The sequence below is a fragment of the Podarcis cretensis genome (genome assembly GCF_951804945.1).
Source record: "Podarcis cretensis genome assembly, chromosome: 1".
Lineage (NCBI taxonomy): Eukaryota > Metazoa > Chordata > Lepidosauria > Squamata > Lacertidae > Podarcis > Podarcis cretensis.
In genome coordinates, this window is record NC_137170.1 from 54,254,971 (window position 1) to 54,327,059 (window position 72,089).

Consider the following 72,089-nt stretch of genomic DNA (forward strand, 5'->3'; position numbering starts at 1 on the left):
TGTCCTAAGGAAAAGTAGAATCCAATCAGAAACTGAGATGGCTTCAGTAAATCTGGGACTGGCCCTGGAAAATAAGGACACTAGGAGGGTCTGGATAATCTATTTACCTTTAAGTAGCTAGAATTCATCTTGTAATCAATATAACATCTGTGATGCTGGATAGCATCCTTATGAAGCTGCTATACTATGCTCTGCAGCAGGCTTCCCCAAACTGGTACCATCCAGATGATTTGGACTACAACTCCGATAAGCCCCAGCCAGCATGGCTGGGGAAGGCTGCTCTACAGTATATATGCTATACTATATTTTATCATATTTTATCACATAGTTTGATGTCCATTTGAAACTATGATATCAATGAAAATTACTATTAGTTTATGGGCTGCGCCTGAGAGATCTATTATAAATAAAAAACATATATTATTGGTTGTACTTGTTCAAACACTCTGTGTCCCCTTGCTGTGTGGAGAACATTTGTTTTGTGATGTATATATGGGCTTTCAGTGACTCCTCTTCCTCTCTTGATCAATGTTTCAAAGTGAGCTGGTTCAATATTGTCCCTTAGGTCTTTTCCTCTGACATCTGGAATGCATGATCCATTGTTCTCAGGTTGGTGGTTAGTGGCACACATGTTTTGGCTGTTAGGTTTCCTCGTGATGCTACACATATGCAGGCATGTGCAATGTAAAAAATGCCCGCCTCTCTTTTAACATCTAGAGACCTCAATTATTACTTATTATTCTTTCATGAAAGAATAAAGCCACAGGTACTCACAAAGCATTTATTCCAAAAATAAAAATAAAAAATAAGTGCCTTACATGTTTTCCATCCTTTATGAGATCTTCACAAAATATTATACTGTTTGCTTCTGATGAACAGCCATGCTTAAAAGGTATAGGGTCTGTGTACCTGTGGCTTTGTTTTTCTGTACTATTGTTTGCTGGTTTGGAGGTAGTCCTTCCGAATTGCTCTTGTTAATCAATAAATATGACAATTATGGGTCTAATAAGAAAACATGGAAGCCAAGAAAGTCACTGGGAGCAGCAGAAAAAAAAGCCCAAAGGAAATAGCAATGGTGGGAGAGGAGGGAAGAGACAAAGACTTCAGTGAAACAATCAGAGAGGATGTGTTAGTTTGAATAACACTAATATCACTAATTGGTATCTGAAGAGGTGTGCATGCACACAAAAGCTTATACCCAGAACAAACTTAGTTGGTCTCTAAGGTGCTACTGGACATTTTTTATTATTATTTATTTATTTCGACTGCGTCAGACCAACACGGCTACCTACCTGATTCTAATATCACTAATGTCACTGACACGAGCTCCAGTATAATATTTCGTGCATTTCGTTTTGGTGGCGTTAAAGCATGAACATTATAATAGCACTGCATTGTGATTGGCAAGAAAGAAGGGGAAACCAGGTGAACTGGGGTGCTCCCAGATTTTCACTATCTTTAGTAGGAATTCAGTCACATATCTGCAAATTCAGGTTGCACAGATTACGTTGATTTGGACCTCTTGCAAAACAAACCTGCTCCCTGGTGGCTCCCTTCCCTGCAACTCAAACTTTTTGCAATAGGGAGCATGACAGGAAAACACACTGGAAGGTATGCGATGATGCTTCATTCACGCAACACAGTGCAATCTCCCTGCAAACTTGGTGCAAACAAATCGGTAAGAATGTTCAATAAACAGGTAACCTAGAAGCAACCTTGGAGTGAAACTCGGCCACCACAACTCTATTAAGTATTTAGAGGTATTATACATTTTTTTCCTTTAAATCAATGAACATGTAGCAGCTCTTGCTCACTACCCTGGCTGCCCATGCTACATTTGCTTCTTGAATGGCCAGCTCAAACCTGAGCCTTGGTGAAGCCCTGAGTATGTAGCTGGGCTTACTCTAGGTCCCATCTGCAGAAGTTGCCCCATAGCTGCTAGGTGTAGGGATGGATGCATCTATCTATTTCAGTTCTCTCATTTTTTGATTTTTCCAATCTTGAATTCAGTTCTCCACATTCCTGTAATATATATATTACAATTTGTCAGCAACTTGGTGTGAATTTCTCCTAATCTACACATTTTGCGTACAAGTATGACTACAAGTGTGAGACAAGTTTCTCATCAGTGGATGTGCACTGGAGCACTGACATGTGTGCACACAGAGGTGTGGGGCATGGCAATATGACAGACAGCTTGTTTCAGCTGTGCCATCCACCCACTTTGGCCATTTTTCGACCCTTGACATTTCGCAATCAAGCCCCTATTTTCCCTTTAATATCCTCTGCTAAGCATTTTCTGGCCTCCCAGTAAGGCTACTATTACAAAACCAGACGTTTATCAGGCGTTATGAAACACAGAGAGGCAGTTAAAGCTAAGTGTGTCGAGCTGTTTAATGAGAGCTTTGGCAAAACTATTGTGCTCTTAAAAGTGTCATAAAATTTAATGTGCTGTTGCCTTTTGTTTCACTATGAAGACCGATTCCAGTGCACACAGGCCCAGTCGCCATTGGTTTCCTGAATCCTCATCTCTCCCTTGTGCTATAGACTGTAATGTTTTAATAACTTGCTTATGAATTGATTGTTTTGGAACTCATCACTCTATAAACAGAAGGTGCACCCTTCAAATGTTGCCCTGGGAGAAACCGACTCCCAGGGCTATAACAAAACCGAGCAGCTTGTATTTATTTCCTCTTTCATTTATTTGGGGTTTTTTATTATTAATTTCCTTTTAGCTTATGGTGGATAAACCAATGGAATGACTTAGAAATTTTGCATCATTATGGATTTTAATATCTATGTTTGTTAAAAAATAAATAATATTAATAAAATATAATAATGCCATAAACTTTAATGAAAGGGAGGCAACATACCTCGCTGGTACAGCATACCCTTTGCATGCAAAATCTCCCAGGTTCTGCTGCTGCGTTCCCCAGTTCAAGACACTCATGAAGCTGTGCTGGGACAAGCCTCTGGCCCTGAGGATTATGAGACTGACATCCGCTGCCTGTCATGGTAGAAACAGTACAGGACTCGACAGACCACTGGGTGTCTTACAAGAAACTGATAGCAGCTAATGAGAACTTCTTGCATACATTAGGTGGACTAGTGTGCAAGGTTTTGCTGCTTTCCTGAGCTCTGCAATTTGGACTTTCAGGCATCGGTACAATGCAAAATCCCAATGACTTGTGGATATCTATTGCCTTGATTCAGCTGAGCTGACATCAAAAAAACAACAACCCCCAAACAATCAGGGAGCACAGTATAACAAAGCTCTCATGCTTGTTCTGGCCATTTTTCCTAAAGGAAAGAAAAATGAAACTTTTGTCCTACTGGAAGAGACTAAGGCAGTTGTAGCACACTGCTACAACTTTTTTGAGCATATGTTCACATGTTATCTTTCAGAAGGTATTCAAAGGTTGAGAAGAATCAGCTGTGTAATCTCACTAGAATCACTGTTATCTTGGTGTAGTCCCCCCCCCCCCCCGCATCACCAGCACATATTCCTTGTCTTGGATAAAATTCCCACAGGCAAACTCGTGGTTTAATTGCTCACAGGATGTTTTAGCAAGTGATGCTACTTCTTATTAATTTATTATGTTTTTAGACCACCTTTTGGGATCAAAATCGCCCGAAGGAGGTTTCTAACATACAATTATGCTGATTCCAAATGTGTTGCTTGTAGGGATGTTGCAGAACTCCATCGGAAACAGAAAAGAGCACGATCAATCGCCGCATTGTGCATGTTTATCATAGGTCAGGAACAGAAAACATGCAAATGAATGTGAGTGGCATTAGCCATAGTTTTTTTAGTCTGCAAATTGGTTGGCACCTATCTCTCTTGAGAGACAATGGAGGAGTGTACCTGTCTGTCTTAAAAATAATTATGATGGGTTTTTGCAGGGTTTTTGCTGTTTCTCTTCCATCAAAATGCATTGAAATGAATCACATAATTAATTACATAAATTTCAGCCCTAGCGATAGCAAGACGAACAATGTAAGTTTTAGCAGAAGTTGAACTGCAGTGGAATGGAAACAGAGAATATGACGACAAACACAGGACAGGATGGAAATCACTGCCTCCTTACATCCCTAGTTACTTGCAGTCACTTGTGTAAGGTTTTTTTTACTTACAGACATGGGGGGATTCTAACTGGGAATGCAGTGCATAGGGAGGGGAACTTTAATCTTTCCCCCACTGTGATCGCAGTGGAAATTCTCTCTGCTACAGTTAGGTTTAGGGTGAAAATAGGACCCCTCCCTTTCCTCCAAGCCTAATTGCAGTATTTCCATTGCAAAAATGGCAAGGGAAAGGGTTAAACCTTCTCTCTGGAGCCAGTGTGGTGTAGTGGTTAAGAGCAGTAGACTCGTAATCTGGGGAACTGGGTTCGCGTCTCCGCTCCTCCACATACAGCTGCTGGGTGACCTTGGGCTAGTCACACTTCTCTGAAGTCTCTCAGCCCCACTCACCTGACAGAGTGTTTGTTGTGGGGGAGGAAGGGAAAGGAGAATGTTAGCTGCTTTGAGACTCCTTTGGGTAGTGATAAAGTGGGATATCAAATCCAAACTCTTCTTCTCTCTATACAATGTTTTCCTAATTAACACCACCCTTCAATGCCTGTAATTAAATAAAGACAGACAGACAGACAGACAGACAGACACATAGCGCTTGGAAGCAACTCAGTTAGTGTCACCTGTTGTTAGGTCCTCATCAGTGTTATATTTCTAGAAAAAGAGGTGCCAGAACTCACCATAAATGCCACCAGTCAAGCTTTCAAAAAATTACCATTTGCCCGAAAATAAATGTTGGAAATGTAATGATATTGAAGGTACATTCTTTCACCTTTGGTGGACATGCCCAAGGATTAAGACATTCTGAGAGATAATTTATAATGAAATGAAAAAGGTATTCAAATATACCTTCCTGAAGAAACCAGAGGCCTTTCTCCTGGGCATGGTCGGCCAATTGGTGCCAAAGAAGGACAGAACTTTCTTTATGTATGCAACAACAGCAGCAAGAATACTCATTGCGAAGGATCAGAAGACACAAGATTTACCCACCCGGGAAGAATGGCAGATGAAGTTGATGGACTATATGGAACTGGCAGAAATGACTGGCAGAATCCGAGACCAGGGAGAAGAGTCGGTGGAAGAAGACTGGAAAAAGTTTAAAGATTATTTACAGAAATATTGTAAAATTAATGAATGTTAGAAAAATGATGGAATGAAGTTATATGGCTTTAGCATAAATGTTATAAGGAATTAGGTACAGACAGATTGTAAATGTATTAAAGGGAAAAAATAAGGTTAGAATATGTTAAGATAAATTACAGGACAGAAAACAGAGGAAGATGGAAAGGAATTGCTGAAACAGCTAATTGAAGTGGAATACAAAAAGGGAGGTGTGAGGAGGTCGCTGAAACAAGTGAATGAAAGTTATGATATTGAAATTATTGGATGTGTTTTTAATTGTTTTTGTTTTGTTTGATTCAATGTTTTAGGGTTTGGGTTGTGTGGTGTTTTTGTTTTGTTTTTGTATTGTATTGTATTGTATTGTTTAATTCTTTTTCTTTTCTTTTGTAATCTTTAAACGGCTAATAAATATTTTTTTTTTAAAAAAAAGAACTCACCATAAATGCATCCCTTGTTCTCTTATAGTTCCAGCTGAAAAAAATCTCTGGTCCTCATTCTACCTAGAGTAAACTTCTGCAATATCATGCAGCAACTAGCTCCCCGACCAGCAACCCATAGGTTCCCACCAATTTGTTAATTTTTGTAAACATTTTAAGCTGGGGAACTCATGGCATAACATTTCGTTTCTTTTTAATGGCATCTGCATGATCTGAGCCCATCTCTGGAAGATTTAATGCAAGTTGGTAACTCAGTGGTCCCCAAGCACCTCTTTTATTTGGGATGAAAGAATAAGCATCCCACCTGCCTTCTTCCATCCAGACTCCGATGCACTCCTGCAGGCATGATGTTCTAGTCTGCGCATCTGGCATTAAGAGCTGAATATTAGGCTTAGTGATGTTAATGCTTTAATGACAGGAGATGAAAGACCTGATTCCAATAACTTTCCATGCTCCAGTTCCCACTGCTTTATGAGGTGCCGTGCACTTTGGTACCTCTGAGAGAGAATGCGCTTCCATGTCTTATTTCAACATCTTTATTTCTTTTGTTCCACAGATAGGAGTCATTAAACTACAGTAACTTAAGCCAAGGAAGAGGGGGAAGGGATTTTGCGGAGGCAACATAGGTATGTAGGCTTTCTGGCAGGAAGACATTAGGGGAAAGGCCATAGCTCAGTGGTACAGCATCTCCTTTACATGCAGAAGGTCCCAGCTTCAATTCCCACATCTGGTAGAGCTGGAAGAGAACACTGCCTGAAACCCTGGAGAGTGATGGTCAATCAGTGCAGATGATATTGCACTAGACAGATCAATGGAATGACTCCATATGAGGCAGCTTCTTATGTACAATCGTACCTTGGAAGTCGAACGGAATCCATTCCGGAAGTCTGTTTGACTTCCAAAACATTTGGAAACCAAGGCACAGCTTCTGATTGGCTGCAGGAAGCTCCTGCAGCCAACCGGAAGCCATGGAAGCTGCATTGGATGTTTGGGTTCCAAAGAACATTCGCAAACACTCACTTCAGGGTTTGCGGCGTTCGGGAGCCAAAACGTTTGAATTGCAAGGTGTTTGGGATCCAAGGTATGACTGTACATAGAAAAAAGAGGGGAGCTGTTCTAAATTGTCCCACTTAGAGAGATATCCATTGTCTCTCCACTATCTTATTGAGTATGAGGGGAGTGACTGTATAGCTTTCCTCTTTTGCTTCCCTTTTCTCTGCCATACTTTCTTCTATAAATTCTAGTCTGTCACAGTTTCTAATTTATACTTCTTCTATTTTGAGTATATGTTGAACACACTTACGGTTCTATAGGGCCCCACAGTCACCATGAGACACACACCACACACACACTTTGCATATACAGGTTTCCCCATTCACTTCATACAAGACATAAGCTCCAGATGTATACACAGAAGTGTCTTCATGGCAGTGAATTGGGAAGTGCTTTAGGCGTGAAGAGCTTCTTGTCTGTCCTCTATTTTATTCTGTGAACTGCCTGAGATCTTATGATGAAGGGCAGTATATAAATCTTAACAACAACAACAACAACAACAACAACAACAACAACAACAACTTTGCCATGCCAAATGTTCTTAAAGCCAACAAATGGCATTGGGGCGGGTATGACTTTGGCTGCTATTCAACTGTTTTACGCAGAGGAGGCTGACTAAAATGAATGAACATGACTAAGGGAGGTCCATTCATTTCAATAGGTCAACTCTGAGTAAAATTTAGTTGACTACCACCCAAGGGGACCAACTTCACCAAGAACTGCTGGCTACTACGGCCTCATGTAAGAATTCATATAAGGAAATGGATGATGGGGATGGGGAACCCGTAGCTGTTCAGATATTGTTGAACTCCAACTCCCAGGTATCCTTGGCCATTGGCCATGCTGCCTAGGGCTGATGGGAGTTGGAGTCCGACAACATCTGGAAGGCCACAGATGTTCCTCAACCTGATCATAGCATTCTGGTGCACAGCACTCTTGTATATAGGGTTAAATCTCTGCTATCTTCCCAGCCCTGCTGCACCCCTGCTAGACAGAGCCCACATTACCTTTTCCCTGTTAAGAAGGGAATGCAGTTATCCTTTTTGCAGCAGCTCTGCCTGTGGCATGTGTATTGTGCTACCTTGCAGCCCACCGTGCCCTCCCAGGGAAGGAAATGGGGCTTTAATGAGACTCAGCTGTGCTCAGATCACGGACTCCTTGAATTAGTTCTGCTTTAGCATCAAAGGCACGATAAACAGGAGGCCAGGCGCTGCAGGCCGTTATCACTACAGTACCTAGAATCTCACCCGGGGCTTACATTGTCCCCTTTGAAGGAAAATTCAATGTAACTTCCCATAATCTCAGAGCTCTTTGGTATTGTCAGCGAGACATATCTCAAGGGTGGTAAATGTTCCTTTCTATACTCTGGCAGGCTAATGCCTTTAAGACTCCCATACTTAAGGCAATAGGAGTCTAAAAGAAAAGTCTAATATAACCTTGAATATTAGTAGGTCCTCTCCAGCTCAAGGTTATGGCTACAACTAGTGGCCAAGGATGGTGAACAGCTGACCCCTAAGAGTGATGGAAGAGTATGGCGGGGGGAGGCTTTGCAAGCAACCTAATTAACCACTAGTGAGGTACATGTTTATGGTTGTATCCTGTGCTCACACAACAGGACTTTCCCTTCTTCTCCTCCCACTCAAAATCAACCCAGAATGTTCCCCAGCCCTCTGGAGCAAATTTGGAAGGTGTATAGGGAACAGGAGAAGAAGGCAAAATTCAGCTGCACACATGGAAATCTGTTGTTTGAATGTGACCACAGCACTGAATACAATCCTTAGTTATATCACCAGTGCTTTTTTCTGGGAGGATGCAGGTGTACGCATACCCCTAAAAAGTTTGTGGATCTAACTTTGGCCTCATTGAGGGGTAGTATTTCAATATGAGTAGGAAATTGAGAGTACCCCTAAACATTTTTTTTTAGAAAAAAGCACTGTATATCACTGCCTAGTGCCTACTCTTTATATAGTGCACTAGCACAACACCTAATCATATAGAAATCAAAGTGGCAATTGGGTAAAAGTAAAACTGAATTTCGAAGGGTATCTGCATTTTAGTTTGAATGTTGGTTCAAGAAATGAGAATTGTTGAAATATGAACGAAATCAAATTCCTCCTCCATCCCTACTTTAAAATGCAGGAATCTCAACTAAACCATCCAAGACAGATGGCCATCCAACCTCTACTTAAAAACATCCAATGAAGGGAGTCCATTCCACTGTCAAACAGCTCTTACTGTCAGAAAGTTATTCCTGATGTTCAGTCGGAATCTCCTTTCTTGTAACTTGAAGCCATTGGTTCAGCTCCTACCCTCCAGAGCAGAGGAACACAAGTTTGCTCCATCTTCCATATGACAGTCCTTGAGATATTTGAAGACAGCTACCATATCTCCTCTCAGTCTCCTCTTATCCAGGCTAAACATACCTCTGTTTTTAATATTATTTTTTTACTATCCTCAGTTTTTATATTTTGGGGGGAGGAGTTTCTCTCTGTCTCTCTCTCTCTCTCTCTCTCTCTCTTTCTCTCATGATTTACTTTTAATACAGTATTATTTTGATTTACAGGAAACTTCACAGGGGCTACTTTCTTAAGGGAACAATAGCTTTCCTTAGGGGACAGGAGCCTTGGCAGAATATTCTATTCCAGCGTTTTCAAGAATTATTAGTTGGCTGGAATTTCTGTCCATAATTTAAATAACACATTCTGTATTTTTGAAAGGCCACCATGACTTCTCCCTTGAAATAATAAAATAGCCAGAGGGTGAAACCCCCTCTTTCCCTTTCTTTAATTCATTCATTCTCCCAACTTCAGAATGATAAATATTTTTTCTCTCTCTTTCTGGTCTGTCAGCCACATGGTGCAGTTTAGGGAATAGCCTCCTCCTCCTCCTCCTCCTCCTCACAGCCACAATTCTCCCAGCCTGGTCTGTGCATCTAAATAGGGTCAAGCCAAAATCAACAGCACATTTCATGAAAAACACAATTCTTGTTTCAGTAATTGTGTGGGTAGGAGTCCTGCAGAAAGGGGGGGGGATATCCACCCATTCACAATTAGGGCGCAAAGCTTTGCTCTCACTCTGATTTGGCTTCATTATATTATTGTGCCGACTGACTTTTGTAACAATGTGACATCATCATATCGAGTAGTTGGTCCCTACCACTTCGGGATTGCCTTGGAGAGGTGTCCCCGAGTATTAGTTTTTAAATGGTACTCAGTGTGCTAATCAGGGAAAGAAGCCATTGCAAAGAGGTGGCAAGAAATGGTAAGCAAAGGGCGAAACTTTTGCCTCAACCTTCCCTTTCACCTTGGCCATATTCATAGGTAAAAATTCCATGCAGTCTGCTGCTTTTGTATTTAGGATTCTTTTGGGACATGGCAAATATTTTACATTGTCTGCTAGATTTCCATTACCGGCCTGTCTCATTAAATGCCAGGGACAGAGAAGAGGGAGAGTTCATTCAGATACACATGGAGCAGTGTGCATGACCATCTGCAGGACTTTTTCCAGCACGGGAGAGAGCAAAGTAAATACTCCAAATAAATGAATAAATCAGCAAACAAAAAACAAAAACAAATGTTTGCTGGAGTAGGTAAGTATCTTACTAAACAAGGGAAAAACAAATGCATATCCCCTCGTATCTCAGGTTTGACAAATGCTGTAAACTCTTTCCTTTTTAACAATGAAAGCTGGGAATATGTGCATTATGGTTCATCCAGGGATGAGCCACTGCCCCCCTTGCCCTTTGTAGGTATCAGTGCTCCTGCATCAGCAACCATCTCCACCACCATAGCTAAAGGATGCACTAAAAGAAGCACTGGGGGCAAGAGATATCTTGAAGACCCTTTGTCTGCCTCGGGGACAAGATAATGTAATAAAAGACATGCAGTGGTTCTTTTGCTTCAGAAACACACTAGTATGTAACAGCCTTATTTATTTTCTGTAACTCAAGTCAGGTATGAAGGTTGAAATCCACACCAACATTAGTTACTGACTTCTATTTCCTTCTTTGCTTCCAAAGACTACTTTAAAAGTCCTTCAGTGAGCAGGGTTCATTTTAGATAACCTTTAGAGGTTCCAGTTCCAAGGACCAGCTTTATGATAAGTCTTTCTACTGCCACTTCTGCGAAGGTCTGTGAGGTATTTACTGGTGGTCCTTGGAAAGCTGTGAGATCACATGGTGTTGGCTTTGTTCCCTGTTTCCAGCTGCTTAATTGCATTAAAAGCAGCTAAAAATATAGTACATTCTTTCCTAACATTGCTTTTCTGTGTAAGCAATTGCTGAGAGTCACCGCAAACATATTGCAAATTGGACGGGAGGAGGTCCATGCTATTGTGGAGAGTGTCCCACTCCACCTAGAAAAGCATAAGAAGAATTCAAGATGACTTTCACTATTATTTATGGTCTGTCCTCTAAACATTCTCAAGGATATCTTTCTCAATTCACTCATATTACCATTGTAATTAACAAGTATCAAAATATCCTTAGTTCCTCAGTGGTGTCTCAGATTGCATTCTGTGGATGGGGAAATGCGATACTTGGCTCCAGAAATTGTCACAGGCGCTTGTCAATGGCTGCCCAATCACACTGGTGTGTGCATCTGTGGAAGTGGCCATTGTTTCTTCCTTATTGTTGGAGGAGTCAGTTTTCTCAGGTGTGGATTGTGATGTGGAAACCTAACGACTATGGGTAGGATCCAAGTCTACCCCTCTTTTTCCACTGAGCCACCCATGTTAGCTTTCCCCCAACTCCAACCCACCTTCCTTGCCTGCAGGTTTTTGTATCCTCATGAAATGTGGAGGGTTGCATATGGTGGTTGAGATGCAGGTCCTTGCCATGCCTTAGTGAGTGCCTCCTCATTTATTTTTTTCCTGCTCTACTCTGATACAATGACTGAACCATGCTTCGTGTTATATTAGGATGAGTACTTACAGCAGGCCCTCTCAGTTGTGGCACCATAGAAATGCTTTTCTCCAGACAGCCTTGTGAAAATAACACATTCTGTTTTTTAAAGATTACTATCCAAGGCTCTTACTCACTTTGGTGCAGCTTTTCAGTTACTAGTACTAGTAGTAGTCAGTAGTAGTTAGTTACTAGTAGTAGTAGTAATAACCCACCCACCCTGACTAGAGTGGTAGGCAGACAATTCAAAATACAACACAGCAATATCACACAAAATCAATGAATATAATTTTTTTAACAAACCACAGCCAGGTGTCAATTTTTAAAATCCATCGTCTTCATAGGCTTGATAGAAGATAAATGTCTTAACTTGACTTTAAAAAACAAAGGGAGTTAGAGATCCTGGGTGCCATAAGAGATGCTGTTCAACTTTATTTTAATGTAATTTGTCCCTTTTTAAAAAATGCAATTGTCTTTTTTAAACTCTGCATTGCCTTAAGCACTTTCTGGAACAAGTAACTAACAACCATTTAAAATGAATGCAATCATGGACAGAGTCACTGACATTCCCAATTATACACCCAAATGCCTGCAGTTCCATGATGTGCTATTTTGAGGCAAACTTTTGCATCTGGCTTTGACATGTGTGTTGCATGTGTCACAGCCTGACACACAGCTACATAGTGCAATGTGACTCCTTTATTCTGTAACACCACAATATCTATTGTCAGCTTTATAATTGTTGAATTGGCCACTGTTTCTGATTGTTTCATAAATACATTGATAAGCCTGTATTGCTTAGAATTATTTACAAAACATGCCACTTTTTGGCTCACAGCTGAGTAAGTAAACTGCATCCACTGAAAGGTTTAAGAAAAAGAGAGATACAAAACCTCACTGGGCTAGCTCTTGATCAATGGGCTGTGCCCAGGGCTGGCCCAACACTTTTTGGCACCTGAGGTAAGCTGTGCCACCAGCACTCCCCAGATCCAGGCCCATGCCCTGGCAGGGTGGGAGGAGACCAGCAGCAATGCAGCCATTCTGTGAGTGTGCCCCCTTTTCTCCGAGAGTCTTGGCGGAAAGGGGGTGTTCCATGAGACATTGCTACTGCTCCCACTGGCTTTGGTTTTTGGCTGCATCTTTTGTTTACTTGAAGCCAAGTCTGGATCAGGATCTCCTGCCACCTGTGGCATATGCTATCTGAGGCAGGTTACTTCATACTGCCTCATTGGCGTGTCGGCCATGCTAGGGCAGCAAGCTAGCTGCAGGGCTGCAGGGCAGACATGACCACATGACATGTCTTTTTAGCCACCTGAGGCAGCTGCCTCATTCTGCCTCATGGTAGGGCCAGTCCTGGCTTTACCTGCTGAAAATCACCCTACTGCTATTTGCCCCTGTAGCTGATTTTTGTGCAGCAATTTATTCAACTAGCAGCTTTGGGGGAGGCTGAATTCCAGCATCAGAATGGTGCAAGTCCTCTTGCACAATAGTCTCAGCACGAATTCTCACACACACACACATACCCCTCGTGTGAGCGTAAAAAGAGGAGGAGCATCCCAATCACTAGATTCAAAGATGTGGCTAACATAATATTAGAGATGCTAGAACAGAGGTTCCCCAGCTGTGGTCTGCAGACCGTCAGTGGTCTGTGAGCTTCATATAGGTGGTCTGCAGCATGTCTGTGAAGAATAGGAAGAGCAGCAGCAAGGGGTGCAGTGGGTGCTCTGTCATTCTTAGAACCTGGTGCTCCTCTCAGAAGGTGAGCAGGACAGACTGGAAGTGACAGGGGAAGGAGGCACTTGAAATCAGTGGAGAGGCTTAGCAGCAAAGTTAATGGGAGGCTAGAATAAGAAGCTTAATTCATGGATACACATTTCTAAAGAATTCTATGGAATTCAAATTGTAATGCAATGGAATAGAATATATATCATGTCGCATCTAGCAAAGCATGTTGCAATGGCCTACAACAGGCAGGGAAAATATCATTAAGTGCTCCACCAGGACCCTCAGCAAATTTCAAGTTGTCCATACAAGAGAAAGGTTGGGAACAACTATAGTGGGAGACGTTTTGTCCCTTTGTGTACATCTCTTGATTTCTTGCTCTCTGCTTGATGGGTCACAATCGAAGAAGTAAACTGGCTCCTTTAGAAAACATTGTATTTGTTATCAAGGTGTCATCTCTGGTGCTTGATCGATGGCAACTTATTAACACACGTTGATATCTTAACTAGTTAATGCTTCAGTCAGCAAATGATGCATATGCACGTGAACCAAACCTTGAAGCTGCAACCACCAAATGATGGACATGCATGTTTTAAACCCATAACATTACATTCTCCACCCATGTGATCTAACATTTAGAAAGGGCAATTGGTTGAGAGCTGCACAGAATAGGAAAGTGCAGCACAATTCCTGTCCAGAGGGCTTGCGATCTACTAGGGGCCTCAAGAGTTCACATTGCTTGCATTATACCATAGATCCAGTTCTAGGTTCTGAGCAGCCTTCCCCACATGATACTCCACAACAACTCTCATCAGCTTCAGGCCGCATGGTGAAGATTATAGGATTTATAGCCCGAAATAACTGGAGGACACCAGATGGGCAAAGACTGCATTAGAACATATAACAGATTCAGAAAATGTTCTAACCACCCACCCCATCACACCAGCATAAAGATAATGCATAAAAGGGAATTGTGATGAATTGTGGTTGTTTTGTAAAATGGCCTTCCCACCGTTGAGAAATAAATCCATACTTTTGTATAAATCCATGCTTGTTGCAGCGAATGCAAAACAGAAAGAAGACCCTGGCGGCTTGGATTGTGCTGCCTGTGGCGATTGCAGCAGGATTCTCAGTTCTAGACAGCTATTAAATGTCAAAATGTTGTCTTGATTTTAACAACTCTGAACATCATCCTATGCTGCATTCTTTTGGAATGAATAAATAGAGCATTAAAACCAGACAATTTTCTGTGGTTAGTCTATAACCCATCTGTCCTTTCCCCATTTCAGCTTTGTTGCTAATGTGTATGGCTCTCAGCTGCTGCTGCTGCTGCTGCTGCTGCTGCTGCTGCGGAATACGATGGAAGATTCCATATAGTTAACAGGCCTTGTCTACTGAGATTTTATTGAGGAACTATTTTGAGGTAATTCTGTGAGAGGATGAATGCTCTTCAGGGACTGAGTTCAGGTTAATCAAGGATAAAGCAACAGGCTACATTTTCCCCTCATGTTTGAGGTTTTATTTTCTAAAAACCAGTTTGAATTGTCCTCTCTCATTCCCTATCATTAAAATAAAAAAAGGAAGAAAGGGTAGGATTCATCTACAGAGTGCCCTACTCAGAGTAGATCAGAGTAGATAGTAGGTCTATTAAATTCAACGGGCCTATTCTGAGTAGGACTAGGATTGACTATCATCCCAAATTTGCTGCACAAAGCCTTCTTCACACATTCTCTAAAGGGGTTATGTATGGGGGGTGAGCTTGCTCACTCCATCATCATTCTCACATCTTCACATCAGTTTCTAATTTTTTAAAAGAAGTCCTTCTGAAAATTAATTAGCATTTTAGTGTGACTCTTCTACTATGCACAGTTTTGCAAAGCAGGATGCCCTCATATAATGTGTCTTATGCTATTTTCACCGACATGGGCATTTATATGGGCACTTCAACTTAGTACAGTATACATTACATGACAAGTGGAAGATGACTGCAAAATTCAGAGACGTGCAAATTTCAAAGGTTGGCTGTTTTTTATCTTTCTTTTGGGAGAGTTCTGCACAATTAGGCAGGCTCGCCTCTAAATCTGGACTAAATCAGATTTATTTGGTATACTTGTTGGGTCCTATGGAAATCTGTGGTCATTCATCATGTACTTCCGTCCTGTTGATTTCAAGAGGAATGCCACTGCATTTTGCAGAATTGCAAGCTAGTTGGCTTCCTTTTACCCATTAGCATCTCTGATGTCTCCAAACTGTCACTATTTTCAGGTGAGACTCAGTCACATCCAAGCAAATTCAGGCTGCACAATTAAAGCGGATGATTATTTAGCCAGCAAGATGACATCACAGCATCACATAGAAGGCCTTCTCAGTAGCGGCACCCTCCCTGTGGAAAGCCCTCCCTTCAGATGTCAAGGTTGTTAAGAACTACATAATTTTTAGAAGACATCTGAAGGCAGCCCTGTATCAGGAAGTTTTAATGTTTGGTGCTTTATTGTGTTTTAAATATTCTGTAGGCCTCCCAGAATGGCTGGGGAAACCCACTCAAGTGGGCGGGGTATAAATAATAAAATTATTAGTATTATTATTAGTCAGCCTTATTTAACCATGTAGTAACATTACAGAGAGTGAAGAAATCCTTGCACTGACCACACTATGAAAGGAAGAAAGAAGATTGAACACATCAACTTAGTTGCCTTGGCAACATGACCCCCACTCCACAGAGTCAGGGTGATGCAAGTACTTCCTTGGCCCTAAGTATGTGACCACATGGTCCAATCTGGTTGTCTTTGTGATGCTGTGATGTCATAATTCTTTTTCTTCTTGCTGCAAACATTGGATGATGTCCAACACTGGTAATACTCAGAGGAGATCCACTGAAATCAGTGGACTTGAGTAATAAGCCAATTAATTTGAATGAGGCCCATCTGCACTATACAATGGTAACTCGGGCTGCGAACGGGATCCGTTCCGGAGCCCCGTTCACATCCCGAAGCGAACGTAACCCATGTCTGTGCGTCTGTGCGTACGCAGGTAACACTCCTGCCCTTCTGCGCTTCTGCGGATGTGCGTGACGTCATTTTGATGGTCTGCGCATGCGCGCGCACAAAACCCAGAAGTAACGCGCTCCATTACTTCTGGGTCGCCGCAGAGCGCAACCCGAAAATGCTTAACCCGAAGTGTATTCATCCCCAGGTATGATTGTACATTTAAAACAGTATCATACCACTACAAGTAGTCATGCCCTGAGTCAAATCCTGAGATTTCTCCTCCTAAGGAGGAGACTCCTATTCTCCTCACAAATCAGTCCCTCTTCCCAGGGAACTCTTGAAATAAGCAAGATTTCCCAGAATGCTTTGGGGGGAAGCCATGACTGTTTGGCATGATACTGCTTTTAATTTACAGTGCAGATTGGCCCTGACTCTACTCTGAATATAATTAGTGGGATATCACCCACTGATTGTTATATTCCTGCATGCCCCCTGTAAAAATCATCCCAAATGAGGGGATTTCTTAGGTGCTTCAAAAATGATTGCAAAAATCAGCCCCCTGTTTTGAATCAGATTTAGTAATTTAATGACTACTGAACTATTGACTGCTTGTGATATTTTATATTTAAAAGTTCCAAAATCAAATCCACTAAGGTGTGCCAATCATTCTAAAATATTCCAGGTTTGAATTATAATTTAAAACAATCTCATTCAGAATGTGAATCCAAAGTTTGCTTGACAGTTTCTCATTCACAAAACTTATTAGTGAACCAAAGGTACGTTTTTGGCTAAACTCAAGCGATCAAAGATTCTAGGCTGAATCTTGATCTTTCATGGATTTAAAGCACACACAATGTGAGCAATCTCCTAAGGTTTAGGTGCCTTGGGATGTCATCAGATATGCATTCATAGCAGACACAATCCTTTGACATATTGGCATTTTTTGAAAAGAATTCAATATGGATATGAAGCACAATCAGGAGAGATGTAGCGACTTTTATGGTAAACAAAGCTTTGCATAAGATCATGCTCTGAAATTACCCAGTACAGATGTCTGCCGTCTGTGCTTACCCTGGGGGTATCTCTGATGACAGTCTGCACTGGCAGGAGGGGAATGCGACAACACTCTGGGCTCAATATGCTGTTTGTTTCCTGCTTCGTTCACCAAGGAGTCAATGTCACTTCCAATCCACTTGGAGAGCACCAGGCCTTGCTGGAAAGCAACACTTAGTCCTTCAGGCAAAGGCAGAGACTTTGACAGTTTTGATGGAGGCCTTACGAGAGCTGAGCCCAACTAAGGAGAGGGAAATAAAACCTGCCTCTTCACAGGGAGGCTGCTACAGGTCAAAAGTGCAGCCAACAAAAGACAAGCAGCGTGTGATCCAGATAGTTGGTGTTTCCTATCTCTTACCATTCTCATTTCATAGAATCATAGAACTGTAGAGTTGCTATCTCTCTCACTGTAGTTTGTTGCATAATAATGTCAGCTGAATTTTATTTTTATATTTTTAGTGTAATGAAAACTGGGGTGCCACCTCTTTTGTGGGCACAATTTGGCAGCTGCAAAACAGACAAATCAACAGGTGGGACTTTTTTTTCCTGAAAAAGCTCCACCCATGGATTTTGGTTGTTACTTGCTATTATGTACTTGTTAAAAGCACATCACCCCTGCACATAAGAAGACATAAAGGCTGTTTAAATGGCCTGCCAAATGCTCAAACAGAGGTAGTAAGTTGTGGACTTAACAGCTTGGCTAAACATTCCTAAGACCAGATCAGTTTACCAGTTTGACTTCTGAACTTCATAATCAATAACTGCAGAGATTGACCCTGCTCCTCCACCGTTCTGATTCTCTGTATTTCTTTCCCTACATTTCCTCTCGTGCCTGAGAGTAAGTTTGAAACAAGGTAAGGAAACTGTTTGCGGACAAATGCCGGCTCCCTTGGCTAGTAAAGCGAGATAAGCACCACACCCGAGAGTCGTCAGCGACTGGACTTAACGGTCAGGGGCCCCTTTACCTTTACCTTTTTAAGGATAACTACTGAGCTACTTAACTATGCCCTTGAGATAGATTCCATGATGCCCTGGGAATCTTTCCGAACACACATTATAGGCATAACACCCTTAACAGTGTTACAGACTATAGTATCTGCATATAAGGGCAGTGATATTATACTGCAGCCTTCCCCAAGTCGGTGTCTTGGTCTATGCCCCAGCTCTTGTGGCCAATGGTCAGGGATGGTGGGAGGTGTAGCCTCATACATCAGGAGAGTGGCAGGTTGGGAAGGCTGCCAGAATGTACTGTTGCAGGATTGGGAATTGGACAGGAGAGGTATAATAGAACCGGTAGGATTGCTAGAGATGACATGTCTTTAATAGCCCTGGCAAGTGTCTCCATGTCTTTGGGAAATTTCAGGTAAATGGCAAGGCAATATTCTGCAAAGTAGAAGTCATTTAGAAAAATGGACCTGTCTTTCCACTGCAACCAACAACCCCACTTCTTCTGGAGATGATGTTATCAATTTGTCGGGGGGCGGGGAAGAATTGCAGTCTGAGAAAGGCACTGGGTTTTTTTGACTCGCTAGGCTTGCAGTGTTTTGGGGTGCTGGCTGTTTCTCCAGAAATCTGTTTTCGTAGGAGTGGACTTGTTGGCTGTCTGTTGGAGTGCTCCAGCATTACACAACCTGTAAATTAACTCAAATGTTACTAAAAGCCATAAGCCTTATCTAGGGATGGGGAAGAAATTAGTTCAGTTTACATTTTAATGCAAACTGACCTAATTCTTACTTCCCAAACCAACAAATGAACTGAAACACAGATAACCTTTGAAATTTGCACCTCCAGATTTTATGATGAGGTTCTCCGGCTGAAAGTATGCGCAAAAATGCAGACATTGGTCAAAACAAGATACAAAGCTACATTATATTAGGCAAAATTGCTTGCAAAAATCTGCATAAAAGGCAAATTTATTTACAAAAATGCATATATTGGGAGAATTAATGTAAAATGCACATTAATTTTCATTCTGGCTTTTGAATGAAGAATTTATAAATCGATGAGGAAATGGGGCAAACAACTTAAGGCTGGGGAAAATGAAAAACAGACAAATTCACCCATCCCTAGCTTCCCTGATGTACTTGCAAAGGAAACCAGATCTGAGGAAATGCTGTACCCCTTGGGGTAAGTGTAACAGCACCATTTTTAAGTGCTGCAGTAGTGAAATAACTTTCCAAATAACCATTGATTTGTGAATATATTTACAATCTGTTTAATTCTGCGCAACCAATAAATCTCAATCACCAACCTAAAATGGTTCTAAACCTGAGAAAGGGAGGACACTCTGGCAATGAAGGTCTTCTTTGGTTGAGCACTTTTCATGGACCAGCTTAATTTCTGTAGCGTTTTCCTTTCTCAAGTCTTCCTGGTTATTGTTTATTTTCTGTCAGCGATTGACTTTTGCCATCCATCTGGGATAAGAAGCAGATGTACTCTGTCCAACACACACATGAAATCTGACTGATCCTGGGTTGTTTCAGGTCCAAACAGAAAACACTAATGTCCTTCAATGCCACTACAGGAAAATAACGTTCCAGTAACATGGATTTCTCTAGAGACCCAATGCTTACCGATTACTGCATGATATCAGAGTTCCTCTGAGATGGCACCATGTGACCTCTGACAAAACCAAATCAGGCTGCTGTTGTTATTGCTACTATCAAATAGGAGTGCAACTCATGACCCACCAAGTTAAACACAGATCACCTGTCAGGCCTACTAGAGACTTGAGGAGTGCACTGGGGCTGTGTACACACTTCAGCCTTCGAAGCACTGTGGTTTGGGGTTTTCTTAAAACACTTTTGTAGACATTGCTTTGCAAGTGTCCATACCTGCACACTATGCAAATCAGTTGTTAAATCATTGCCATCTGTGCACACAAAAGGTGTGTCATCTATGGCTAGCACACACTCCTTACTTTGCTCCCTTTCATTCAATGTCCATTGCACTTCTTTTAAAAAAAATCCTGCAAATTTATTGATATACTGGAAGTCCAGTAGCACAGGCTGTACAGGCTGTTAGCTATATTGCACCCAGAGGCTTCCTTCCCTTGCACCATGTGGGGAACTTCATGACTACATTTCTCCTTGCAGTGGGAAGGGCAAGGCACTCTGGGTTGTATCCAAGTAGCATCTACTCAGATTAGACCCACTGAAATGAATGGTCCTGAGATAGCCATGTCTGTTAATTCTCAGAGTATGACCTACTTTTGATACAACCCTCTCTGTGTGTCCAAATGCTTCCTTCCCTTGTATCATTCAGGCAACTTTATGATTCCCTATCTCTTTTATTTTGGCACTTCAAGTGTGCTCAGAGGCTGCCTCTTCCAGCACTAGACACGGGTAGTTACTGACAGCTGGTCGCTGAAGAATAGATGCTTTGGAATTATGGTGCTGGAGGAGACTCTTGAGAGTCCCGTGGACTGCAAGAAGATCAAACCTATCCATTCTTAAGGAAATCAGCCCTGAGTGCTCACTGGAAGGACAGATCCTGAAGCTAAGGCTCCAATACTTTGGCCACCTCATGAGAAAAGAAGACTCCCTGGAGAAGACCTGATGTTGGGAAAGATGGAGGGCACAAGGAGAAGGGGACGGCAGAGGACGAGATGGTTGGACAGTGTTCTTGAAGCTACCAGCATGAGTTTGACCAAACTGCGGGAGGCAGTGGAAGACAGAAGTGCCTGGTGTGCTCTGGTCCATGGGGTCACGAAGAGTCAGACACGACTAAACGACTAAACAACAACAACATGTCTGTTTATTGCAAAGCACTCATGATATGGTATGCTCAGAGTCTCCCTGCCCTGGCATCAGGCATCAGGGAACACCACACAGTGTGGTTTATTGAATGAGGAGTGCAAAAAAAGGCATTTCAGACTTCCTATGTATCTGCTCCCTGTTATGCCAATTACTTCTGCTCAAGACTAATTGTGGTTTCTTACAGGGCAACTTACAGCTACATTTTGTTAAAAGGCAGCACACAAAATAGACCTGCCTCAAATCTGTCATGCTGCCACCACTAGCAGTCAGATAATGGGTTTTCTGGGGTAAACAAGTTTATAGTGATTGAATCCTTAAGATGATCAAAGCTTTGGGATTTTGATAAACTGGAGAGATTACTTAAATAGCAATACTAAATAATGCTGTGGTGGAAGCCAACACCTTTCCAATTATGTTTGAGTACAGTGGAGAAAGGGTTCATGGCTGCTTTTTCTACCCTTATTTTTAAAAGCATAAACACTTAATGGAGGCAGTTTCTGCCTCTCCTTTTAAAGAGTGAAACATTAGTGACAGACATGAGAAAAAATATTTTACAAAAACTGACTTGATTATCTCTGAGGTAATCTGGAAAATGGAGTAGCTTAGATGGCTCTCAGGTTAATCTGTGGTGGGGGGCGGGAGCTACACAAGTTCAACTCAGCAACATCATAAGACCCTCCCCAGAGAAGGCAATCTCAGTTTCCACACAAGGCAAGAGGTGTGTGAGATGGCTTAGAACTGCTCTACTGAAATGAGCTTTCCAAACACCATATACCAACCATGTGAAGATGATAATGTGTATACAATGACCAAAAAAGGTTTCTGCTAAAGACTGCAAATGCACTTTATGAATGGTCATGTACACAACCCAGGACTTGGGATTGGGGGTGGGGACCACACTCAGATATCTTGTCAAGCACCTGGAAGACCATAACAGATAGCTGGCAAGCTTGTGATGGTCTAACCTATGACACGAATGTCGTCTATTTCTAGGAGTGACTCAGGCTCTTCCTCTCCTCTTTTTCCCATTCAATTGCCATTCTTAAGAATATTTTCCCCCTCCCGCCATAAAGCACATACAGATGTTGTGTGTCTGCCACAATCAGTAGGCTCAGGTGAGTAATGGGGAATGGCAGTCCTTGGCATGTACTTGTTTGCCTTACTGCAATTTCCCCATAATTGCACTTCCTAGCTTTTCAGCATCTGTGAAAGATCAGTTTGTGACACAGCAAAATCGGCCTCACACTTCTCTCTCCCCCTCTGTATTTGGAGGAGAGTGTCCTCCCTTTGGCTTATACAATTTAAATGCGGGTGCAGGAGGCAAGGGGAGAGAAAGCTCATCTTTTATGCATAGGGCTTAAATCTGAATTTTAAAGTCTAGCAAGAACTTAGCCCTTGAAGCTCACATGGGTCTTAGGCAGCTTAATTGCTCCAGTCTAGAGATGAATGAGCACACAAAAGAATGTGCAAAGGGCATAAAGGGGAGGACATCTTTCAAGGTCAAAGTGTGGGCTTCAGTGCAAAGAGATGCAAAAATCATTCATACAGGTAAAATGTCCGTGGGGATTTCCCTTACAGGTAATGCTTAATCTTCAGTTTCTGGAATCTTTGCTTGAGTTGCAACAAGCTATAGGCTCTACAGGAACATTTGATGAAAATCAAGATAACAACAGTGCAGACATAGGCCAAAATCCATTGAATATAAGAAGATGTGAGAGGCGCAGAAAAACAGTTTCCAGCCAAGCATGTTTCTGCCGAAATCTGGGCTGCAGTTGCCACCTGCTTATGGTTTTTATGGGCTGTTCTTATGTCGGGACCTCTGTCCATAATAATTAGGAAACCCACTGTGAACAGAGCTTGTCCATAGTTCCTGTGAAGGCAGAATCGTGTATCTGATCATACTTTAATCAGTGGCTGTCTTGAATTATGAGCTTTTGTTGCCTACAGAACACACCTGCAGACCATCGCTGTGCTTTTTTAAAAAAAGAAGTGATAAAAGTAAGTTGCTCTGCAGAGATGGGAATGTCCAGCACTGGTATTCTGAAGACTGAAATAATTTGCAGTACATAAGGGGCTGGATATCAATTGCCAGCTTTCCAATTCTGTATTTTAAATGTAATATTGAACAATGTTAACTAATACACAATTTATTTCTAAAAATATATTGATATCCCCCTTTCCTCCAAGGAATTCATGGAGGACTATATGGTTCTGCTCTCTTACACATACCCCACCCTCATTTTATCCTCACAACAACCCTGTGAGGTAGGTTAGGCTTAAATATAGGGACTGGCCAAAGGTGACCCAATGGGCTTCATGGCTGAGTGGAGATTTGAACCTAGTTCTGCCCAGGCCTAGTCTAAACACCACACCAGGCTAGGTACAGTGGTTGTACCTAGTTACTATAACCCATTTGATTAGAGTTGATGGATGAATCTATATGTTTTCCATTCTGCATCACTTTCACATATTTTTACCCAGAATTCCATTCCATTTCTACAATAATCTGATTTCCCCCCCCAAAAAAAAAATATCAAAATATCTATTTTAATATGTATGGAAATGTATATTTTCTCTCAAGACACTATTTAAAGGCATATGCTATTAAATTATCTAATGAGAGTGTAGTGTATAAAATTAATCAGCAGTAGTAGCAATCAGGGATTTTTTTTCAGTTGGAACTCACCAGAACTGAGTTCCTGCACCTCTCAGGTGGGCGCCATTGCAATTATAAGAGAACAAGAGAGGCATTCATCTTTTTTCTGGAAAAATAGCACTGGTAGCAATAACATGTAAACTGCTTTTAATCCATTTTTTAAAAACGGCGCTTACATGGAAATCCATAAGCTTTTATTTAAAAAACCTCAATTGCCTTTGTAGAATTAATTTTATGTAACAAAATTTATATACCGTTTGATTCTACATGGAACCTCTAAGTGGTTTACAAGAAAACAAAGGAAACATTAAAATTGTCAACTAAGTTTACTTTTGTTATGAAGGATGTGCTTAGTGGGACGTGCAATCTAAGCATGTTTGTTTGTTTATATATTTTCGTCCCACACCTTGCATCAAATAAGTTATTCCAAGTGACTCCCATCCCATAATAGATATAGCAAATAATAAAACATCTACTGAAGGCTTATTTTGTCAGGATTCATCCAACCTGACATCTCCTTGGATGTAGAGCAAGAGGAACTGGGCCCTCTAGCAGATCTCCACACTGCCAATGATCCTGAGGAACCATCAGACCATCCTTCCCTGGCTTTGGGGGTCCACATATCAGCTGCCTGGGATCATGGCTATCTCTCAGAGCCTCCCCCCACTCATCTCCCACAGGTCCACAAGAACAGTTGGTGTGTTGGGTTAACTGCACCTGAGGTCCTTGGAAGGAGGAGGAAGTGCATGGAAACAGTGGCTCAGGTCAGGGCCTGACTGAGAGCATGAAAAGGGTTGAGCTGCTTCTCTCTCTCTCTCTCTCTCTCTCTCTCTCTTTCTCTCTCTCTTTGTTTTCTGAATCTCTTCCTATGAGGCATCCCAAATTCATGATATAATAAACACATGCAGAACTATTGCATATATAAATACCCAAAGCATTTGCATCTATAAAAACAATTTAACCCACCTCTCTCCCTACACACACATACAATTGGGTTCTCACAAATATGCTTTAACACTTTTATCGCCAAATTAGCCAACTTCTTGCTGGTCACTTTAATCAGCCAGGAAGAACTGGCAGCAGGCAAACAAGAGGTGATCTTTAACCCTCCAAAGAACCTGTCTACAGAATGCATTAGCTGAAAAGTACTCATATGAATCTGACAAGATGGATCTATGATTTCACCCAAAACTGACTGCAGGTCAGCTCAGAATAAGTGTGATCAATTTTGTCTGCAAAGGTCTCTCCTACAACTCCTTCAGAAGTAGAAGGTAAAAGGCCTCTCACTATTTGGAACAGCTCCCCTGGGCAGCATTTCGCAGGTACAATTGTGGTAAAAGAGTACAACTTCTTATCTGCCCCAGAGTAAAACCTTAATGTGTGCTCTAGTCTAGTTGGATCTAGTCATCATCCATGCAATTTCATCACTTTCAGTTCCACAGAAAACTATGGATTTGACTAAGTTCAAATAAGTTCAAATAACCTAGACAACATCTTAAAAAGCAGAGACATCACCTTGCCAACAAAACTCCTTATAGTTAAAGCTATGGTTTTCCCAGTAGTGATGTGTGGAAGTGAGAGCTGGACCATAAAGAAGGCTGATTGCCGAAGAATTGATGCTTTTGAATTATGGTGCTGGAGGAGACTCTTGAGAGTCCCATGGACTGCAAGAAGATCAAACCTATCCATTCTTAAGGAAGTCAGCCCTGAGTACTCACTGGAAGGACAGACCCTGAAGCTGAGACTCCAATACCTTGGCCACCTCATGAGAAGAGAAGACTCCCTGGAAAAGACCCTGATGTTGGGAAAGATGGAGGGCACAAGGAGAAGGGGACGACAGAAGATGAGATGGTTGGACAGTGTTCTCAAAGCTACAAACATGAGTTTGACCAAGCTGCGGGAGGCAGTGGAAGACAGGCGTGTCTGGCGTGCTCTGGTCCATGTGGTCAGAAATAGTCGAACACGACTAAACAACTAAACAACAACAACAAATAAGTTGGAGAAGCCTTCTTAGAAGCAATTATTTCACCACTCATTCAATCCTTCTATGCCAGAGGTTGGCCAGGCTTCACAGAGAGTTGTGGGCTGCAGGAAATTCCACTAAAGCCACGAGGAACCCTTCTGGATCCACTAGTTTCTGGATACAGATTTTCCTCATACTATCTCTGCAGAGATTTGGAATGCCAACAAGCCTCCAGCCTATCTGTCCCATCAAGATGTCATATCTTCCTGTCTACTACAAACTCCAAACTTTAAGCATATGACATAGCCACATTAGTCTGTAAAGCAGCAAACAGCCTTGTAGGAGAGGCTCATTGGAGATTAACTTCTTAGCTTTTAAGGTGCCATTAAATTCTTCCTTGTTCCACATACCCATTGAATATGGTTTGCTATCATGCAGGAGATTCCTTGAAATGGCCTCTTAATGCACCATTTCCAGAAAGTGTCACTGTTGCTTGCTACAAACTTCCCAGTGGCATTCCTATTACATGAATGAAAGAGCAAGGGAGGAGAGGGAGATAATTGTACCAATTATGCCCTAGATTCCTGCTAAGCTACTTGGTCTGTAGTCCGGTACTAACACGAGACAGTGGTCCATCGCTTTAATCTTATTCCTTCAAACCCCACCAGATTGATTTGCATGGCAACAGACAGAATCCTGAGCCAGCCAAGAGTCACCTGGAAGCAATCTCTCTTAAACCCAGCTCCTTAAAAGCTATAGTCATTCACTTTGATAGTCCCAAATTGCATCTCTTAAGATTTTTTTTCCAGAAGACCAGCAAATGGTAAATTGACCCCTGCTAGCCTAACAAAAGGAGACGCGGTGCCTCTCAGGCTATCAAAATGATATTATTCAGTCGCAGAACTTCAGCTTAGAGCAGTCAGCTCCGAAAGGTGATCTGGAGAAGTATAACGAACTTCACACAAAATAAACGTGATGGGTTTTGCTGCGCTTTGCTTTTGCTCTCTTTGATGCTCAAGAAACAGCAATTTTGTTCAAAAAAAAAAAAAATCCCAGGAAACTGTAATTTTGTTCAAAAAAAGTTCCCAAATTTATGACTGGAGTAAATTAGGCATATCACAGAAATGCATATTTACTTAATTTGTGTTTTTAACTAAACACAGAAGAGTGCTTATAGATGCAAATATTACTGTAAGAGGCATCCCCTATGATGCCATCAGTGCAGCAGAGAAACCCCTACATGGTTCATGGCAGATAGGAAAGGGCAGAAGTAGCTGTGGGGTGGGGTGGGGTGGGGGGGTGGAGTCACCACTAGCTTCCCAGCAGGTTGGGCCCTGCTACTTCTTGGGAAGGACAGGAGAGGAGAGGAGCCAGGCAGCAGGGAGGTCAGTGTTGTGCAAATTGTGAGAGGTGACAATTGCAGCTGTTTTGAGCTCTATCCTAAAGATGAGCAGGCAACAATAAGACTGACTGTTGTAGTTTCGGGTATGGTACATGTTTTGATTTAGGAGGAGTTGAATTCAAATCTCTGAAGTTTGCTCATGGTGCTATTAATAAGATTAAACTTATCAAAACTGATAGGCTTACTATGGTGTCAGTGGTCAGTATTGTTCAGCGCTTGATGAGGCCCACAACCTGGCTAAGGGCCCAGAAAGACCAGAACTCCTGAAATTGCTTCTGGATAATAGGGGCTCAGTCTGCTGTTTGACTACCTGCTTGAGTACCTCTCTTCACTACTATCACCAGTTCCCTCTATGGTCCTTTCCCTTAGTGGGACTCAACCACTCTTAGTGCTGATGGTTGCTGCTGCTATTCCTGTTCCTCCTCATTGGTTCTAATGTGTATCATTCCTTTCTACCGTTGTTGAGATTTAGACCATTGAGTCAAAAATGTTAAACTGTCATTCAAAAATGTTGTTTCAGTTAATTGCACACTGAAATGGAGAATGCCTGTATGTATATTTTTGAAGGGTTTAACACTGGAAAATTCCATTGTGATATACTAAAGCTAGAAGAGAGCTTTCTAAGCTTCTACCTGGGTTAACAATTAACTGTTGATGTTCTCTGCTCTTTCATGTGAGTGTTTAACCTTTGATCATATGAGTAAGGTATTCAGTTGCAAATCTCCATTTTGAAGGGTTTTTGTTCCTAGGCACAGTCAGAGAAGGATGTGCTAATGAAGTCTCTTCATGAATGCAGGCTGGAATGCCAGCTAATGGAGTCTTTGTGTGGAGAGAGAGGCATTTGAATCTAGGCATGTTTGGAGTTCTATAATATTCCTAAGAAAATGCTGAGCCTATGCTTTGACAAACACATGTCTTATGGAACTATTTGGATGCATCGTTGATTGTTTTTGTACCTGTTTTGAAGAAGTTCTGGTTAGTATAGCTTTGAATAATATTTATAGGTCTGGACAATTTTTATTCCCAAAGGAGTCAGTTTTTATGCATCCAATTGCTTCGAGCTGCGCAATATTAATATCTGCAATAGTGTCAACTCTAAAGCAAATCTTGTACATTAAAACCAAGTAAATAGATGGATCACACAGTTTCCAGTACAAATTGCCATCACCTCAGATCTGGTGGGAACCACAAAAACAATGACAGTGAGTTGAGTTGAGTTGAGTTGAGTTGAGTTGAGTTGAGTTGAGTTGAGCTGAACTGAGAGCTTAAGCTCAGGGATCGAAAACAGTGATGGGAGATGAAATGCACATCTGAAGACTGGTAGTAAAAAGTGCTCACAAGCTCTCACTTGTGAAGCATGACACTTGTTTGTGTGTGTGTGTGTGAGAGAGAGAGAGAGAGAGAGAGAGAGAGAGAGAGCTTTGATGAAGCTCACTCTTTTCCTCACTTTTAACAAACTTCAGCACCCTGCCTACTCTCCACATCTGAAAATCTCAAGGCTAGCCAACTTCCTTTAGCCAACGCATTTTTAAGGAGAACATTTACCAAGGCATGTTAGTAAATATTCACACCAAAACTCAAGATAACATTATTTCTGACATTTACCCCTACATTTCAAGAATCACCAAATCTCCAAATAATCCAGCATTCATTTACATTCTACTCTGTGTTTACTTGGAAACTGAAACACTAGTTCATCTTCTTAACGATTTGTGAGCTTCCTGTAATTTTAGAATACTGCTTGTCCCCAAAGAGTGGCACTTATACATTAAATTGGGCAAGATGTGTTGCTGATTCCCTGGCAGGGGGTGGGGTGGGGGGGTGAGAACATACCTCCCCACTGCTAAAGTATTTTCTAGGAAATAACTTCAATGGAACTTTCTTCCAAGTATGCCTGTGGAGTATTGCAGCTGAAGTTATTGTACACTACTGTGATGTAAATCACAGACATTTTGACAAGCTCGATCACCCACTAAATGGATCGGGTAATTGTCCTGGGGCTAGATTGTGGAGGAATGGGCACCAGCATTTTTCTGTGTGCACCAGATTTAACAAAATGACCTGATAGAGCTGAAGAAAGCCTATCCAAGGGCATAAGAAATAAAGCAGGGAGGGGGCAGATGTACTGGAGTAGCTGTGTTTCAGAGAAAAAACTAGGAGGGCACTGATCCAGGAATTAATGGTTACATCTCTCCCCAGATTTCAAATTTGCTGATTTCTTTGCAGTTCTTATGGCCCTTAGTCATTTCCTGTACAACACAGAATAAAGTAGCACAATATAATTGTTATACACAAATTGGAGAAGGTCCCAAGCTGCATATTTCTGTTCCATATCCAAACGCCGCATGGTTCAGATTCATGTTTGGCTAAGGTCAGTTTCTCTTACAGAGACACTTGATTTCTTCAACTGGATTTGAGCAAAGGAAATGTGGCTTGTTATTTGTTACACCCCCAAGTCAAACCCCAGTCCCAGTGAATCTCCCCGCTGTCTTTGTTCCCGGTTGTTGTAAATTTCACAAGCTCCATTTTGTCATTATGACCGCTAATTACATCAATGCAGTGCAAAGAGCACAAGTTCTGTGTTGCTGTTATATCTAATTGCTGCAATAAAATAAAATAAAATTATTGTGTATTTTTCATATGCATAACTTGTCCACAGGCACGTTTTGGTAATTAAATCAATATAAGCTCTAAAATACTAAAGCAGAATTTAATTCAAGAAACATGATCAACATCCTTTATCAAACAATTATTTCATTAGCATGGAGAACCAAAATGATATCCCCTTATCTAAGGTATAGGATAGTACTTGATGGATAGCTGTAAAATAACTGTGAATTTCGGTGTCTTCTACCATGGCTGGATTGTATTTATGTGAGATAAGTCCTGTGATTAATGATCTGACCAGGAATTGTGGGGGAGTTGGGTTCATTTGTACTACAGCAGTGATCAGCAGATGGTATCCTTTCAAAGGGAAAGGACCATAACTTAGTGGTAAATAATCTGCTTTCCGGACAGAAGGTCTCAGGTTCAACCTCTTGCATCTCCAGGTACACCTAGGACAGACTCCTGTCTGAAGATCTGGAGAGAAGCTGCCAGTCATTGTACAAAATACTGAGGTAGAGGGACCAATGGTCAGATTCAGTAAGAGGAAATGTACTACACTGCCAATGAAAACACTACCATCAGAAAAAGCACCCCTCTGATGAGAAATCAAGATAAAAAACTTTTTTAAAAAATAAAAGAATGGAAATGGTTTATTGAATATTTACAGATAAACTGTAAACAGATAAGAACATTGGCAGGATTCTCATAATAACCTGCAGTTTCATAAGGGTATATATTTAAGTAGATCAATAAATGAACAAATTAAGTTAATTTGGATATGCAGAAGATATTGAAAATAAATTAAAGGAACTGCAGAAAGAGGGGGAAGGAAGTTTTGAAATGTTAAAATGACTGTAAAATTATTGAAATGTATAAACCTGAGCATCGTAAATACAATTTTAAAACAAGAAAAAGAAAAGGCATCCCTCTGTCCTTTGCTGGTTGGATAGCTAGTACCATGGGAGATTTATGGCCATATTTCTTGCAGGTGTGAGATCTTTTCTAGATAGGTTTAATCCATTACCCCTAGTTTTTCTGAATGCTGATCACACAGGACTATCAAATGCCTCTCCATGAAGCATGAGGCCTCTGCACTGTGCTGTAAATTGGGTTCTATCTACCAGCAGGTCCTTGGCCTCTGGTAAGTAATGTGAGGTAGAGATGCTGTGGGTGGGGGCCAGACTTTCAGAATAAACCATAATCAATGGCATTTGGATCCTAAATAACAATATTTTTACCTTGTGCGACTGGCCCTGGGCTAGTGGTCATAGTGGCCAATCATAGTGGAAGGGGTTCGCCCATCTTCAAAAGTGACAGGCCTCAGGAGAGAGTCTGGCACTCACTTGGCTACGTGTGAAGCAACAGAGGAGACTGAGCCCCAGGTGAGTACAGTGGTACCTCGGATTACAGACGCGTCAGGTTACAGACGCTTTAGGTTACAGACTCCGCTAACCCAGAAATAGTACCTCGGGTTAAGAACTTTGCTTCAGGATGTGAACAGAAATTGTGCGGCGACAGCGGGAGGCCCCATTAGCTGAAGTGGTGTCTCAGGTTAAGAACAGTTTCAGGTTAAGAACGGACCTCCGAAACGAATTAAGTTCTTCACCTGAGGTACCACTGTATCTGTGAGGTGTCTGTGTGTTTCTTCTATCGGCAAATCTGAGTGGCTTGCAACATTGTATCTTTTAACATTTCCTTAAAAAGCAAATTGTGTTGATTTCCTCTGTCTAGCTTGGGAGTGATTACTTAGTTAATCTACAATGTGTACTGCTCCAGAATCTTTAAAAAAGGAAACAAACAAAAAGTCCTAGCAATGATAAAGGCTGCTATACACACTGCCCTCCTTTTATACCAGATGGAATAAGTTCCAAGTATTGAAATCTGTATGTGCATTATTTCTTAGAAGCGGCTTGGTATCAGATAAATGAACAAAGAATTGCTATAAACTCAACAAATCAGTGACATCTGGTGCATTCCCAAAAGCTCCAGAAAGCTATTCCTCCATTTGACTTAAAAAAAACAAAAAACAAAAACTACTTGTTTATTACTTTAATATATGTCAGTTCAAACCTCCACTCTTCCCCTAAGCTCCACACTCAGTTTGCCTTCCCAAATAGCTTGGTCTCCCCAGGCTCTGCCTGTCCCACACTGTAGCTCCTTTGGTATCTGTGAGGAAGATTTGTAAATAGGCATAAATTAAAACATGTAACAAGGAATGCGTATCACTCTGTTATTTGCATGTTTGATTCATGCTCAGAGAGTTGCCAAAAGTATCAGTGCGGAAAAAATACTTAATTGGGTATGAATGAAACCTCAGAAAAAAGGAAATGCACCAATCCACAGTTTGCTTACAAACCTTTAATCAGCACTTGATCCCTGCTCTAGATCAGGGAATAGCGTACAACCCCTAATAATGGACCAAGAGAGCTGAGGAAAGTCTCTGCACGGGTTAACAACCAGCTACCTTCAGCATCCCATGGAGAAGTCAGTTCTTCAGCCTATTGCCTATAAGTGTCCCTCTAATGTAGATCATGCTTGCCCTCAAAGCTGATCATGGCTATTGTTGTTTTCAGAAGTTACCTTCGGTCAGTGCATAGGGACTTCCTCCCCACTGTCTTAAACCCAACTGATTCCCAGCATTCGTATGATGAGAGTGAAACATGTGGTCTGTACTAGCAGTCACTTCTCAGGAAAGAGATATTGGGATTATGGTGGGTAGCTCAATGAAAATGTTGGCCCAGAGTGGGGCAGCTGTGGGGAAAAGGTGAATTTCATGTTACAGATCATGAGAAAAAGGACTAAAAATAAAATTGTCAATATCATAATGCTGCTGTTAGAATCTATGATGGGCCTACACTTGGAATACTGTGCACAGTTCTGATCTCAACAAGGATACTGTGTCCAGTTCTCTCACATATATATATAAATAAATTACATATAAATAATTTTTTTATTAAATTTTATGTTTTACAATTTAGAATACTCATTTAAACATCCTTCAAATATCAGTGACTTCCCTTCTTCTCTTTCCAATCTTTTCTAAACGTTTGTTCTTCTTGTTCTCTTATTCCATATGTTAAGTCTGCAACCTGTGCATATTCCATCAGCTTAAGCTGCCATTCTTCTTTAGTTGGGACCTTGCTCGTTTTCCAGATACTGCTTCCAGTTTTGGGTACCGCAACTTAAGAAGAATATTGACTTGACAAGCTGGAATGTGTGCAGAGGAGGGCAACCAAGATGATCAAGGGTCTGGAAAACAAGCCCTATGAGGAATGGTTGAGAGAATTGCATATGTTTAGCTTGGATAAGAGGAGATATGATAGTGATCTTCAATTATCTAAAGGGTTATCACATGGAAGATGGAGCAAGCTTGTTTTATCCCACTCCGAAGGGTAGGACCTGAACCAAAGACTTCAAGTTACAAGAAAGGAGATTCCGACTAAACACCAAGAAGAACAGCAAGAGCTGTTCAGCAGTGGAACAGACTCACAGGAGAAGTGGTGGCTTCTCCTTCCTTGGGGTTTTTAAGCAGAGGTTGGATGGCCATCTATCATGGATGATCTAGTTAAGATTCTTGCATTGCAAAGGCTTGGATTAGATGACCCTTGGGTCCCTTCCATGATTCTGCGATTGCATAATGGTACAGAAAAGGGCAACCAAAATAATCAAGGGCTGGAGCAACTCCCCTATGATGAAAAATTACATTTGGGACTCTTTAGGGGGGAATGGCAAGTAACGGGGTGGGGGAGACATCATAGAGGTGTATAAAATTAAGCATGGCACAGAATGGCTAGAGCAAAGTTCTCCCTTGTCCCTCATAATACTGGAAACGTGGCCATCCAATGAAACTGAATATTGGAAGATTCAGGACAGATAAAAGGAAGTCCTTATTTACACAGCACATAGCTGAACTATGGGAATTTGCTAATGCAGGATGTAATGATGGGCACCAACTTGGATGGCTTTAAAAGGAGAGATTGGACAAATTCATTAGGGATAAGGCTATGAATAGTACTCGGATCCCAAAACATCATTTTTGGGGCCCAGTGCAACCCAGTACACAGACCAACTCCCACATGCACACTGTGATTCCTATTGAATACACATAGTCTCATGAGTCATGAAAGAAAAGTTTCTATTTTAATTCTGTACATCTTCTACATTTCTGAACTTAGACCATTGCCTACACAGGGGCTTTGTACCGTACTCCGAAACACCTCCCTTTTCGCTATTTTTGCTTAACATAACATCCAGCCAGAATAAGAGGTTCACAAAGCTTGTTGGCAATTCTGTAACTTGTTTTGGTCCTAATTAAGGTATTATTCTGTTGATGTTTTATTCTAGTGTTCCAATGCAGCTGCAAACATTTTGTAAATAAACCGATTCACTTTGAAGCTTTCTTTTCTCTCTCTCCTATTTCATTGCAAAATCATAAATTATTTCCCAAAAGTAAATTTCTCATGCACAGTCACACTGGATGGACAAAGGTGGCTTAGCTGTTCTTAATCCTATAGACTGCAGTTTTTGATGAGTGCTAATTTGCCGAAACTGCTTTCAGCTTCTAACAAAGTCACCAGTAGTATGCAAAAAATAATAATAATAATCCATGGGGCTATGCATACTTTCACTGAAAATTAGTTGCAGTTGGTAGGCTTTAAGTTGTTGTTTTTGTTGTTGCTTGTGTAAATCTCATTTTGTAAGGTCAGTGGGGATAGTTCACATTCATTTCCAAAGGAAATTAGATATGTAGGAGTCTTGCCCAGTTTCTCGGGCTCTAGTATCATATTTTCATACTGAGCAGGATGTAAAATAAATGTGATTGGTTGCTTTGATCTACAATTCCACCTCATTTTTCCTCTCATAGTAAAGGGGTGGCAGCCAGGTGCCCTCCCCCTCCCCAATCTGCAGACCCAACTAATGCATATCCTCATACACACCAAGCTTGCAGGCAACTGGTTGGCCACTATGGCTAACAGGGTGCTGGTCCAATACATCTTATGAATGGGAAGCCCACATGGATAGGCCCTTCTTTTGAGAGGTCATGACTCACACTCAGTGTGTGAACAGGGTGGGGCCCAGGGATGCGTGACATCAAGGGTGCAGCCAGGAGGTGCAGTTCTGCACTTATGTATGAAGGGCACCTTGTGAAAAGAGCTTGCATTACTCCCACAAGGGAGGGAAAACTGAAGCTGGAACAAAGTGCCACCTAAGGAATCCATGGCAGATTGAGGCTGGGAACCAGACCTCAGGACTCTGTTGCATTACCTCCCGTTTCATCCTTTCTTTTAACCCTCACCAAAGTAAAGAATGAATTAAGGCAAATCCATGCGAGAGAATTCGATTGGACCCTGTGCTGCTTACTTCTGAGTAAGCATGCATAGGCTGCTGCTGCCAGACTCACATGGATGCATGTTTTCCAATGGCAACAGGGCAAGTCATGTAAGTCAGATGTAGGCCCCAGCCTTTTCAAGGTGACACAAACGAGTTAATTTTCATTGTATCCTGGGGCTAATTGGAAACAGCCCGCATCCCTTGTAAAACATTAAGTCGGAGGGCAAGTGATAATTGTTCACCTGCTGCATGGAGCTGTAAGAGCCTGCACTAACTAGCAGAAGAGAGGAGGGGGTGTCATATCCCTGATCCTATCGCAGCTGGACTTTCTGTGCCTGCCGCTGCAGTCGCTTTGACTTTCTCAGAACATTACACTGCCCAGCATCAACGACAATTCATCAAGGGGAAGTGATTGAACTTCACTTGGATTCTAGAACTATGCTTCCCTCCCTAGGAAGAAGAAGCAGGAAAGAGCGATGAAGGACGCTTTGTGTTTCTTATAATCTTAAGTCTTTGTGGGATGTATAGAGAGCACCCATGTTAAAAATAAGTAAATGCCTCCTAAGGTGGGCCAGGTCTCCAGCTTTACAGAGGACATTCCTCTATTTGAATGGCTGTTGGCGGCCCAGTCCTTTATTTGAAGGTGTCCTGATAACAAAATGAATTTCAATAGGGACAAATGTAAGGTTCTGCACTTGGACAGGAAGAACCAGAGGCACAGATATAACCTGGCTTACTAGCAGTACATGTGAAAAGGCTCTAGGGGTCTTGGTGGACCACAAGCTTAACATGAGTCAACAGTGTCATGCAGCAGCAAAAAAAAAAAGCTAATGCTATTCTAGGCTGCATCAAGAGAAGTACAGTGTCCAGATCAAGGGAAGTAATAGTAACACTCTAGTCAGTCAGTCACTCTTACTCAGACCATACTTGGAATACTGTGTCCAGTTCTGGGCACCACAACTGAAGAATGATGTTGACAAGCTGGAACGTGTGCAGAGGAGGGCAACCAAGATGATCAAGGGTCTGAAAACAAAGCCTTATGAGGAGCGCTTGAAGGAGCTGGGTATGTTGAGACTTTTCTTGATATTCCTTGATATCTCTGGAGGGTGGGGGCAACCCCAAGAGGTTGTGATTCCTGCCATAAGGCAGGATGAAACATCAACTGCAGCAATAAAATTGATAGCACATTTGCAAAGCTAAGCAGGGTCTGACATGGTTTCAAATTGGATGGGGGACCACGTGTTGAGTTTCCTGCATTGTAGAGGGTTGGACTAGATAACCCTTGGTGTCCCTTCCAACTCTACAATTCTATGATTCAGAGTAAGCTTCTTCCCTCTGATGAGACAAAACAGAACTACTGATTTCCTGTAGCATTAAAAAAATGGCAGCTGCTGTCAGGGCGGCCACATTAGAGTGGCTGAGCTGGTGAGGGATCACAAACGGAGCCTGACAGAGCAACTGAAGCAAAGCAGCCCTTGACACTGGAGAACTCATTGGGGAGATTCTGGTGCAATCAGGGAAGTTCATCCATTGCGGGCGGCACACTGTTAAATAGTCACATTCCATCCCTGAGGCAAGCACATTCTGTCCACATCTTCCCCTCCTCCAAATTCTTCTTTAAACCTTCGTTGTTTCCAATCTACCTGATGCTGTAATCCTTAGCTATTGCTGGTATTCACTGGTATTCTGCCAAGGCCAAAAACGTTGCCAGCATTCAACAAGATGTCTGCCAGGGAGCTGCAGCTCATCTGAAGGGAAATCATATACAAAATCATATACAAAAAATACATCTAGTGGGTTGTTTCTATAATTACAGCAGAGCACGGGTAGACTTTTTTCTTTTCTTTTGTAATTACAGCAGAATGTCACTCAGCTGCAAATCCATGCAGGGCTACAAAGGGAGAATTGTTACCTCTGCCTCTCACCCCCCGTTTTATACAACATACGTATTAACAGCAGAAATCCCTTTGCTTAAAATACAATGAAGTAACTTCAAAGGAGGGGGGGTTCCAGCTACCCCATGAGTCTGTCCCTGAGAATCACGTTCAGCCAAGGGATGGAAGAGGATTTTGTTCGATACACATTTTTTAAAATCTACTTCACACCTACTGGACAAATGCATGGATTGGAACATAATTATATTTCAGATTCTGCACTTTTCCCAAAAAAAAATTCACACTTGATGGGAATGTGGCTACAGGAAAGAGGCTTTGAGAAAAATCATGGGAGAGGTGTTTCTAGGTGTTTCACCTTAGGGTGAAACTGTGAAGCTCCCTTGTTAGTTCTGCTACTGGATGCTGCATGCTGCTTAAGTAGTCTTGCCCTATTTATAGTATTGAAATGTGTGGGGGTGTTGTTGTTTTTTGCATGTTATATTTTCTATTATTTTGCCATGTTTGCATGAAATTGTTTTTGTAGTGTTTCTTTGTTGTAAGCCAATTTGAGTGTGATTTTTTTTGGTGGAAAAGCAGCATACAAATAAAATGAATGAATGAAATAAAAACAGAAGGTAGTACCTGTTTGTTGTATTGAGAAGACTGCTAAAGTTTTTTGAGAAGAATTAAAAAGGAGAAACCAACTGCAACAATTGCTCTTAAAATCTGATGCTATTTTGCAACTTAACTGGATTTTTGCTTAATCATTGGACCTTACTTAAACCCACTGCCACTGTACAGACACAGCACTTCAGATTTCAGTTTTGCATGTGCTCATTCATAAATCAATCCTGTTTTCATATCAATCTGAGATTTATAAAAAAAAACTGTACAAAAATCCATATTTAAATACATATGTGTTTTTATCAATATATGAACTTTTTCACCTATTATGGTACTTTTTATTAGGAAAGAACTGCATCGTAACATTTGGAAAAGTGCAGAATCTGAAATATAATTATGTTCCAATCCATGCATTCGTCCAGTAGGTGTGAAGTAGATTTTTAAAAATGTGTATCAAACAAAATCCTCTTCCATCCCTTGGCTGAATGTGATTCTCAGGGACAGACTCATATGTTTTCCTGCTGCCTTTCATCACAATACCACCTTGGGTGTGTTGGCTGTGCTGGAGGAGGACAGTGCAAAGGTCAAGATGGGCAGATAGGGTGGCCTTACGGCTCAGGATGACCCCCGTTGGCTGAACGGATGAAGCAGCTGGAGATGCTTTTTTGTAACCTTTGTGCCCTGCAGCAAACTGGTCTATGGGCACAAAGCTCTCTATTTCTGTCAGGAAGAGTGACCCTTACTCACTTGCCTTTTTGCTCTCATTTGTTGCAGTTCCTTTCTTTTATCAGATTAACTATAATGAGCGGAATCAAAATCACATGGAGAGGGAAGGAAACACTCCAAACTCTGGACACTGACTTTCAGTAAAGATGAGAGACGTTTATGAAACAAAACGGAACGATTTGTTTCTTCATTTTTGCTGAGTTGGGCAAAGCGCAAGGGTCTGACTGGAGGCTAGGGAGGACATGTGGCTGCCAGCAACCCATCTCTCTTTCCACATGTCTCCCTGGTAACATCTAGTAAAATACCATGATACCATCACCATCAGCTCTGCAAAGCTGCAGCCAATGAATTGGACTGTGGGTGAGAATTCTGAATGGGATAATGTCACATCACACATTTTGTTTCCTAGATACTGCTTGGGAGGTGCGCGGGGAGACTATAGGTCAGCAGGAGCATTACATGCTCCTATAAGTGAGTTGAAATATTGCATATGCGCCACAGGCGTCCTTCGTTTTCATTTCTGTTTGCTCGGTATTCCTATCTGCATTACAAAAAAATTTCTCACACTTGGTGGGTATGTGTGGGCATGTGGTTCTGTGGGTGCAGCTGTGGATGAGGGGGGGGTTCCACACAGATCCCAATTCTAGAGTGTAGCTGGATGGATCAGTGTGCATGTGTTCACCCATATGCCCGTTCCGTCTGTTTCTGGATTAATATGCCATTATTAAATATCCAAATTTAAATACTTGTTTTGGGATATAGTTTCCCTTAAGAACTGCATTTTAACTCATACGTTTTTTATTTTGTTTTCTATATTGATTTAACCAAGAACTGTGTACAACATTCAAAGAAATGTGGAATACCATGGAGAGCTGCATTCCTATCCATCAGTTTGTCTGAGTAGTACAGATTCAAGACAGTTGACTGCCAAGCCTGTGCTTCCCCTGCTCATCCTAGTCCTGGCAAGTGACAAACCTACTGCCACCAGAAGGGCAGCTCAGTGGCGGCGGCAGCACCTCCTGCACTGCAACAGACTTAGGGAGTAAAGGCAATGACCTCTCTCTCTCTCTCTCTCTCTCTCTCTCTCTCTCTCCCTGTCTCCCTAAGGAGTGCTGGGCAGGATTTGACTAAGCTGTTGTTGCATGGAATGAAGTCTGCTCACACAACAGGACTCCCCCTCTTCCTAAATCAGCTTTGGTGAGTTGAAGGAAAGCCCAGAAAAGGTTTGTGGGGGTCATGGGGAGTCGCATGGGGAGACCTCATTCAATGTACATGTACCTCACTATACTGAATTCCACAAATTGTCTCTCTGTGTGTGCATCTGAATGTGGTGCATGCGCTGTGTGTTGTAAATGTCAGTTTTGTAATTACGTGAAATTTTGTTCTTAAAGAAATCAATACCGTGCTCCCCATGGACTACTAACCTGTCAGAACCAGTCATGAGGACTGAAGAATAAGTGAGAACTAAAGGGCAAACCAGGGCTACAGGACAACCAAGGATACAGAAACACACCAGAGCTCAGGAAGCCCTTGTTGCTCAAGGCCCCTTGTACTACTTTCTGTCCAGCAGCTAGCTTTCATAGACGGAGCAGTCCAAAGCCAGAGGGTACTTCAAGGAGAAGTTGCTACCTGCGGTTTCAGTGGATCACCGCATGGGGCAGCTGTGGACAGATACTGGCAGCTCCTGTGACAAAGTAGCTGGAGTGAATGAGAGCCCATCATGTGAGTTACTTCAGGGTAGAAAGGAAGCAACATAATTGTGGGATAATCCTTACTGGTGTGGGAAACCCAACAAGATCAGGAAGAATAATTAACCACAGCTCATCAGCTTCAACCATGGTGATATGTTGCTCTGTTTATATACCTCGTGCCTGTAGAATCAGGTCTAGTGGCCAGGCTGGCTGGGTCCTGATGTTTTTCTCCATCCCATTGCTTATGGTAGTAAGCACATGTGCAAATGCCTTTGCATTTAAAACATATTTGCAGATCTTCATGCGCAGCCCATAAAATGTGGCATGGTGCAGGGTGGGGAGATAAGCTTTCTTGCAGTATTCTCAGAAACTTCTGTCTAATGTCTGGTTGCAGATATACTTGGCAATGTGAGTGTAATGGGGAGGTGTATCAGAAAGGCCCTTACTCTCCTTTCCAACTATGGACACCCTGTCATATTAATTGCATCCATACCCTACGAGGCTGATCTCAGAGATGTTCACAGGTGCATCCTTTCTAAGAGCACACAGTGGAGGCACTCTAAAGAAATCAGGACCAGATGTGGAGTGGCAGGCGCTTCCTCCACAGGAAATGTGCCCTCAGGTACAGCCCAGGCAAGGGAAGCCCAGGACTGTTTAGAAAAGGATGAGCCAAGATGCCTGTGTCATGTATAACTTTCTTGGTTATCACTCTTCCCCATTGCTCTTCCACACTCTGCTTCTGCATTCCTTCAGTTTAGCCTTCTCAAAGCCTTTGCTATTCAGATCACTTTCTTTCCTTGGTAAGATAATGCAATTCCCTCATTGGTTTGATCAACCTACTTCAGATCTCCCCCATTTTTGACCCTTGTGTGTCAAGGTATCTTGGTGGTGGTAACTGTCACTGGCACAGTGGTGTAAAGGTAAAGGTAAAGGGACCCCTGACCATTAGGTCCAGTTGCGGACAACTCTGGGGTTGCGGCGCTCATCTCGCTTTATTGGCTGAGGGAGCTGGCATACAGCTTCTGGGTCATGTGGCCAGCATGACTAAGCCACTTCTGGCAAACCAGAGCAGCACACGGAAACACCATTTACCTTCCTGCCGGAGCAGTACCTATTTATCTACTTGCACTTTGATGTGCTTTCGAACTGCTAGGTTGGCAGGAGCAGGGACCGAGCAACGGGAGCTCACTCCATCGCAGGGATTTGAACCGCCGACCTTCTGATCGGCAAGTCCTAGGCTCTGTGGTTTAACCCACAGCGCCATCCACGTCCCGAGCACAGTGGTGTAGGTGAGACTAAATGCCTTTCCTGGCATCCCAGTGCCGTGTGTTGCTGCCAGTTACTGATGGAGGAGGCCAGAAAAGGCTCCACTGAGACACTCACACCATTCCAAACTCCCTGATGCCTTGCCCTCATCTCTCCTGGTAACTAGCAGTGACACACAGCACTGAGAAGCCAGGGGAGCAATGCAGCCCCATCCACTCCACCATGCCAGCTACTGCTTCATGACAACTTTGGCAAGTGGAATAGGGCAGTGAAGATTTTTCTGCTACTTAGATTTTGAATTTCCCCACTGCTTGGTTTTGGACCCTGGGCAGAGGAGAAAGATCAAGCTTTAGAAAACTTTCTTCTTTTCTGGGCCCATGCAAAGTTTTTTCTTGAAGCTCAAGCTGAAATAAGTTCCTGATATGCTAGCACGCTGCAGGGAAGCTAGAACGCTAGTGCTAGAATGGGGTAGCGCATGTGCTCCAAGTGATGCCCTAAGGCAGGAGTAGCCAATATGGTGCCCTCATGGGCGTAGCCAGGATTTTTGTTTGGGGGGGCACTCAAGATGTGGCTGGACACCAGTTCCCACCATCTGTCATGCCAACTGGGCCTGAAGGGAGTTGGAAGCCAACAACACATGAAGGGCACCACATTTGTTACCCCTCTATTAAAAGAGAGGCAGAAGCCCAAAGAGGGCAGCTAAACACATCTCTTGAGAATGTGTTTAGGAGAAGCAGAATGAGAAACTGGGCATGCTTGGATGTGATGTGTCAGAATGAGCCAGATTTTCCTCAGATAGGCGCATATAGCAAGCAGGCTGCTAGAAGTGTAAGCATAGGCAGCCCTGGGGAGCCACATACACAAAATTGTTCACTGCATATACGGAAAAGTTTGCAGACATTTCCCCACAAGTTCATCAAGATCCAAAGAAAATGAATGCACATCTTCAAAGGATCATCAGGTGAGGAGGAGAGCTTTTACACTGGCATGCAGAGACCAGAAGAAGTTACAATTTCCTTAGAAACAAAGGGAAGGGAAGACCAATTCGATGATGGCGTACAGGTAGATGTGGCCTGTGGTTCAAAAACTCAAGAGTAAGTCTAGCAGGAATGTAAGCAGAAGTTACAGAGTGATCAAACTGGTGGTTAAACAGCAGAGTCTGCAGTATCTGCGAAATATGGTATATTCACACATATTTACATCTAAATTCTTCAATGGAGGGAGTGCACAACATTACACCCAAAGAGTATCTCTCGTTGCTCCTCTTGTAGCTTCACCAAGCTTGGGTCCAACACAACAGCCAATCGTGGCCCCTGATTTCTGAGTGCAGCTCCTATCTACTTCCTTTTTCCCAGCAGCCTTTGCAGAAAACAATTCCTCCCCTTCCACTTCTAGCATCCCCCCTGTCACCATGGCAACCTCCATTTCAAAAGCTTCCTCCTTTTTTCTGTGGTGACATCATGCCCTCTGTAATCAGTGCTTTTTTCTAAAAAAATGTTTAGGTACTCTCATTTTGAGAGTACCTAATCACTATTTTATACTTCAAAATGACTATTTTATACTTCAAATTGGGAAAAATAAATACAGTAAATGAACAAAAGTACAAAAATTCACAAAATGTTTAGGGGTATGCGTACCCCCCTCCCCCCAAAAAAGCACTGCCTGTAATACTGGTGGCCTCTCCCTTCCTTGTCTGATGCTGAATGTCTCACCTTTTGTCAGGGTAATGACCGCTCCCCACTTAAAACGGGGGGCGCCTTTTGCGTGGACGCGTGCAGCCCTGGATCTGGAGTGGCCCCATCAGCATAGGCTTTGCCTTCCCTCAGGTGGGATACCTGGAGGTCCCCGCCTAACCCCAGTGAGTTGTCCAATCCCACCTGGGGGAAGCGTTGCCAGGGAAACCAGGCCAGGTAAGGGGAGGGATTACCTGCCCACACAATAGAGGGTGGATCTTACTTGTTAATCCTCACTTGGCTCCAGAGCTTCTCCCACCCTACCCACCCTCAGTTAATGTCTTCTTTTGCAGGTTAACTTTTCTTCATAGGTTTTGCAGGTTAACCTCTCCACAGGTATGCGGGCGCTGCTACGATAAGGTCGCTGTTAAAGGGCCGGAAAGGAATTTCCCTGCATTGGCAGGTTTCGCCTTTCCCGTAGCAAAACGTCACAACTTTGGCGGTATCAGGCCTTGGGCGGAATCCTTTAGTCCATCTTCCTCTTTGCGGCGGCGATACCAGGGTTCCCCGTTAAAGGGGTTTTTGAAGGGAGGCTTTGGCCGTACGCCGAAAGGTCGTCATTGCTCTCCCCTGCGGCGGCGTAACGGGGGCGGCTATCTCTGCTTGAACATATGTTCTCCAGAGCCGGCCCATCCCCCCCACACACACTGGATAACCCTGATGCTCCCTAGGTCCCCGGCTGGGGACTAGGGAGGGAGAACGCCCAATGCCTGAGCCAAGGTCTACCCACATTTGAAATTTAATAAAGTTGTGGCCAATTTAATCCCATAGCACGTTGTCTAGAGTCGTTATTCCACATGACGGGGGGGACCACTCGGGATCTGGGGACTCCGCCTGTCCACGCAATGACTTTGCCTTGTTCTTGGCTGGTATCTCTCTAAGTTCAGCTTGACTTCAAACCCCACATTTACTGATTTCAGAAATTATGGGGATAACCCGGCACTCAGGAATTTTAGGGGATCCTTGCCCCCTAGATGCCCATAACAGTAACAATGGATTTTAAACTATCTTTCTCCATTAAGAAACAGCAAGGAAATCAAGATGAAATTTTAAGAAGATCTAAAGAAGATAGATTGAGTGACATTCATTCAATCTTCCTTTTCTCTCGCTAGACATAGATTAACAAAAAGAAAGCCCTGTGTGGTGCCCGGAAGGAACTGAATCAAAACTGAAGCACTGTTGCTCAGACAATCCTATCCCTGTTCATCTGCAGAGCGTGAAAATGTATAGCTAGAGCAAATCAATTCTGCTTCACATCCCTTTCCCGTATAAAACGTGGAGATCCGCTTCAGTGTTACATAAACAGCATCCTGCAATTGCATTCTTAAGACAAATATTATGCCTTGAGTGCTCTGCTAGGGGAAGGGTCTCCATATAAACTAATTACGAGGGGCAAGCCACTTCCTAGAGAGGAAGCAGAATAGTACATTTATCTAAGGGGGCAATTTGCTGTCTGTCTGCTGATTGTTGCACAGACATTGCATACAACAAATGCTGCCATCTATCACTTCTATGCCATGTAGAGCTGGGGTGATTTATAGTTGGGTGTATATACATTTTCTTGCTTTAAAAAAACATTTCTTAACCAAGTTATGAAAAAGTAAATTGCATTTGGGAATTAGGAAATGAAATGAAATTTCAGAGAAATGATCATGGGTGGAGTGTGGGCTTGTGTCCTGCTTATCATACTTTCAAAGCAGTTGAGAGCTGTTGCGATTGTGCTTTTTAAATAGAAGAGGTTATGGGGAACCACGAGAGGAATAATGGGTTTTCCTACGACACTTTCTCTCTCATTGTACAAATCCTCTCCAGGGGTCTGTCCTCAATTGCAGTACATGAGGTGTGCAGTTAAGCTTGCTGTCACAGCTGACCAAGTGCTCTGGTCACTATTGCCGCTACCCTGATCCACCCCATCTGGGAATAGCAGCTCTGTGAACTCCTAATAAGTCTCAGTAGCCTTAACAAACTATAGTTCCCAGGATTATTTAAGGGAAGCCATGGCTATTAAAGTGGCAAAAGCATGTTTTAAATATGCACCGTGGGTGAGACCCTTCCTTGTCATAGCTGTCAACTTTTCCCTTTTCTTGCAAGGAATACTATGCGGAATAAGGGAATTTCCCTTTAAAAAGGGGAAACATTGACAGCTATGTTCCTTGTTCCTGACATATTACCTCTGTCTGCACTTAACTTGCCTATGGGAATCCACTTTGAAAACTCACCTAGATGAAGCCACTGCATTTGAAGGAAACAGACCAGGAGCTTCTATTCCAGAAGAAACCTCATACATGACCAATAATGTCATAATGTATGCATTTCTTCAAAATTGTTTGGTGCAAATAAACCAAAATGAAAAGTTCTTCTTACTTTTCTGGCTTTTCGAAAGGCTATTATGGGCTGGGGGAAATTGTTTGGCACACCCTGTGGGAGGGAAAAACTAGGCTGTGAGCTTGTTCTTAGGCCTGGTTAGTGTCTCTGTGCTCAAAACAAAACAGGAAGCCATGATCGCTCCACACACCAGGCAATTCTCTGGCTGGCTCAGGAACATTGGGTCTGGTTTGATATGTGATCTTCAGGGATTTCCCCTTCCAGGCTCCAAACCAGAGTGGTTCATGTCAGGCCTAGGGAGATTATCAAATGCAGAGCAGCGGGAAATCCATCCTCCAAGACTGAGACATGTTAGATTTCGTTTGTATATTTCATTTTCATGTCTCTTCCTCTTTCCCTCATCAAAACAGACAATCTAATATGCAAAGATTAAAATCAGTTGAAATATCTGCAGTTCCCACATCGCTGTTCATATCATCACGGCACACTTCAGTAAAAGCCAATGTGCTGGAATGTGATGAGAGAAATTTTGTTCAGGCTGCTGGGAAGTCATCTGCATTCATTTGCCCTCTAACTAAAAAAGAAAATTATTAGACATTTGTATTTTATCTAGTTCATATGTAAGCCCAAGCTCTAGGACCTTTATCCATTTGTCTTATGCCTTTCAACTTACTAATAAAATCAGTTGGGTAAGTACATTTCTCTCCCTCGCACCACCACCCAAACGGTGGAGAACAAAGCAGTATGTGAGGCATTATGGGAAAATAAAATGGTGCTACCCAGGAGTGGCTTTCAAAATCACCACACACACAAATGTACAAATAAGAAAAAAGACCAAAAAAACCTTTAAAAATATTTAAACAAATGAATAATTGAATGAGTGTGATTTTTAAAAGTGAATTAAGACCACTGTGGTCTTTAATAACGACGATGAATTGAGTAACAGAACAAAATTTCACACACCCTTATACTGCTTTCCTCCAAGTAACCTTGTGAATGCATTTCAGTTGTGCATTGTAATATCCTAGCGCATCACACATTCTTTTACACATGATTGTCCCTGGCACCGTGGCAGTTCGTTCTCCCTTTTCTAATTTTCTCTTGTTTGGATAGGTGATTTGGATCTGCCTAGCGCCACAACTGTTCTGCACCTGCTCCTCATGTTCAGCGCCTTTCAGCTGCTGCCTCAAAATCCCATTGGCCAGGAGAATCAGCCTCTGAAAGACAATCTGGTTGACCCGATGTGAGAGGGATTTTGCTGGTGTTAAGACACTCCATGAGAAGGGAGGGTTGATTTGGGCTCCCCCTTCTTTCCCGCTCCTATCTTTCTGATAGAGAGCAAAGGTAGAAAAATGTTCCTTTTAGTGACACTTCATTAGCTTGTTCCCTCTCAACAAAACTAATGACTTGAGGCTTAGTTTAATTACTACTGTGTTTGTCCAAAACCCCTCCTTGTATCAACTTGGTGATGATGCTTGGTAACAGCCAAAACGGCCCCCAAGCCGTGCAAATACAAAATTCAAGCAAAATAACAACAATAATGCAGCTTGCAACAGATGGGGCAGGGCAAATGAATAATCCCAGTGTTGGAGAGTGAAAGAACAATATTAACAGTAAATTACATGAACCAGTAGGGGGAGATAGAAAAGCAACATGTCCATCCTTTCTCCTTTAGGAAGTACTTGTTGGTAAAGTAGATTATTTCCTTTCACGCTTTTACATCCTTCCTACTTCTTCTCCAAATTCAGTTAGTCCAAGTATGAATTGGTATGCAATACTGTTAATTTATTGGCTTCATCCTTGGCCATTTCACACCAGATGTCTAAACATCATCATCATAAGTAAAGGTAAAGGGACCCCTGACCATTAGGTCCAGTCGTGGCCGACTCTGGGGTTGTGGCACTCATCTCGCTTTATTGGCCGAGGGAGCCGACGTACAGCTTCTGGGTCATGTGGCCAGCATGACTAAGCCGCTACTGGCGAACCAGAGCAGCGCACAGAAACGCCGTTTACCTTCCCGCCGGAGCTGTACCTATTTATCTGCTTGCACTTTGACTTGCTTTTGAACTGCTAGGTTGGCAGGAGCAGGGACCGAGCAATGGGAGCTCACCCTGTCGCGGGGATTCGAACCACCGACCTTCTGATCGGCAAGCCCTAGGCTCTGTGGTTTAACCCACAGCACCACCCACGTCCCATCATCATCATACCAGGTGTCTAAACAGACGAGATAGCAATGACAAAAAGTCTTCTTAGAAGTTCCTACCTATTTTTTTAAAATTGCTTTAGTCATTTGAATTAGGCAAAAACAGCTCCTTGGAATGACATAGAATGGCAGAAAATGCCTTAATCCATGGAGATTACTCCAAATCTGGACGATGCTACTGGTTTCACCTATCTTTGGCCAAAGAGCATAAACTAAGTGTAATGTCGGGTTGCCACTGCATTGGTAGTTTATGGTCCGAATCCGGGAAATACATGCAAATGTCTTAAAGTTTCCTTTTATTGCAAAGCAGTCTCCAGTGGTGTGTATGTACCTTGGTCTACTGTACTTGTGCTTCTGCGAATGTTCGTTGAAAAGTGGGCAGGAATCAGAAGCTGAATTGTAACAAGTATAAGTGAAGTCATGGGAATAGCATAAATCAGTAGAGGAGGAGGAAAGAGAAGATTTTGAGAAATATTTATGTTGTGATCACACTCTCTTTTGCTTTCTAGCCCAGAAATTGGTCGTTTTTCAAATCCTGCTGCTAATCTCAGCTTTCATTTTAAAACTGTGTTCTACTGTGCTACCAAGTAGCAGGGAGATTTTCAGAATTGCCCTAGAGAAACAATTAGGGATATTTTTCTTCCATATATCACAGCTGCTGAAGTGTTACATACCATATTTTCTTTTTCTTCTAGTGTCTTTCGAAATGTTGTCATTTGTTGGCTGGCTGGGTACATGGAGCAAGGCCAGTGTTGTTTGAGCACATAATCCTTGTAGGTCTGTTTTCCATTGGCACAACATGGCATTTGAAAAACAAAAACAAATATTTGCTTCTCTTCACTGGACAATATATGCAGCAGGATTGAAAACTACCCACCAGTTATAGATACTGGAAATTGCTCCACAAGTTGGATGAATCAACTGGATGATTCAGTCTAACCTATGTCTAACCTACACTGAAGTTTGTTAAGGGTGTTGGGAATTGTAGCTCTGTGAGGGGGAAACTACGGTTCCCAAGATACTTTGAGATACTTCTACTGTATAAATGTATGGTATGTACATAGCCTAGAATTGGGCCACCCACTCACATACACATTGGAAGGTGTTGGTATTTTTCACACAGCCGAAGGTAGAAGCTTTGAGTTGACTCTGTAGGCCCAAAACATCCATGGCACAGCTATGGAGTGAGTATACTTTATATCACTGGCTGTTGAGGGGACTGCTGCTTGGGTTGTGTGTGAGTTTGCTTACTGCCCTGTTATGCTTTCCCAGCTCTGTGACATAGTTGGGCACTTTTCCAGTTTAATGTAGAAATATTTTGTATTTATTTTTGTTCAGGATGCCCAAAGGCTTTACGGGGCATACATTTCCCATGAATGGAATGTTATAAGTGTTAGTAATATTAAATAACACCTGAAAGAGCAATGAGCAGCAAGCAAACACCAATTTTGTCTCCACAGGGAAAGGATTGCATAGTTACTTCCCATTCTCTAAAATGCCATCTGTTTTGCTAGTTACTAAGGAAAGAAAGGAGAAAAATATCCAAAAGACTTGAAATTTTTCATTAGAGAACCTCTGTTTAGGAAAAGAGTACTGAATACGAAAAAAACACATAAACATTGAAACTTTGAATGGTTCGTCTGCATTATACTTGTTGAAAGTACCATTTTCAGTGAAGACAGACAAATAATCACAAATTGATGTTTGATCACCTTTGGACTTTATCATATTCTAAATGTCATTCTATATCCCACAGGACTTTGTGTATCCCTGGAATCTTCCATAGGTCAATGTGCTATCAAAGCCAGATTTCCTGCAGAGAATTTCAAAACCTTGTTTAAATGGTGGAAGGAGAGCAATTTTAGTGTCACCATATTAACACAGTTCTATGAAACATCATGGGAATATATCCACACATCCATGTGTGAAATATGTATGGTATGTGTTGCTTTCATGGCACTGTCCTGCCTACAGAAGGCAACTCCATTAAGCCTCTAATCCAAAGCTAACAATGTTCCAAATGGCCATGATCTCATGAGCAAAGTCTGTCCATGCTTCAGTGTTTCCATTTTCACATAGTCTCCCTACCAACACCAACACCACGCTTTGCTGCTGTGTGCTTGGGTTCACTCATCCTGAGCTAATGGAAGAAATCTTGCACATTAGTACCACCAAGCTCTTTCAACAAGTTCTGATAAATTCCAATAGTCAGTGAGCATAATCTTTCATTAGCAATCTGGATAAGTGAGGCCCTGATGGTCCTCACAGGATTGGGCCCTGTAGGATTCCATATGTTCACCAATCTGGCTGTTCTTTGGCTCAGTATAACATCAAATTTGCAAAATGCCCTTTTTCCTGTAAGCGAAATGCTATCCCAATAAACCTGCTCTTTCTCCTTGATTAGGTGAGATTTCTGCTCTCATCTTTGCGTAGCCTTTGCTGTTGCCTTCACTTTTACTTTCAGTGGCACATCTGGCTGAAGAGGATGGATGTGATGGGGGCTGAGGTGGTTCCTTTTAATTTCCTTTTCGTATCTTGTAACTTGCAGAAGGAAACAGACAAGAACAAACCAATACTCCTGCCACTGATCCTCTACAACGAAATCTCACAGGGAATATTTTTTGTTGTGAGTATTGTATTAGCTGGTGCTTTTTTCCTTAAGCTGGGAAGCATTCAAGTCACTTCAGAGTCTCAGCATTTAATAGAAGTGGGGGGGGGGGAGTCCAAGACACTAGCACTTTGCTATTAAAGCAAACCTGAAGATGTGTAAAAATACTGAAAAGTAAATGGAAAATATCCCTGAAAATGTATTGGTTTTCACTGTGGTTAATTCCAACCCCTATCTAGTTATTAGGTTGACCCATGATTTATGAATCCATTGCTCGATAGGAATGTGAATTGTAGAATGTACCAGTATATGTATTTTACAAACATAATAAGCTGCCTTATACTGTCCCAGGCTATTGGTCCATTTGCTCAGTATTATCAACACTGATTGGCAACGGCTCTTCCAAGTTTCAGGTAGAGGTGTTTCAGGTAGAACCAGCGCAGCGACAGAGAGGCCAAAAGGCCCAGCAGACCGGACATTTAAACTTCCCCTGGGCGCAGCACCAAGGGCTGCAATTGGTCAGTTGGTCCCGTGCCCAGGGGAACACCCCTAACTCCTGCTGCCATTGGTCCATTTGGCAGCAGGAAGATGATCCAGCCTGTGATAGGCTGGTTTCCCAGGGAGGCCCAGGGCCCGCCTGCAAAGCCACCCACCCAATAAGGGGGCGAAAGGACTTCCCAGCCTGCCTCGAGATGTTAGAGATGGAAAGTGGAACCTCTTGCATGCCAACTCTACCACTAAGCTGTGGAATCAGTGCCCTCAAATGGAAATGATTGACTGGCCTTAAACATGACTCCTTGATTTTATACAGTGTGTCAGAACACCTCCCTCTAATGTCAGAATGCTATTGTTATGATAGAGTGGTCAGTTCATTTGTTGGGGATATATGTAGATTGCTTGATGTCTCTGTAAGAAAGCCTTGACAGCTGTCACCTTGGGATTTGGAACATCGGTATTCTGATGGCACACAGTTCTATTTCTCCATTCCATTTGAACCATGAGAAGCTATGAAGCAGTAGCAGTCGGCAAGGTTGCGGGGAGGGGAACTGTGCTGTTTACGTGATTTCCCAATACCAGGGTCACTGCTGGCTACCAAGAGGGAGCGTGGAGGGAAGAGGTGATGGTGGTAGTGCTTTAGTGACCTCCCGTCTGGACTACTGCAATGGCTGCCTTTTGAAGGAGGTATGGAAGCTGCAGCTAGCACAGAACCAGGTTGATGAATGAGGCAGCCTGAAAGTACTGCACTGGGTAGCAGTGAGCTACCTGGCCCAATTCAAGGTGTAAGTCATAACATACAAAGCCCTAAACAGCCTGGGACCCAAGCACCTAAAAGATTGCCTTTCCCAGTAGTCACCAACGCAGGCCCCACAGGTGATGTTGACTCATGACATGGCCTTCTTGGTAGTGACTCTTTTCCCACATAGGGAGTGCTCCCATCCTCAGTGAAGTGCATCTTCCTTCCCTCATTATTCATATTTAAGCAGAATTTAAAGCACTCAACCAAGCCTCTGGGGGCTGAAGATTATTTCTAGCAAACTTGAAATATTTGTTTTGAGAACATTTGGCTGGTTTCAAAAAAACAACAACACAACAAACTGTATTGCTTTGTTTTTTCCCACCCTGGGTGGCAGCAGTGTAGCTTTAATGTATATTTTCCAATAATAGAAATGGACATCAGAGGCTGACTCGCTTGTTCAGCAAATACACAACAAGTGAATGGATAATGGGCAAATTCTTAAACTTATTCTGCAAAAATCTGGTGCAAGCCTCTCATCTCATTCCCAAGTGGTTCCTGAATATACACTGCTACCTCCAACTCTCTCTCTCCCCCCCCCCGCCCCCGCACACTTCTCATAATGATCTGGAGCCACTATTCTGATGTGTGGGAAGTATCCTAAGTAAACACCTTTCAGTAAACATTGAGTTTCTGTCCAAAAGGGGAGAGGAAGTCTAATCAGTCATCAGTATTTGGGATTGTGGCATAGATTTCATGCAACCAGTATAGCTCCTTGGTTTGCATCCAGCAGTGGGAAGAATACTATGTTGGCTTGAACAACCAGTCTGAGCCAGACATGGAAAGTTGCTTGGCAGCAGCCATGCACAAAATCAGATACTCCCCCTCCATCAAGACATTTCTCATCGTTTTTGCCTTAGTCAGATTTCCACTTTGCTGCACCAACCACTCCACCTCCAAACCTTGTCTGTCTATGAGATTAGTTCCACTAATTTTTGAAAGCTCCCAGTGTCGAAGCAGAATGGATCTGTCATGAACTCGGTGGCCAGACCCAAATGTTCAAAACCTCCCATGAAAATTTTCCAGGAAATTCTAAAGCCAAACAGTATCGTGTTTTCTGACAGAATCACGGAGAGTTCTTGCATAATGCTGCATGTGCGGCCTTGAGTCTAGCTTTTCTTTTGCATTTGCCAACTCAAGCATCTCAACGAAAACGCGTAATGTGGTCAAGGTTGCATGCCTTCCTTGTTCTTTATTCGCTTTCCCCTGCAGTTTCATATTCATCTTGGGTTTTCTCTTTATTTTTCTTCTGAGAGGCATGCTAAACCCAACTGTGCTGCTTCGCTTACATCACATTTATTCAAAACAAAATTAAAATGTAAAAGAGCAATACCTTTTAAAAAAATAATATTCTTGAAATGAACAAGAGGCTGTTTTCAGATTTTTGTTGTTTTCTGTCAGATGTTTCATTTGCTGAGTTGAACAAAGTAGGAACAGAGTATCAGAAGGATTCATTTATTTTGAAAAGAAAAGTTAAATACACAGCTGTTCATGAGGGAATCTTCTTCGGATGTATTCTGAACTTCACACATACACAAACATGTCCCACCTGAACTATTCCATGTTCCTGATTTCTACACACTATGTAGATATAATCAGTCTTGTTTTCTTGTTGATCTCTCTATCTTTACTGAATCATATATGCTTCTCAAGCCTCTTTTATACAGTACAGGAGGTACAGAGACCCTTAAGCTCTTCTCAGGTTCCTCTGCATGATATATTTAAAGCAGTATTATACCACTTTAAACAGTCACAGTTTCCCTCTGAAGAATCCCGGGAACTGTGGCTTGTTAAGGGTGTTGAGAGTTGTTTGGAGCTTCAATTCCCAGAGTGATTTAATAATCAGCCCCTCTTTCCAGGAAATTCTGGAAGCCTGTGTGTCTGTCCTACTCTCCTTATAGGATTTGACAAATTCATGGAGGATTAGGGTTGCCATATTTCAAAAATTGAAAATCTTTTTCTAGTTTTGCCCAAACTAGTTTACTTTATAGAGCTTTTTTGGCAAAAGCACACACAAAAATTTGGTGCTTTTGAGCTATTTTTATGGAAAATCAGCAAAAACAACACTGTTGACGTGGGTTGCCATACATCCGGATTTTCCTGACATTTTTCCACACAGACACTGCCTCCGACTGCAGTATTCCAGATATTTCTGGGAAATTCTGGATGTATGGCAACCGTATGGAGGATAAGACTATCAGTGGCTACAAATCAGGATGAATATGCTCTACTTCCACTGTTGGAAGCAATGTGCCTCTGAATACTAGTTGCTGGGGAGAAAATTCTCATTGGCAGCTGGATGGCCAGTGTGAGAACAGGATGCTGGGCCATTGGTCTGATCCAGCAGGTTCTTCTTCCATTATTGTGTGTGTATAAGAGAGAAACAGTGAGAGAAAGGTGTCCCCACCTGCTTTTGGATGTGACCCCACCTGATACTGGCTTTGACCTGCCACCACCAGTATGTGCCCCTACTTCCCAAACATTTTCACTTTAGGAAATGCAGTCCTTGATGGTGACGTGTTTGCCCACCCCTGCGGTGCCGTCGTTTCCAATTTTAAAGTGGGGGTGATGGCAGACAAATGGATGTCTTGCATTTGAAACACATGCTTTTGAAACAGACAATAGGACTGACTGATGGGGCACACGATCCTGCCTTCCTAAATGACACTATGAGGGGGGGAACTCGGAAGAGACAAAAGAAATCAGTGCATAAAATCTGTAAACAAACTAAGTTTTATAGTTTTGTAGATTGAGTTCTAGAAATATAAACAGTCCGTAAAAATTAGGAATGGGTTGGAACTGCCTCACAGGAAGTGAGGTATCTAATGAGACCTCACATAATGATATGCACATAATGAATGTACAATAAACTCTGACTGATTCAAGTGGAGCAAAGATTTTATCCATGTGGTGAATTTAACTTTTTGTTTCTCAGTGTTTATTCTCTCTCTTTGTCTCTCCGGCCTACCTTAATTCTAAGAAATAACATTTCTCAATCCCCACCTTTCTTTTTTAGCTACTGACTTATTGCCCCAGCTAAGGGTCTGTTTTTTTCCACAGGCAGCAGCAAATGAAAATGAAGCTTTCCCATCACATCCATTTATCATTCTCATTGCCAGAATTAAGATTAATTAGGGTTGTCAGCACACAAGTGAACTCACAAATGTCAATTTCCCCTTTTCACTTTTTCCCTGTCAAAATAAATTGTATAACCATCACTTAATACTAAGCTCTTGTTTCCCTAATAATAGGCTGAGCATTGAAGCCAAAGGGCTACTAAATGGAACTTCAGGAAAACATGTGGAACTTGAGAGGGGTAAACATGGCTTGGAGAACACTATCTCTACCAGGCTGTTTCTAGGATCAGAAAATGCCCCCAGAGGGATTTATAAGTGGCTGTGTCTCAAAGCAATCGTGGAGAACTACTACCCAGGGAATTGACATTCATAGCACCTGTGAGATAGTTAACATGCAACATCTTCCCACCTTTCCCCTTTGTGCAATTTCCTGCACCCACTTTCCACAGATTCCATTTACAGGGAAATATCTGATAGCTGGAAACGGATTCACAGCCCACTGTAAAAATGGTGCTGGAGAACAGCCAGTCTCCATCTTTTGTAATTTGCTTATTTCATCAATGAAAAACTCCAGGTGAGTTTATGTGATCAGCTTTCAGGAACAATGTCACCATGTGGTATTTTACTGTTCCTCTCCTCTCCTCGTTACTCATTCCTTACAAAAGCACTCCAAGTAATCAAAAGCAAGATACAACCCTAGCAGGAGAAATTCTAACTTTTAAGAGCTGCATTTCCTGTGTCGGCATTTCCTATGCCTATATTGTGGTGTGATATGAAGGGTGGAATTTTATGAATGATTGTCTAAATAGTTACCATCACCTAAAGCAAAGGGGGGGGGTACAAAAGAATAGATTCCTGCACATGGATCACTGTTCTGTTGCCACATGCAGAGAACAATGCTACTCCCCCATATAGGTTGCTGTCGAATCTCTCGTAGTCTTTGGTCTTTGATGACTGTTCAATTTATGCCACAATGCAGCAACACTAGGATCCCGAAGGACATTCCTGGATAAGCACTTGAAAAAGAAAGGGAGGCAGAACAATCCAATGGTCAATTGTGCCAGTGACTTGTTAGCACTGGCCTTGTGTTGTGCCAGTTGGCATGTTCCTTTACCTTGACATAAATTGGAGTATACAATTGCACTGTAATTACTGTTAGCTTGCATTTTTCAGAATATAAAGCATTCACATGTCCTATTTGAACATATATTTACTAACCCTGTATTTAACAGCCAAGGTATATGAAATGATGACAAGGTTGTTTGCTGTCTAAACTCTTCTCATAAATATTTCACCTCTTATTCCTACTTAAGACCATTTTCACAATGTAGTCCTAATCTAGTGATCCCATAGATTATCATACACTCTTCTGTAGGAAAAGGAGGAAAGGGATGTAAAAAATTTCCCATACATCTCATCTCCTCCCATAATGAAGGGTGTGCTCATCTTACCCTATCCCTCTACAAAGTAGTTTTGGATAGAAAACTGCATTTCACAGCATATGTGTCAGAAGGTTTAGTTTTGACTGTCAGCTCTTTACTTTCCCACAGTCAATGTTCCAACCCAAACTCCGAGATGTACACACACACCCTGTCTTATAATCCCCCCATCAACTCAGAAGTCTGTGGTGTAGCAGTGGCACCAGCAGTGGTAATAGTGGCAAGCCAAGTCTTTCAGTTTGTTGAAAACAAGCAGAGCTTCTCTCTCACCACAGTCTGAGGCATTAATAATAATATTACTACTTTGTATTCATATAGTGCTTTCAAATGTTCAAAGCACTTCACATGCACACTCCAACTGCAGTCTTTACAACAATCCTGCAAAATGGGTAGTATTAGTGAGATGGAATGGGTACAGCTGAAAAATACACAGAATGGCATGTTGTGTGAATGCCTGAGATGTACAAATATCATGCAAAAGGGCACTAAGGCTGTAATCTGCACTGTACATTACCCAGTAGTCTATTCTGACCTTCGAAATCTCTGTTGTGTGTCAGTTTGCATTTCTTAGTGCAGAAAGTATTGGTCTGATGTGTAGAGATCTTTCCTATTCTACTTAATTCAAGAGGGTTCTGGAGGCTTCTCTGTGTGAAAGAAACAAGCAGAAGGTTCATGATTTTTGGGTTATTCCTTCAGAGAAGCTGAGTACAGCAGGTTTAAACTGGTTCTCTTATCTTTTTTTGTCACGGTCATGCTGACTATAAAAGGAAGGCCAGAAGGAACCTGGGTTTCACTTTCTCTTTCTATCTCTTTTCCTTCTGGTATGGTGTTCTGTATATAGTATGCTTAGTGTTAAGTTTAGTTTTATTACAGACGTACCTTGGAAGTTGAATGGAATCTGTTCCAGAAGTCTGTTCGACTTCCAAAACATTCAAAAACCAAAGCATGGCTTCTGATTGGCTGCAGGAAGCTCCTGTAGCCAATTGGAAGCCCCGTCAGACGTTTGGCTTCCAAAAGAATGTTCGAAAACCGGAACACTCACTTCCGGGTTTCAATCGTTCAGGAGCCGATGTGTTTGGGAGGCAAGGCGTTCGAGCCCACAACTGTATAAGTTATTGTAAATTTAAGTTGAGTCTGCTGCAAATGGATTTCTTAAAGACAGTGCCAATCCTGAATGTATTGGATTTGTGACCATTGTGCTCATTTGCCTTCAGTAGCAGTAAAGCTCTGCTGGATGAAATACAATTGCCTCCGGTCTATTTTGGGGCAAATCCTGCAACGTGTTTAAGTTGTTGCTCTGCTAACTATACATTGTAGTTCTACTCTGGATCAATACTGAGTAGAATTTCCATGTCATTGTGTGCCCTGTCCCCCTCTGCATTGCAACTGGATCTTGCAAAATGAGTAATGTTGGTGTGAGGTTGTCCCATTACTAATCCTTCAGTATGACCTGCAACCAGAGCCATTCCTCCATCACCAGCCGCCATTAGCAAGTGGGTCATGGGTTGGGCCATGAGGTGGGCTATGGGATGGGCCATGGAAAGCAATCTGAGGGGAGCCGGTAACCTGGAACTAGAAACCATTTATGGTGTGCACACTGCCACTGCCTCATCATCCACTGCAGCAACACTACAAACCTGGTGTTTGCCCCCCCCCCATCTACTGTCCTGCCCCATGCCGGTTCTGCTAGGTGGCAGTGCCACTGCAGCCAGAAGAGTGCACAGTCACAGAGGCCCACCTCACACACCATAACTGCTAGGAACCATTGGAAAAAACATAAGTCAAGACCCATCAGGACTTAAGAAGAAACCAGAAGGCAGGGTCAAAAAAGACTTGAGTCAGAAGTCAGGACCGACCGAAAAATAACAAAGGATACAGGTCGACTATGTTGCTCATGCAAGGCTGGACTGGAAAAGGAAGCCCTTTCTACTTTTACCTGTCCAGGTGGATCCAATGGGCAGAGGCAAAGTATGTCACTGAGAAGCTGCCACTTGCAGTTTGGTGGTTCAGCCCACAGATCCAGCAGCCCCTGACAAGAAGAAACGGGAACCTATGTGTGAATGTGCATAAGGCTCCTCCATCCAGTTAGGAACAATGATTGGACACAGTCCGGGATCAAAGGGAGAAGCCCTATGCACACATTCATCATGTTCTCACCAACAGTGAATCCTGGGATAGGCATGGTCATGTCTGTGTTGGGTTCCTGGCCACTGGGCATGATCCTTCTTCCTCCTCACACGTTTGTGGTTCGAGGACCCGACCCCCGCGAAGTAAAATGAAGACACAGGGACACGTGATATAAGGTTAATGGGCTAGAAAAGGCCACAACTTTATTGATTACAGCAATAAAAAGGTATTGGCTTAGGCATTGGATCGCGAAACAAGTGGGTTTATTCACCAGGGGTTCATCACCTGTTGATGCTAATCCAACTATAGGCTCACCCCTGATGTCACCGAGGGTCGTGCCATGGCCTCCCGCCAAGCAGGCTTCGGACGGAATACACGACCGCCAGATTCCATTAACGGAATACCCCTAGAAATTGAAGGCATAGGCGATGGCCACACCTAGCACTTCGACACACCACAACACATTATTCCAATGCCTAACCTACCCACCAATACCACCAAAAAGTTGTGACGATTGCTACGAGGTAGGCGAAAAAACCAAAAAGCCTAATGCCAAATGGAAAAACTCCTACCAGGCCCCCCGGGCAACCAGGGCGACCAACCTAAGGTCCATAGCAAGGCCAATGACCTAAGCCCTAACTCAAAGGGAGTGGAGGGTGGGTGACTCGCCCAGGACGACAAAGAGAAATGAGGCCGGGGGGGAGGCTGGCACTGCAGCATAAAGGCTGCTGGACACGCCCCCCATGGCACCTGGTTGGACAACCACCGGGGGGGGGCGTGAGTGCCAGCCAGGTGAGCTGGAGGCAGGGGGCAACGCCCCCTGCTAGGAGCGGTGCTCGGGCTCCCGTCCACAACCACTCCCCTCTCTTTCAGGGAGGAGAGTCTTTACTAAAAGTCAGTTTATGACTTACTTTAGACCAGTCACCATCTCTCAGTCTAACCTAACTCAATCCTGGATTGTTGTTAGAGATGGGTGAATCTGTTAGTTTTTATTTCTCCCAAGCTGGGGTGGCAAGTCCAATTTCACCACCTAAAGCAAAACAGGAGCACCCTGCCGCTGCCGCTGAAGCCCTCCTTTAACTGTGTTGCATAGCGGAGTCCACAAAGCACTGGCTTCCAGTGAGATCTCATGAGATTTCAGTGAGATCTCATGAGATCTCGCCAGAAACTGATCCCGTTGCCAGCACCACTTCTCCAGAAGTCACTTCACCTTGCCGCATGGAGTGACAATACAAGTTGTACTTGCAAGTTTGTATATCTGCAAACAGGAGTGTGTAACATAAAGTTGTTACAGCAAGAAGACTCAATAGCAGAGCCAGAGCTAAAATATGACCATCAACATGGGTAAGCCACTCATATAAGTAAAACACAAACATGGCTTCCATTTCTCTTTTTTCTAATCTTAGATTTAGTTCCACCCATTTCTACATCACCTTGCATGAAAATTCGTACACATTCTTGTGTGCATTTCCCCTAATAGATATATTTTTGTAAGCAGTAATAATAATAATAATAATAATAATAATAATAATAATAATAATAATAAAAAAATAATTTATTACTTATACCCTGCCCATCTGGCTGGGTTTCCCCAGCCATTCTGGGTTGCTTCCAACAGGAGATTAAAAATACATTAAAACATCAGTCATTTAAAAACTTCCCTAAACAGTTTTGACTGACATATACAATTGTTCCAATTGTAATGCATTTTTTGCATCACACAGATTTTTAAATTTATAATATAAAGATCCAGAAAATATATAAACACATAAAATATACTTAATTCTTAGCACATACGAAATATGTAGAGAAAAGATTTGATAGACCATTTTTTGGTACATTATTTTCACTAATACACACATTTTTGTGCATGTGCCCCCTAATATATGTATTTTTGTACATGGTTTTTGGTTGGAGAACTGTATAGAACAGTTTTTAGAGTTTGAAGGATAGTTGTGTTTAGTTGGCGTTTTGGGAAACCAGATCAGCTCACATTTAAACCCAAATTTCTTCCCAATTCCTAGTTGCTGTGAGAGTAAAAGTGACAGGGAAGAAGCCTGAGTTCTTTGGGGGAAGGTTGGGATATGAATTTATATTTTAAAAAATCAGACCATATCATTGATACTCGGAATGTTCTTTTTTTAAAGAAGGTGTATGTGTGCATTTTCCTTTAAAAAATAAAATCTCGCAGATTAAATGTAAATCAAAGAGAAAAATCCACAAGTCAGAAACACAGGGCTCAAGTGCCAGTGTATTTCTGATATCCGACACATATATGCTTAGGAAGCAGATGGTTTTACACTAATAGCATCTCTCGAAACTCTCTCTGGCAAGATGGAGAGACACCAGAGGGCCACTGCAGCCTGATGCTGACAAGTTTTTCCCTTGACGTAAATCAATCCCAGACCCCATTAATTTGAACAACTGCCCTTGAATCTTTTGCCTGGCCATTGAGAGCTATTATATAACAACTAATTGGTCAATGTGTCCTCTTTAATAAGTGGAGCCTGTGCAGACACAGGATTCAAAAAATGGCTAAGCAAAGTCCCAGCACAAAGGTGAATGGAATTACGTGAAGTTCTCACTTGTTGTGTTAACCTCCGCTGTCCATTTGGGGCAGAAACGTCAAGTGGGAAATGTCCCTGAAGTTTACTCATGGCTTAAGAGGTGAGGGAGTGGGAAAGCATGGAAGTGGGTGAAGAGTTCAGAAAGATTATGTGCTAAAAATAAGCCAAGACCCTGAAAATAAACTAAGCAGGAAGAAATCTCCTGAGTCGATGTAACTAAAATGATCAAAATCTAGCTTGACCACAATTCACTTTTTTAAATGGAAAAAGGGAGGAACAAAGAAGCAATTGTCCAAGTAACATGTAGTACAGTCCCTTTGCAGATCTTGCCCAAAATTCGTAAAATGATTGTTGTGCCTTTTAGTAACGAGCATGTAATACACACAATGAGGGGTTTTTTAGGGTTAATAACTTCATGTATACCCTATGAAAATTTGATCCATTATTGGTAGGCTGGATGGTGTAAAATTGTGGAATTTTGAATACTGTACTGGAAATTACAAGTGAGGAGTCAGGTTGCAGCTACAAGAAGGAAATTTGAGTCAGTGGCAGCTACTCACCAAAATCAGAACTTAATGAGGAGGTTTAATGCCCTTCAAGAAAGAGCCTCAGACTCTGCAGTCTGTATCCTGGACCAAGGACATGTGCAAAACATCACTATAGGATTGGTAGGCTCAAGAACATCATCGTGTTACAGCACTAGTGCTTCTAGCAGATTGGTTAGGGCTCAGAGTCAGATGTTGCCAGGTGGTAATGACAAGCCCTTTGCTGGATCCACCAGAAAACCACCCTAGTTCCACCTTCCATGGCCGCTACCCCACCCTCCACATGGCAACTTCAAACCTCACTGAGTCAGTGGAATTGCAGCCTCCACAAAAATCACTTTCCTAGACCAGAGGCTCCCAACTGTAGATGCCACACGTTCTAGAGGTCAGCAGTGTGTAAAGGTCAGTGGGATGGAGAGGCAGGGCTTTCCTGACTTCCCATCACCAGTATTGCTGCAGCCTACCAGGAGGGAGATGGGAGGGAAGCAATGCAGCGGCAAGTTTGGCACAGGTTAAGTTCAGCAGCGGGGCTGATGGATTTGCTCTGCTGGTGTGTTTGCACCACACCAACTCACTGCTGTCTTGCCCCTCCCTCCCAGTGAGGTGATGCCATTAATGGGAGGTCATGTAGGCACCACTGCCCTGCCATGCAGACCACTACTGACCAGAACCACACACACATGCACAGCTGTCACACCTGTGTACACACCACAATCTGACCTACACACATGTTCACTCTCCTTTTCAACCAATTGGGCTTGAAATAAGTGTTTTTGCTTTCCCCCCCCCAACCTAATTCCGGGGGGCGGGGAGGTGATCTGCACCTGAGGAGGTCTTTGGTTGGGTACAGAGGAACACAAAAAAGGGAGGCGTGAGGAAGTCAAGAAAGAAGGTTAATTAAGTATGAAGCAAAAAGTTGGATTTTTTCTTTTTTTTCTTTTTTTCTTTTTTAGGTTGGCTTTTTTCTTAAATTCTTTTTTCTGTATTCTCTTTTTTATGTGTATTTTTTCTGTATTTTTGACTATGTTTGTTTTTCATTTTTGTTGTTGTATGTATGAATGTGTTACTTTTTGTAAAACTTTAATAAACATCATATATATATATATATATATATATATATATATATATATATATGAATGAATTAGTCTTCCCTCACCAAATCCCCCACTTCTCTAACACCCCCCACAAACAGAAAAGAATTAGGCTTGGTGATGTCAGAGCAAGAGAGTACTAAGAAAGGCTACAATCCTAACCCACTTACTTGGGAGCAAGTCCCAATGTAGCCAATAGGACAATTGCTTCTTAGTAGACGTGGTTAGGATTGCACTGTCAGTAGGTTACAAGGTGTATCATTTAACCCTGATATTGGTTGGGGTCCAGAGAGAACTTTGGTGGGGGTCTTGCCAGCTTTTCCTTCCTGAAATACTTCTGCAATTCTCATGGAATGCTGCTCTTGGGACTCCACAACTTTCAGAGTATGGTGCTGGGGTCTGTGTTAGGGAATGATCTGAAAAGCCCCCATGGCCTTTGAATCCTGATGCTGTCTGGAATTTATTTATTTATTTATTTTTTTATAATAATTTTTATTAATTTTCCACACAAATAATAAAGAACAATATAAAACAATATAACTTCAAGCTCATCGGTTCATGCCCTTTTTTCTTTGACTTCCCCATACCTCTCCAACCCTGCATCCTTATTTAATAATTCTTTAGCAACCCTTAGGTCCATTGTCTTAATTCCCTTTCATCAAAAATTTCTTAAGTTTTTTATTTACTGCTGCAATTCTTTACTTTTTACCCCCTGACATCTTAACATTCCTCAATTTTACAATTATTTTTAAGATATATTTTAAATTTCTTCCAGTCCTCTTCCATTGTCTCTTTCCCCTGGTCCCGGATTCTGCCCGTCATCTCGGCCAGTCCCATAAAGTCGATCACCTTTGTTTGCCATTCTTCCAGAGTAGGTAGTTCTTGCGTCTTCCAATACTTTGCCAGTAGAATTCTTGCTGCTGTAGTGGCATACATAAAGAAAATCCTATCCTTCCTTGGCACCATTTGGCCCACCATGCCCAAGAGGAAAGCCTCTGGTTTCTTAGGAAAAGTCCACTTAAGGACCTTCTTAATTTCATTATAGATCATTTCCCAGAAAGCTTTAACCTTTGGGCAGGTCCACCAAAGGTGGTAGAAAGTGCCTTCAGTCTCATTACATTTCCAACACTTATTATTAGGCAAATGATATATTTTTGCAAGCTTGACTGGGGTCATGTACCATCGGTAGATCATTTTCATAATATTTTCTTTTAAGGCATTACATGCAGTAAATTTAATACCGGTGGTCCATAACTGTTCCCAGTCAGCAAACATAATATCATGACCGATATCTTGTGCCCATTTAATCATAGCTGATTTCACCATTTCATCCTGTGTATTCCATTTTAACAGCAAGTTATACATTTTTGATAAGTTCTTAGTATTGGGTTCCAACAATTCTGTTTCTAGTTTTAACTTCTCTTTCTGAAATCCTATTTTCCTGTCCTGTTTAAACATCTCATTTATCTGATAGTAATGCAACCAGTCTCGAACCTTAGGCTTTAATTTCTCATAACTCTGAAGTTTCACCCTTTCGCCATCGTATTCTAAAATCTCATGATATTTTGGCCATTTAGAATCCATATTAAGTTTTTTTACTTCCCTAGCTTCCATTGGTGACACCCACCTAGGGGTTTTACTTTCCAACAAATCTTTGTATCTAATCCAAACGTTATACAATGCTTTCCTTACAATATGGTTTTTAAAGCTTTTGTACACCTTTACCTTGTCATACCATAAGTATGCATGCCAACCAAAACTATTGTCGTACCCTTCCAGATCCAAAATGTCAGTGTTCTCAAGAAGTAGCCAGTGTTTCAACCAGCAGAAAGCTGCTGATTCATAATAAAGTCTTAAGTCCGGCAGGGCAAACCCCCCTCTATCCTTTGCATCAGTTAAGATCTTAAATTTAATTCTGGGCTTTTTGCCCTGCCAGACAAATTTTGATATGTCTTTCTGCCACTTCTTGAAACAGTCCATCTTGTCCACAATCTGCAACGTCTGGAACAAGAACAGCATTCTAGGCAATACATTCATCTTAATAGTAGCAATTCGGCCTAACAAGGAAAGTTTCAACCTTGACCATATTTCCAGATCCTTTTTAACTTCTGACCAACATTTTTCATAATTATCCTTAAATAAGTTCACATTCTTGGATGTTAAGTTTACCCCCAGGTATTTTACCCTTTTTGTTATTTCCAAGCCTGTTTCATTCTGAAAACTCTCTCTTTCTTCCATTGTTAAATTTTTTTCCAACACTTTCGTTTTTTGTCTATTCAATTTAAAACCTGCTACTCGACCAAATATATCAATTAGTTCTAATACTCTCTTAGTACTAGTGTCTGGCTGTTGCAAAGTCAATACCAGATCGTCTGCAAATGCTCTTAATTTGTAATGTCTAACTCCGACCTGAACTCCTTTAACCAACTGGTCCTTTCTGATCATGTTTAACAAAACCTCCAGGACTGATATAAAAAGCAAAGGGGATATTGGGCAACCCTGTCGTGTACCTTTTTCTATAGGTATTTCTTCTGTTACCACGTTATTTACAATTAATTTGGCCTTTTGTTGAGAATATATTGCACCTATACCGTTTTCAAAACCTTGGCCTACCCCCATCCCTTGGAGATTCTTTTTCATAAAGGTCCAACAAATGTTGTCAAAGGCTTTCTCCGCGTCCACAAAAATCAAAACTGCTTTCCTGTTAATATCAACGTCCAGCAGCTCCAAAATGTCTATAATGTTTCTCACATTGTCTGACATATGTCTACCTGGGAGAAAGCCTGTTTGGTCCTTATGAATCTCTTCTGCTAACACTCTTTTCAATCTTTTTGCCAAAATGTCTGCAAAAATTTTGTAATCCACATTGAGTAAAGATATAGGGCGGTAGTTTTTAACCTGGTTCTTCTCAGTCTCTGTTTTCGGTATAAGTGAGATGAAAGCCTCTTTCCACGATTCAGGTGCCTTTTTCCCCTTCAAAATTTCATTGCAAACTTCCTTCAATGGTTGTATCAGCCATTCTTTCAGCATTTTGTAGTATTTGGCCGTCAGACCATCTGGTCCTGGTGATTTTCCCAATTTCATGTTTTGAATGGCACCCTCTATTTCTTGTTCTGTTATTTCCTCATTTAAGATCCTTTTACTTTGTTCTGAAATTTTTGGTAGACCGTATTTTCTGATGAATTCTTCTATTTCTTGTTCGTTGATTGGCCCTTGTGCATACAATTTCTTAAAAAAACTTTGAAAACAATTGTTGATCTCATTGGGTTTGTGGATAATTTTTCCATCCATTTCTAGACTTGTTACAGTATTCATTTTCTACCTTTTTTTCAGTTGCCATGACAGAAGTTTCCCACATTTATCCGCTGATTCAAAAGTTCTTTGTCTCATTTGCTTTATCTTCCATTCTATTTGTTGGTTCATAAGCTCCATGTACTGCATCTGATAGAACTTTATTTCTCTCAAAATCTCATGGGACTTTGGTTTAGACCTCAACTTCTTCTCTCCTTCCTTTATTTTTTCTAAAAAAATTTCCTTCTTCTCATTTTGTTGCTTCCTCTTTATAGAATTTTGTTGAATTAGGAAACCTCGCATCACGGCTTTGCTTGCGTCCCAGATTATTCTTTTTTCCACATCTGTTTTCCTGTTGATCTCAAAGTAATCTTTTAATGTTTTAAGGGCCTTCTTGTGGATCTCTTCATCCTTAAATAGGGTGTCATTCATTCTCCATCTAAAGGATCCAGTTGTTGTTAGTTTCATCTCCATCTTCACCGCGTTATGGTCGGAGCACGTTTTTGGACATATTTCTACTTTTTTTGTTCTTGGCGCCAGACTGCTAGAAATCCAAATTTGGTCTATTCTTGTCCATGTCATTTTTGCTTCAGAAAAGAAAGTTCCCTCCCTCTCTAGAGGATTCTTTGTTCTCCAAATATCAATCAAGTCCATTGTTTCAGTCATTTCGAAAAAGATCTTTGGTAGTCTCCCTTCTTTTGAAATCACTTGTCTCTGTGCTTTGTCCATATTTGTTGAGACACCTCCATTCATATCTCCCATCATTAGGATTTTATAATCTAAAAAGTCAACTAATGTCTCATGCAACTTCCTAAAGAATTCGGCCTTCCCTTCATTTGGGGCATAAACTCCCACAATTAGTATCTTTTCTCCTTGGATTTGTATTTCAATTGCCAGGTATCTTCCTTGTTCATCTTTAAATATCAATTTTGGAACCAACTTTTCCTTTGCATAGATCACCACACCTCTTTTCTTTACTTTGTCTGATGAGATAAATTCTTGACCAAGTCTCTTATTTATCAGTAATTTCCTGTGTATCCTGGCAATATGGGTTTCTTGCAAACATATTATATCTAATTGTTCTTTCTTCAAAATGTGAAAAACCTGTCGTCTTTTCCGAGGAAGGTTCAAACCGTTACAGTTCCAACTAAGGAGTTGCAGAGACATTTTGTATTTAAGTATTTAAGTAGCTGTTCCTCCAACTGCTCCAAGCTTCTGCTCTTCCTCCGATGGTGGTGGTAAAAGTCCAAATGACAAATTTGCTATATCAGGCGGTTCCCTCTCCTCCACGGTTCCTTTCTGCAAATCCTCCAGGTATCTCTCCAGAAATTGTTCTTTGTCCTGAATTGTTTTTATTTTAATCTTCCTTCCTTTAAAGTTAAAGGACAATCCTTGTGGAAACTCCCATCTGAATGGTATGGTGTTTTTCTTCAGCAGATCTGCTAGGCTTTTATAATATGTTCTCACCTCTAAAATGTATTTGGGGATATCCTTAAAAATCTGTATCTGACAATTTTGGATCACCAATGCCTTCTGATAATGCAGATTCAATATTTTATCTCTTTCTTCTTTTGATCTCAGTGTAATTAAACAATCCCTTGGTTTTTTATCCTGCTTTCTACCCAATCGAAAAGCTGATGTTATCTCAAATTCATCCTCTTCCTCCCATTCCTCCTGCCAAAAAGTTATAATGTTCTCTGTAAGAAATTTCACAAGGTTGTCCCCTTCCCCTTCAGGCACCAATCTAAGTTTTAAGTTCTTCTCTTTACGTTGAAGTTCCAGTAAGGAGAGGGCTGCATCATGCTCATTCACTTTTTTAATAATAGGCCCGAACTTTTCCCTTGTCTCTTCAGCCGTTATTTTTGCACTTTCTGCAATCTTTCGTGTTTCTGAATTTTCCTGAATTAATCTATTTATAGAATCTGTGTTAGATTTAACACTAGCTGTATTCACATCCAATCTTGTTGTCAACTCAGTTAGTTTTTTAGAGTTCTCTGTCGATAGCTTTGTCAGTGCTTCCAGGGATTGATTTATTTTAAGTAGTGCCTGAGTCATAGGATCCATGGAAGCTGGTGTTTTTTCCTGTGCAGCTGAGACAGTTCCTGATATAGAGCCCCTTTTCTTGTGAGATTGTTTTGCTTTCAGCCTTGTTACTATCTCTTCTGTAGGGGCACTCATATCCTCAAGGTCGTTTTCACAGAGTTGATTTCCAAGTGGAAAATCCCACTGTTACTTTTCCCAGTGCAACAGTTTCACTTGAGACCCTCTAGAGGGAGCATTCAATTGTATCCAAGTGGCAAGGATAAAGAGAAACAAAGAAGCAAGGAAGTATAACAGTAGCCAAAAGTTTCCAATATCCAAGCTGTAACGTCTCTATCTTCTATGTGGCCAAAATGCAACAGAATAATTCTAAGGTCCGGTAACTTTGTTACAAGCAAACCCCCGCTTCTCAAAGTTTGACAGTCCACGTCCCGGTGCCTTATTTGGGCAACCCGACCCAGGGGGATTTGGCAATGGAAGATCTTAATTTTCCAATAATTTTCCAGCAGGTTAACAGCGTTCCAGTCCCTTCCCCCCTCCTCCTGCCAATCTGGGGGAAGTTTTAAGTCCGATGTCAGTTTGACGGCTTAAAAAAATAGAAAGGTTCCCTTTAAATGCAGCTTGATTTTCGTTGCTTTATCTCTTCTGCAGTTCCGGGGAGGCAGACTTCCTTAATTTATGCCTTTCCCGTTTTCAGCCGAATTTCTTATTTAATGTCCCGTTACTTTTCCAATCTTACTCACGGGTGCTGTGGTCAAATTCCAATTGCAGGAAGGAATCGGCGCTCTCCGCTCATGGCGACGCGGCTTCACTCCGCTAGCTGGGTGACGACTCTCAGCACCGCGCTTACCCCGATGCCGCTCAGAAGCCTTTAAAAAGGCTCCCTCACAGTGCCGGGGGGCGCAAAAGGTGCCCACCGAATCTCCTTTGTTCACAGGCTCCGCGCCTGTGATTTTAGGGGTCCCCCGCTTGCCGTAGCGGGTAAGACCCGAACTAACGAAGCAGTCCTGCCTCGGAGCTCGAGGCTCGGACCGCCATTAAGCGCTGGCGCTGACCGGAAGTTCGCTGTCTGGAATTTATTGGCCAAGAGCTGCTATCTCTGCAAGAAATTCCACTGAAGGTGGTTTTTATTTTATGTTATTTTAGCATCACTTTTCAACTTTGGCATACAGTCTGCTGTGGTGCAGCTGTCTGAAGCCTGGAAGCATACCATCCCAGAATTCCTAGTCTTCTGAACATATAATATAATTCAGCTATGCTTACAAATTTGTCAGTGTAGCCCTATATACATAATCTATGATGTGCTAAAGTATACATAAAGCTGAAAGGCATCATAAGCAGAACTGAAGGTCTGGATGTATCTAAGAGGCAATAGATTTGTACAGAGCAACTAATGGAACCCAGCTTAGGAGCCTAAACATATGAAGGTACAGTACTCTGTCAAGTGGGATGGTTGTTCTCCTCCCCAGGCCCTTTAAGATGGCAGAGTGAATCTCACTCCTTAGCTTTAAGACCAGAGATCCTCCTCCAAAAGCATGTGATAGCAGATGGCCATGGATCACTACAACATTATTGTAAAAAGGGAGCTATAGATATTCTTGAGGTAATCAAGTGCTTTTTATGTGCTTCTCAGTGGATACTTATAAGGAAGAGTGTTTACTTCATGTTGAAGAACAAAGATGTTAATTATTAGGTATAGATTCAGCCCATCCAGGCTGAAATAATGCATTTGTGTTAAAATTTAGAAAATGAAAGGTGGGAGTCAGGAATCTGAAAAAGTGTAATTGGGGGGGGAAGGGGATAAGAAAAGGGGACAAAATAGGCAAGAAAAATAAAATTGAAATAAACTTAGGGAAGGAAAACTTGAGATAGTGACTGGGGGATAATAATGCTGGAAACAATAGTGTTTTGCTGTGGGGGGATGTTGAATGTAGTATCATAGAGGCATATCCACTCTTAATGTCTCACTATTGTCTCTGGGCGAACATTTTTTGTTTGTTTCTGCAACACCACAAAGCCTGCAAAACCTGCATATAAACCACAATGGAGGGGTGAGTTTTATGTGTATACTACAGGTCACCACCTCATGCCATCTTCAACACTCTGAAAAGAATCTAGCAATAACAACAACAACAACAACATATAGACATTCACAAAGGCTGCAAAGAAACGTTTTTATGACTGTGAGGGGGTTTTTTTCATGCTGTAACCTACCCTGGGGCCTTATAGTGAAAGGCAGGTAATAAGCAAGCAAGAAAACAATCAAACATCAGAATCCAGCCCAAGTTAATTGTGATTAAGTAGCATGAAAAACCCATGGAACAAGTCAGTCACTAGTACTCTTGCACTCCTTCGTCACCACTGTCTTAAGTTGGACTGGGACCCTTTACAAATGCAGGAGGCAATGATGCAGTGATGTCACTTCTGGATTTAATGGTCTTATGTGGGGGGAGAGCTCTTTAGATGGTAGAAGAGGGGGGCCCTTATCACCTTCAAAATGTGGTAAAGCAGCCCTGCTGCATTTAGGGCCCCATCTGCTATGCAAGGACCCTCTTCGGGTGGTAATGTGCATTACCATACTTTTCTTACTGGTGGGGCGTGTCTGGCCAGTCTCCTAAGAGGGGCCCTGGACATCTGCCCCAAAGTCCTCCTCTGATGCCACCGCTGGCAGAAGGAAGTAGACCTGAGAGGAAGGGGGAGGGGGGGCAGGGAGGAATGGAAAGAATGTTGTTGGTTTTTTCGCCACATGGGGGGTTTACTTTTAATTCTAAGAAACCAGGATGACCTTCCAGCAGGCCTGGGGCAAAGGAGAGACAAGAGAAACCTGTCTCCTCCCATTGGTGTTCCTTTAGCAACAGTCTGAACACAGAAATAAACTTTAGCTGCATGTACAACATACATACAAAGAACATTTAAACCACACACACACACCCAAAAGAATTCTGGGAACTGTAGTTTGCCACTCATGGTGGGGCTACACTTTCTAGCACCTTTAAGAAACTTCAGTTCCCAGGATTCGGGGGGCAAATCGGTACAGTGGTACCTCAGGTTACATACGCTTCAGGTTACAGACGCTTCAGGTTACAGACTCTGCTAACCCAGAAATAGTACCTCGGGTTAAGAACTTTGCTTCAGGATGAGAACAGAAATTGTGCTCTGGCAGCATGGCGGCAGCAGGAGGCCCCATTAGCTAAAGTGGTGCTTAAGGTTAAGAACAGTTTCAGGTTAAGAACAGACCTCCGGAACAAATTAAGTACTTAACCCGAGGTACCACTGTATTGTAAATGTATGGTCTGTGTGCAGCCTTCATCCTCTTCTGAGTTGCTATCTAATTTATTTCACTCATATTTTTTTAAAAGGCTTTTTTAAAAATGAAATAATAAAATGGGGGGGCAATCCCCCCTTGTTTTAATTGAATTATTCAGCTGCCTTCTGGGGTTGACATTGGGATACATGAGGCTTTTGTGTAATATCAGCAGGAATTCTGCAGACATTTTCTCCCCAACTAGTCCCAGGGAATGGAGGGAGGATTTCAAAGGAGAAGGGAAGGGGGAAAGGTGGGGGGAGGAGAAGCGTAAGCTAATAGGGATGGGAATTATTTTGCGATGGCTGGAGGGATAAGAGAATGAGGGCGGAGGGAGAAAGGGAAAGAAAGTCACTGCAGAAACTGAAAGCTGACTCCCTCTAGTAGCCCAAGGCAGTGCTCTGACCTGGGGTAGCTGCCCTTTTAGCCAAAGATACAGACAAAGTTCAGGGCACAGGGAAAGCTGGATAAATAAGAAACATTTATTTGGGGACTGATCCCTCAGCAGCAGGACACGGCTGTCTATTAAAAGTGGAATGGCCAGGCACTCTCTGGAGACCTACTCTGCAAGATTGTTGACTCACACAAACTGTGATGGACACGCTGTGTCTTATACCCCTAAGGCAAAAAAAAAAAAAAAGCAGCACTGGTTGGCCTTCCGCCCACCTTGTGAAGGAGGGAATCAGGGCCTCTAGTGTACAGACCTTATAACAGGCACCTCTATATACTATTGTTCTTTGTTTCAGTCTCTTGGTCCTTAAACACACAGAACCACTACTCTGCTTTACATTTTGTGAGGGGATCCTTAAAAGGAATTGTCTGTGCTCATCTGATGGGAGGTGGTGCTCAGAAAAGGCAATATTTTGAGTGGGGGGATGAAGATTTTGTGAAGAGACTTTCACATTCCCAGGTAACTATGAAACCCCTAAGCAGCCCTTAAATGTTTGGCATTTTGTTTAAATCTATGGGAAAGGAATGAATAGCACATGCTCTGAGAAAGAACAGTGTGTGTGTGTGTGTTTTCTAGTTTCTATTCTGAGGCCTCCCTAGACATTGGCTGCCCACACTTCATTGCTAGTTGCAAAGGGGTCCCCATGATAATTCAAGTTTTAGGGCCCCCAAAATGTAGGTGCACCACTGCACCCAGAGAAGAAGGTTTCTTTTTTAATGAAGAACTTTGCTCCCTCATCTGGCCTTTAGCT